The 60,948-nt window shown below is 36.9% G+C and overlaps 1 long non-coding RNA gene across 1 annotated transcript; it reads left to right on the forward strand.

The window, feature by feature from the left end:
* The first annotated feature begins 4,527 nt into the window (after positions 1 to 4,527).
* LOC116183245 (uncharacterized) lies at positions 4,528 to 60,440 on the forward strand. The gene is made up of 3 exons (XR_014949708.1): positions 4,528 to 7,636; positions 44,519 to 44,669; positions 47,052 to 60,440. It is a non-coding gene; the product is annotated as an uncharacterized LOC116183245 (long non-coding RNA).
* Positions 60,441 to 60,948: the final 508 nt, after the last annotated feature.

The following is a 60,948-nucleotide window of genomic DNA, read 5'->3' on the forward strand; positions in this document are numbered from 1 at the left end:
GATGAGTCTTGAGAAAGGAAGTTCTTACAGCATTGCTACACTTATTGGAGACCAAGGACAACCTCAGGGCTATTTATCTTTGGAATTCTCTGTAAATGCAGCAACAATTAAAATTGTGAAAAAAGATGGAAAATTATATGCATTTTCTTATGCTGAGTGTTTTTTTTGCTCCTCCAGGTGACCTAGCATAGACAAGAATAAAGTGCTTAAAATAAACCTGGATATAAAATAGATTTATAAGGACCTCTCCCTTTTCTGTTTTTATTTTTCTCAGATATATCATATCTGTGCACCATCAGGGAAGCTTTCCCACTACTTCAGATTTCAAAGCTACAGGTGGTCTGCAAGCATGGCACTTCAAAGAGTGTTTTGATTAAATGAAACAATGTTTTTATAATATGGATCTTAGATCTTTGAACTTTTTTCAGATCAATTCAGCCAACAAAGATTCAATTAGGTGAGATCAGAAGACCCGCTTCCATCCTCTGTTTTCATCTGTTGTTCAGCCCTATCTTTTCAAAGAGGTTTAATACAAAACCAGGGCCAATCATTTATTTTAATGAGTACCACAATCATAATGATGGTGGTGGTGACGATGGTCCTTGTACTAATAGTAATAAAACACCTTTACATCTGGCAGTACTGTTTGCTTAAAAACAACCTCCAGAAAAAAACCCAAACCAACAAAGAAACCAAACCCAACTTATATAGCCTAAGTAGTATTTTAACTGAATTAGCACATGTTGGCACAAGCTGGGTCTGTATCCGCTACTGAAGCTGATTTAACTGTATGTATCTTGTGGGTTTTTTTTTTTCCTTCAGTGAAAGAAAAACTGATCCTAACAGTTTTAAACTTGTTAATTCAAACCATATGTCATAAAGCCAGTCTCCATATGGTGCAACACCACCTTATATTTACAGGGTGCTGCTTTTCCAAACATTATTCTAAAAGCTTTATTTGCCCCAAATGTAATAGGTGGTACTGGGCTCCTGAATAGGGCTTTTAAAATACCTCAAGTGTCTAAATCACATGCTGATATAGCAAAAACACTCTGATTATTAAAAGCTAATTACAGCCTATTTTATTGGCAAAAAGGTGCTAATCAAGTCCTTGACTGAGAGTGTATGCTTAAAAGAAAAGCATGCTGTCAATCCTCATGGCAACAAAAGATATGTGTAGAAAAAAAAAATCCATCACCTAGTAGAGAGACTTTTACAATTTGATCTTAAATGGTTGATTGTCCAAAACTATGGCAGGTTTAGAGAGGGGAGGTAGCCTCTGCTCTTTGTGTCCTTTAGAAAGAAAATAGAAGAAAAATCTGTATTTCTGAAGCAAAATTGAAATAGAAAGACTGAAGACAGTTAAAGAGACTGTTGAGTTTAACCTTTTTTTGCTTCTATCTCAAAAAAAAATTGATGTCAACATATTGTTGAATGTCTATATTCACTATAGAAAAAGCTGAAGAACTGCACTGGATGCTTTTTTGGGGTCTTTGAGGTCTATAGCACTTTAGTCTGTTTACTTGATTTCATCCTTCTTACTCGAGCACTAGAAACTACTTCCCTTCTTACCCACCCATCTTAGCACCAACTCACTCTCTACACTGCAAAGCCTTACCAAATGGCAGATGGAATGGATGTGCAGCTTCTTCAGCTTTTTTGGTGGAACAAGGTGAACCTTAGGCAAGCTTACCTGATAGACAATCTTAAAATGGAGCTTCAGGCAGATGGCATGTGATTATCAACACTTAATTGCTTGATGTATGAAGGAAAGAGCTGCTATGTTGAAGCACATGTCATCTATAACTTGTTCTAAGTTTTTTCTTTGCATCCAGTGACAAAAGAATATTCCATATTACTGATGAGGAATGGTTTACAAATTCCAATTCTTTCCACCTTGTTTAGTAGAGGCTCATTCCAGCCCCTGTATAAGCTGTAAAGATTTACATTGGAAAAGTTTACAGAGTATGCACATGTATCAGTCAGAAAGGAACCCTGCAGCCAGGGTGAGGATGGAAGATTGAAACCATTGTCACTCATCATTTGTCACATGTGTGTAAGCTTGCTTCACAGTCAGTCTCTCTTGGCCTGCTCTTCTATTTGTGTGCTTTATGGTTAAAATGAGACTTTTTTGCTCCTGCTAGGAAGGTTCTTGCCTGTGTGATTTTAAAGGCTATAGAAATATATAATTTTCTGTAGAAGGACCCACAAACCACAAACAAGCCTTAAACTATTGACACATGTGAAATCAAATTCTCTGATCATTTATACCACAGTAACTAAATCTATCATAGTGAATCTAGAATAGCTCCAAACCATTCTCTGAGTCTATGATTGGCATTGAGGGAGCTACTTCTGGCTTCTCTCTGGTGAAGCTGCAGACAGAATTTGACCATAGAAACATTATTATTTAGCTTATTAATCACCAAGGAAACTTGCTAGCAGAACAATCCTACCAGTTTTCATTATTTCATTTATAATCTCATTAGAAACAGAATTCTAAATTGCATGCAGAGACTTCAGCAGGAAGAAAACAGGCAGCATTTAGCAAGCAGTCCAACCTATTTCCAGTCTAATAAGTTAATAGCAACATTCTTACAGAAGCTCATGTGAATAAAAGCAAAATACAATAGAATTCTGAAATGAAAAAGAGAAAGAGAAGCACATAAATGAATGAAATAGTTTAATGTTTAATGCCACTGGTTAAGAAAAGATGCTTATTGCTTTCACCAGTCTCCCAGTTAGATGAAGCTACCAACCAATTAACCTTCAGAGTACACAAGGCTTTCTTAATACAATAGTTGTGAATGGAACAGTGTAAGAATGATGCATTATCTATCATTTGAATACATGCTGAAGAGAATGAACTCAAATAAAGAAACCAAGTTCAACATATAAACAAAATATAAATGTTAACATATGCCTACTTGTTCAAAAGAAACTGATGAGCCTACCATATGATGTAGTTACTTAAATATGATCTCTAACCAAGACACAGGAAAATGCTATGATTTATGATGGCAGATTAGCTAAGTGATTATTTCAGTCAGGGAAGGTGTCCTTTCTGATAAGAGCTCAGTCAAGTTTATCCTTGTGCATCTTATATGTAAGTTTTGTTAGCAGTGAAATTAAGAGATTTGATGTTTAAGCTACTGTCAGTAGAGAGAAAATCAAAAATGTAATGTCCTACAAACCAGTTAGATTTTTTTAAAAGTTCTGCCTCAGACTATTGCAGATCTTTCATATTTTCTTTTCTAGTCCTCCACTGTATTCAAGCAACAATGGTGTCTACTGAATTACTAGGAGCATACCTCAATTCTAAAGTCAGATGGCGTTGTCATTGGATATTTTAAAGGAGGTGTTTTTATGGTTTTTCTTAATCCTGAGACTTTACACCATATCAGTTCTCTGCAGGGTAGCCATCTGCATGATACCTAGTTCTTCTGTGAGTGAGGTTTTTGTCCTTGATAGTAGATGGCAAAAGTGCCCATTCCAGACAAAAATTATCCTGGATTTCAGACCACAGAAATGCAATATGAGAGGGTTGTGGTGACTTGCTGTGTCCACCACACACCTCCTTTCTTCAGTTCAGCAAATCACTTGATTTTTCAGCACCACCTTGGCTGCTCACTTATGGACCAGGAACACTAATAAGCCCTTTACCACACTCTTTGCTTATCTTCTCTATAAGAATGTGTTGCAGGATACTAGGAGAGTAGCTGGATCTGCAGCGTCTCTTGCAATGGAGGCTTTAGCTGGAGCCAGTAGAAAGGACTGGAATGAAAACAGTAGCTGCAGCTATAGAAATAATAATAAATAGGGAGGAAGAGGAAGGATTATTGGCATGACTTACACATAGACTGTTTATCCTCAGCTGTTACACATCCCATGTGTCATTTGCTTCATCACAGCATTATGTTTCCTGAGATCTACATCCTTCAATAATGGTTTTACTTTGAGTTGAGGTATCTGATTGCTAGTCTTCCAGAAAAAACCTCATCTCGCCAAATAATTGGTATGAGGCCATTTTCCTCTTCTGTTCAAGTAACCAAGCTTATAGATCTGTGGGGGAAGAGAGATCCATTTGTTTAGGTTCCTTGTAATAGCTATTTAGGACTCTGGAAAGTTTAATGATACACTCTTAACTATTATCTTTGCCAGTGTGGCTGTATAAATGGTATACTTTATGAAAACATATAATTTTGATGCTATACAGGGCAGTTATTGCAATTAGGGGGACATAGTTTTGTCTCCCAATTTGGGAAATGAGAAAGTGGAGATAATGAAGCCAATGGCAGGTTCTTGATGGATTTGGGTAGCGTAACAACAATTTCCTCAATAAGCAGAACTGACCAGATTTGCTGGAAGAGTTCTCCATGTAACACATCAGTCTAGAGTGCTGAAGGCCCTTAGCAGTTAGCTCTCCTTGCCCAAGCAGCCTCATTCTTGCTTTACCTCTGGAAGTGGAGTCCCTGGCAGGGGCAGAGAACGTGGACAGTGTCCTCTGCCCTGTGCCTGGCACAGCCAGCACAGAAACTGCACTTGGCAGGCGCATGGGGCTCCCAACCAGCCTGGGCTTTCATCTCTGTGACACACACTGGGACTCCAGGGTTTGAGCTGTGGCTTCCTGGGACAATTCAGCTCTTGCTGGAGAGGTGATAAATTATCTCATAATAAGCTGAGTCCTTTAGATTATATTAGGTTAACTGACCGTCAGCACTTATTTTATAACATAAATTACTTATATTGAATTGACCAGAAGTTTTAGCATTTGATAAATAATTAATAATAGTACAGAAATTAAATGGGAGGTTGCATACCATTCAATTTTCTTTAATTTTCTTTATTTCACAATTTCAACTGCTGCCTCTGGTTTGTTTTTTTTAATATAAATCCTCTGAAGTTGGTGTTATGGTTATTAATGATAGGGATAATAAAAAATGAATCAAATCTTTACAGCCTTAAATAAGAAATTGTGTCTCATTAAAGTATATAACAAACTTAAATGCACTCTTACTTGTAGAGTTTTTGTTTTCTCTTTTATTTCTTCTTTAATTTTAATAATATTTGTCTTTTAGGAATGTAAAATTTCATTATGTATAAAAGAATACACTTGCATACTCTTGTGTCAGATAAGGCTTTAGCTTAAGTGGTTATTGTCCTGAGGTGCAATTTGTTAAAAAAGTGAGAGAAACAGATTGATGTGATAAATACTAGAATGACCTGCACAGCTGCATTCTACCTTACCAATACAGAAATGACTCTACATTGTCCATCAAGTAAAACTATGGCTTTATGTAAGGATAAACAAGGCATTGTTTATTCATTTTCAAAATAACACAATTTTAAAATAATCAAGATTAAAAGGTCACATATTTATTAATATGTAGCACACTACTCATTACTTTGATAATATTATGCAACTGTTGCCTTTCTGCTGCTGGTCCTTTGCATTCCTTTAATGTGCTCCTCTTTCTTTTTATGTGCCAAATGTTACTATGCTTTTTTGTTTTATTCAAGCTGAATATATTAACCTCTGCAAGACTTACTAGAAGGCAATAGTTTTCCTCCAGAAGCTAGAAGAAGAATTTGAAAGGAAAAAGCCCAAAACGCAACACTACAAATTTATACATGGCCTCATCAGCAGCTTCTTTTTAAAATTACTTTTTAAGCAGTAAATTTTATATTGGAATCCTTATATTTATTAACTTTAAAATGCTTAAAGGCCCAGAAGAAGTTTATATTTGAATCATTATAACTCATTCAGCTTCTATCTCTAGACATCTTTGACAAGGGATATGCATACAAATACGGCATTTCCTTTAGGAACAAGAACATTCCCTGACATCGTCTTGAGTAATCTTGATAAGCAAATGATTATGATATTTTACTTTTTGTGGGAACTCAAAATGTCTCTCAGACATTTTTAGAGGTTCCAGGCCTTGGTCAGAAGCATTCTAGACCCTGGCAGACAGCTGAAAAACAACTGTGATTTTGAGTTTGAGCCATGGAATGAATTACCAACTTTGGAGGTGGAACAAGCAATCACAAAAGGTTAGATAGTATAGTATAAGTAGTTACGAAGTAGAGGGGAAATTTTTTTAGTATTGTACAGGGGGGTTTTAGCACATGTACAGGGGGGTTTTCACTTTGTACATGAGGGTCAGAAGTTCTAAGATGGAGGAAAGTGGGCTGATCCCATCCTTCTTCCTTCTTCTTCCTTGCCTCCATGTTCTTGGTGATGTTGGCACTCACAGATTGGTTTAGAGTAGAAAAACACTTGGCAACGTAGGTAGTAGGTATTGGGGAATAATTGTAAACATGTTATACGTAATATATCTTATAAAAGATAGCAGCAACCCTGGGCGGAGGGAGAGACGAAGAAGACAGCAGATAGAGAGGATGTCAGTGTGTGTGTGTGCCTCTACCCAGGCCACTGATCAAATAGCTGCAGTCCAAGAACATAATCTGTTAGATAACTAGCAATAAACTGCCTTGAGACCGAACAGCTAAGCCTGCGGAGTTTTTCTTTGGAAGCACGGGTTGGAGGAGGAATTTCACCACCACATGTGGCCCCAAAACAAGGCTGGGGTTCCCACAACTTTTAGCTTTTTTTCCAGAAGAGATGTTTATATTTCAGTGAGTCAAGCATCTTAGCATTTGGCCTCTCTGGTTGACGTTATTCTAAATCCAAATGAAAGGGCTCACACATGGATGGAATAGTTTGAAAGAGCTGATGTTCATGTTTCTGGAGTTATATGCACAGCTGCACAGGAATGTAAATATGTTTTATGGATGCCTTCAGACACAGTGATGTTAATGGATTTGTAGAAAAAATGCTGAAGATGAAGCACATCATTCAGGTAGAATAATTCAGTACTCTGATTCAGGTGTAAATCATTGAAGTGATGAAATGCATCACTTTTCATTAAAAATGTGAGATAAGACAACAGCAGTTGGGTTTGCTGTGATTCAACTGCAAAATGTTAAGAATATTTCTTAATCAACCATTTTAAAAAGACACAGACTTTGTAAGCAGTTGGTAATGATACAAATTAAGAGACTAATAACCTAATTCACACTGGAGCTGATGTTGTCACAGACATATTAAGAATTTCTGGACTCATGGTGAATATTACCAAGGTCACAGAAAGACAATATATTTCCTCAGTTCTGGAAGGGTTGCTGACTATCCTCCTCTCCTGATCTTTGCCATCTTGTTTAAATATTAAGCATTACTGCAGTTTGAATATCAGCTACTAAATCGGAATAGCTGAGACTATATGGTTAAGAGGTGCCCATCTCTTTGGGTTTAGGTGGGAACAATGTTAAAATTTTCTTTAACTCTCATGTGACTTGGTACAGAGTTTAACATCATGATTTCGTACTAGGTCCAGAAGCTGACACCTTCTGAAAGAGTGTCACAGCAAGCTGCAAGCAGCAGGAGTCTCTTGGAGTGCATCAAGGATAAGCTAATCCAGAATATCCTCCGCCAACGAGAGAAGATGTTTTGCTGGATCTGTTGCTCTTCACCTTAGAGGAGCTTACAGGAGAAGTCCATACTCATGGTAGCCTGAGTTGCAGTGATCATGTCCTGGTGAAAATCATGATTTGAAGGGATAAGGACAGACAAAAGGTAAATATTGCCTTGTTCTTTTGAGAGTTTTAAAGTTCTTCTAAACGTTTTTTACACCTTCTGATGTTTACATATTTCTACTGGAACTTTCTCACTGTTCATATAAACAATGATTGTTTTGCATTCTTCTTTGTGGGTGGAGAGAATTGATGGACTGTTGGTTTGACCAGTGTGGTTGGAGAGGTGGAAATTTCACCCTCCAATCCACTGTAACTTTTAAAATTATATATATAGTGGAGTCAGAAAATTAAATTTCTCATTTTGTTCTTTTCTTCCCTCTTTTGCATCTGGCATCCATGTGTGAATTATTTTGTGTCGTAGTGTGACAGGTAAAGTCAAGTTCTTAAAAATTTTCAAGAGCAAACTTTCTGTTCTTAAAGGAAGTAGTAGCTGGGAGCCTTCAGGAAACTGCCCTCAGGAATGAAAAAGCAGAATATCATTATCAGATATCTAAAGGTATTTTTCTTAGAGCACAAGAGTTCTCACCTCCCATTTGCATGAAATCATGCAAGGAAGGCAGGACATCAGCATACCTGAGTAAGATCCTCCTGGTCAAAGTAAAATACAAGGGAAATGCATACACAGTGGAAGGAGGTACACATGTCTTGGGAAGAATACTGGTATACTGCTCAGGAGTATAGGGGTAGGATCAGAAAACATAAGGCACAGCTGGAGATAAATTTGCTGAACTTTGTGATGAATAATAACAGGGGATTCTTAAGTATCTTAGCCACAAAAGGAGAACAAAAATATTCTACTGCACTGGAAAATGAGACAGGAAATCTGATGATAACTGACATGGAAAAGGCTGACAACCTTTTTCCCCAGTTTTCACTGACAATCACTCTTTCCATATCTTTCAAGCCTATGAATCTCAAGGCAGGGACTAGGGGAATGAAGTCCCCATCATAGGGAAAAATCAGATTTGTGATAATCTGAGATACCTGGCCATGGAACCCAATTACAGGCAGCCCAGGGTCCTGAAAGAACTGTCAGAGGTGGCTGCTAAGCTGCTTTCCAGAATGCCTGGAAGTATTTACTAAATACAAGAGATATTAGGTAAAAGAAATAGTTAAAACATTATATTAAATAAAAATAATTAATATTAATTAAAAAGAAAAGTAAATTGGGTTTTTATTAATCATAAAGAGATACTATAATTATAGGGAACAAAACTTTTCAGATTATATCAATATAAAAAGAATTTGAATTAGCCAGCAGCTCCATAATGAATATTTCAAAAGCTAGTGTTCAAAATAAAAATGTTTATGTTTCTATTAAGTACAAATGTCAGAAGTGTAGTAATGGTATAAAGAGAACTGACATTAAAAACAGTAAAATGCAGTATCTTGATGCATGGTATTTAATTAGAGCTATGAAAATAAATTAAAATGTACTTTGAAATTAATAAAATCCAATTTTAATAGGATTTAAACATGTTATTTTTTTAATTGTTAGAGAAGTGACACTACAAATTACTTTAAATGAATGATGTCTGAGATATACTAAATCTATGTTATTGAGCTTACTGATCAAGAAAGGTTATTTCTAGCTTCTACAAGGTTGCCTTAAGTCTGTTGTTTAAGCCATAACATTTCCTACACCCCTGGCAATTTGCAAAAAACACTAAATCAGAAAAACTCCCTCACACCTAGAGCTTGGTTTAGAATTAAGTAGATGTACTTTATCACATACTTTTGAGGGAAACTGAAAAAAAATAGTTGTTTTTATGACAGTGTAAAATATACAGGGAAACGGGAATAAAGCAAGAGAGTGTTGTTCTGGCTTTCTGAATAATTACTTTATTGAGAAAGATGGCATTTGCAGTGGCTGGGAAGTTATTAGCTCTGGTGATCACCAGACACAGAGCTTGTGGTTGCTTTTTTATGCTTGTGGTTGCCGTTGTTCTCTGTATGGAAGGAGATGGCCTCAAAGGCTAAGCCTGCCTGTCTAGTCCAGGAACATGAATGAGCTGTTCAAAGCTCCTTCAGAAGCCTTTGTGTACTTACCTCTTTCTGTTGCCTGTGAGAGTAACACAGTGTGCTCAATTTAGAAGGACTGATTTCACCAAATGACTAATTTTAAACACAAATCAGGCAGGTCCATCAGGCTGACTGGTACCATCATATTTACAGCAGTTTGGTTTCCAAAGAAGTTGTTAATATGTGAGCATTTAATTAGGTTATCTGGAGATTTTGTGACACCTCCAAAATGCATGTGGAAGAAAAGAGAGATATCTGGTGACACCCCCTCCTTTTCAGGTACTTACATATCTTATACTTGATAAGGTCCCCTCAATCATCTCTTCCCAAGGCTGAACAGACCCAGTTCCCCCAGTCTTTCCTCATGTAAGAGATACTTCAGACCCTTAATCAATTTTTTTACTCTCCACCAGACACAGCATTCCAGGTGTGCCTCACAGGGCTGAGTATAGGATCACCCCCATCAACCTGCTGGCGATACTCTTCCTAATGCTCATGTCTTTGTTGAATTTTGGATGGTTCTTCTCTTCCTATCTCTCCAACCTGTTGAGGTCCTTCTGAAGGGCTGCACAGCAGTCTTGGGTATCTGTCACTCCTCCCAGCTTTGTGTCAGTGAATTTGCTGAGGAGGCATCTGCACCTTTTTTCAAATCATTGACGAATAAGTTAAACAATACGGAACCCAGTATTCAACACTGGGGAACAGCACTAGTGACAGGCATCCAACTAAACGCTGTGCCACTCATGACAAACCTCTGGGATCTGCCATTCAGCCAGTTCTCAATCTGCTTCACTGTCCACTCACCCAGTCCACACTGCCTGAGTTTGCCCATGAAGCTGTTGTTAGAGACAGTGTCAGAAGCTGTGCTGAAGTCAGGGTAAACAGCATCCACTGCTCTTCCCTCATCCATCCAGGCAGTTGTTTCATCACAGAAGGCAATGTCAAACATGATTTGCCTTCAGTGAAGCCAAGCTGACTACTCCTGATCACTTACTTGCCATCTATATGGATAGAAAAGGCCTCCAGAATGAGGCATTCCATCACCTTTCTAGGGATCAAGGTAGCAATGATGAGCCAGTATTCCCTGTGTGCTGCTTCTTGCTCTTGTTGAAGACTTGGGTGATTTTTGCTTTCTTCCAGTCCTCGGGCACCTCTCCTGGTCACCACACTTTTCACAGATGATCCTGAGTGACCTCACTATGGTGTCCTCCAGCTCTCTCAGCACTCGTGGATGCACCCCATCAGGGCCCATGGATCTGTGTCTGTCAAGCTTGCCTAGATGTTCTCCAAACCAATCCTCCTGGACCAAGGGGAAGTCTTCCCTCCAACATTCCTTTACCTTGGTCTCCTGGGTCAGAGATTCCTGAGGGCTGGACTGGTCCTTGAAGACCAATATAAAGAAGGCGTTCAGTACCTCTGACTTTTCTGTGTCCTCTGTTATCAGGGTCTGCCCTTCGTTTAGTAACAGGCCCACATTATCCTTTGCTTTCCTTGTGTTGTTGAAGCATTTCAAGAAGCTGTCCTTGACTAGAATTTTCCTTTTCATCCTTGGCCAGATTTAATTGCAGATGGATTTCTTTTCTTTTAGAATCAAAAGAACTAGAGGCTGCAGAGTGAAAAAAGCTGTGAGAGTATGCGTACTCCTTACTACTTTCTCATAAGGTACTGATGGTAAATTAGAGGGCATTACTGATGAGCACCAAAAATTTATTAGAGCAAAAGGCTAATTGAGCATTATCAAATTCTGCTAGAAGTAAATCAAGGGCCAACATTGTTGTCATCTTGAAAATTAAGTGAGGTGAATGTATCATAGATGTAAAGTGTAAGTGTTTGAGACAAAGGGATCATTACTATTAATGCCTATCATTTATTTGGCATATGTAGTGAAATATCACTCTCAAGATGAGTGTCTCAGTTATTTGGTGAGATACAGATACAAATGAAAATCTAATTACTGATGTAAAGACATTTTGGATTTAGGCCAACAGGAATCCTGGGGGAAAAGCCTCACTCAAGTCCTAAAAATTTTACTCATGTGAGTAGTGCTGGAGAAACTGAAGAGGTGATTCATCAACAGAAGGAATTAAGGAAAAAGTATATGTAGAACTGAAGTATAATGTAGAGCAAAAGACAAGTTGAGGGTCATAAGCAAAGGGAAGAAACTGAGAGTAGAGGCCTAAAAGCTTTTTTCAGAGTCAACTTTCTCCTTACCTACCATACACTCAAATCCTGAAATGAAATATAACATGGTCTGTGTGTGGGCTACCCTAAGAGTGAATTCCTGTCAGCTGAACAGACTGATCTTTCAAACCATTAAGGTCTCCACTGGGTTCTGGACTCTAGAAACACAGAGTAACACAGCTAAAAAGGACCCTTATGAGTCATCTGGTCCAGCACCCTACTCAAAACAGTGAATATTTCAAAGGTAGAGGAGATTGATAGAGACTTGTCCAGCTGACTTGTAAATGTAACGATGTGTACTTCTCATTACTCTCCTACAAATTGATTTTTCCTTATACTCAGTGGCAAACTCCCTTCCTGTAGCATGTGTCCTTTGCCTCTGTTCCTTTAGCTGTGCAACAGCAAGGAACAGGATCCCTTTTCTCTATTTTTGATAGTTGGAGATGGGAAGGAAGTGCCTCCAAACTTGTCTCTCCTCCAGATCTGCCAAGTCCACTTCTCATAGCCTCTCTTTTCTCTCACAAAACTTCGTACAGGATGATCTTCAGAAGTCCCTTCCAAGTTTGTTTTATGATTCCCTATGACATAAGTGCTCAAGCCCCATTGCTGAAGTCACACTGGTATACCCAAGTCTTTTTTTAACTTGTTATAAATTAATTTCAGTACAGTCATTTGTATCTTCCTAACTCCTTGCAGTAAAAGGCTATGTGAGAATAAAGCCTCACAAAAGGCCAATTGCGAAAGTGAAAATGTAGTAATCTTGCATCAAAATTATACACAACATTCAGCAAAGAGACAGGAGCACAAAAGGGAAAAAAAAAAAAAAAGGCTGGGTCACCTTTTCTCCTCGTGAATCCTGGAGCCTCTAAGATAGAATGGTGAAATGTACAAGTAAAGCCTGGTACAGAACTGGTACCTCCAAAAGTAGAAATACCTGACTTTTCTCTTAAAAATTACACCTATTTGTTCACAGTATTTCAGAATCATCAAGGTTGGAAGAAACCTTCAAGATCATCTAGTCTAACCATCAACCCAGCACCACCATAATCATCCTGAAAACCATATCTCTACTGCTCCATTCAGATGCCTCTGGAACAGTTACAGAAATGGTGAATCCACCACCCCCCTGGCAATTTATTCCAATGCCTAACTAGTCTTTCAGTGAAAAAAAAAAATATCAATCTAATATCTGTCCATTTTTTTCTAATATCTGTTCATGTTCAAGCATATTACTGGGTGCTCACAGATAGAAAAATGAACAAATGAGACTGCAACTGCATACAGAAAGAAAATATGTTAGGAAGGTGACAGTTTCAAGTACTTGAAAGTCAGGAAATACCATTTCCTGTAGTAACATTATCTCAGCCATGCTGTGTATTTTATGACATATCTTATATTTTACCACACTTAAAGGAAAGACATATACTTAAAGAAAAGCAGGAATATAAAAGAATGCACTAAGAAGGTAACCTTTTCCATATCCCAGTTTTTAAAAGCTTAAAAGGCTAACCTTAATGTGTAGCTTATATAAGTTTTTGTCCTTAATATCTATTAAAAAAAAAAAAAAGAAAGTCAAAGACAAAGTAATTTCCCAAGTCTCAAACATCTCTGCTGAAGATATAGACAGCAACTGCCTTCCTGTAAGTATACAGTTTTTGTAATTCTGTTAAAAAAGTGATTTTCAGAAAATAAAAATTTTAAGAAACAAAATCCCTACCAGGTGAAAAAGACATACCCAATTTTATGCCACCATAGAAATTATATTGATAATTGCCATTGTACTGATATTGAAAACAATTTGCAGTGGTGGAGAAAATTCAGAGAGGTGTGATGCAAGACAAGCATTCAGTGAGCACCTTAAAAATTAAGCAGAACAATCTAATTATCTAAAAATTTTGTTTAGGTTGACAGACCACAACCTAAGTCATGAATAGAAGAGGCAGAGATGTAATTAGGAAGGAGGTAAAAATTAGCAGCTAACAGACACTCAAGGTGCCTTTGTATAAAAAAGGTCATGTCACAAAAATCTAGTACTAATTGTCTGATGAGGCTTCAATCTTGTTTGACCAACATCATTGAATTTTTGAATAGATCTCTAAATTCACTATATTTTCACTATTCTCTGTCTTCACTATACAAAGTAAAATTGTTAGACACTTAGCAAGTGAGGTATCAGAAAAGTTATTATAGACAAGAATAAATAATTTGGTAATTTAAATCCTGAAAGGAACTGAAACAGGATTATTCCTGATCGAAGATCTGTTCAGTGTCTTTTCAAGTTATCTGGAAATAAATAAAAAGCTCTTGCTGGTGAAGTCAGCAGATAATCTCAGCTTCTGTAGCATGTTGAATAACAAAGAGAAATTCTAGCAAGATATATGTATTATACATTCAGGCTCACTTACACAGAATTAATGCTTTTCAGTGAAATGAAAGGTGATACATTTGGGAAAACTGAAAGGTAGTTCACATTTTCAAGATGAGGGAGTCTTTTCTAAAAAAGGGAAAGAAAACCAACCCCCAAACCAAACCCCACTAAAAATCAGCGCATTGAAGAAGGACATGCTTGGCAAGGTGGGAGAACCTGCTAATTATGAAGTCTTACAAGACTGACACAGCCTTAAGAAGTGAAAGCAGAGGAATCTAGTGCAATTTCTCCTGCTCATAGATACATATCGAAAACACTAACTTCAGTATGTAGTTTCTGCTTCAGAAATAGGTGAAAAGGAAACAACAATAATGACTGACTGCTTAGAAAATCTAGTATATGAAGGTTGCCTTAAGAAGCTTAGTAGAAAGGTGTCTTGGACTAGACATTCAATGTTCAGGTATTTAACCATAAAATGTATAGGCTTAAATGGATAAGGAATATTCTTATGCCTTTCAGAATTTTTTTTTTGTGTTATAATTAAAAATTTGTAATTTGAGTATTAGACTTTTGCTCTTGTCTGACAAGCCAGTACTTTTTACCATGTGCCATTGAAGTATGAGAACAGAATGACAAATAAAGGTGTCAAAGGATGAAACCACATGTAGACAGGGAGGGGAATTAGATTTATTTATAGATTTTTATTTTTATTTCTCAATTTTTCTAGCTTTATGATTTCACTAGTCATCATGCTACCTAAGAAACCTTTGTATAAGAACAAGAGCTGCTAGTGGATTTTACTGAATGATTGATATCTTTACTTTTCTTTGGAATAGGTTGATAAAGGTTTTATTGATTGTATTGTCCTTGAATTTGGCTGTGGTGAGGTTTTTTGTTTTGTTTTGTGGTTTTAGTGACTTTTTTTTTTTGTTTGGGTTTGGTTAGGCTTGTGTGTTTGGGGGTATTTGTTTTCATTTGGTTTTGGTTTGATTTTTGTTTTTGTGTCATTGTTGTGCGTTAGCAATCATCAGTCAGAAGAGAGTTCTACATGCTTTTTTTCATGAGAGCTCATCTAATGTCTGGAATGGAACAGTCTCTAGTGAAATACAAAATTTTTGTGAACCTTAATAGTCCTGAGTTCAAATGTGTTCTTGAAATCCAGGTGACAAGTCTATTAGGATTGAACAATAGAATATGGAAGAAATAAATTTAAAATGTACATTTGAATATTTTTCTGATTCTTATTCCAATGTCATAGATTTGTACAAATTTACAGCTACTACAGTTGGAAGTCCTTTTTATTTTTTCCATTGTTCAGATTTTCTGTTTAAATTTTTAGCTTTAAAATGGTTTAGCCAGCTCAGGAGACACACTTTAATTCAAAGAAAACTATGAAAGTGACTGAACAGTATTATAGAATGGAATGAAAGGAAGTAAGTATTAAGGGGTGAAGGAGGCGTTATTGATGTGGAAAATGAAATGGAGACCCTTTTCCAAAGACTTCTTAAAAGAACTGTCCTTACAGCACCTTCCTGCCATTTCTCCCTTTCCCCAAAGATTTTGTAGGTAAAACCTCATATTGTAGGTGTTTTTGTACCCATGAAATATTCATCAGCTCTGAAGTCTTCACTTAAAGAAAAGAGCCAATAAAAGAAAAATACTTTGGATATTCTTATAAGAAGAAATTTAGTGCTAACTTCAAAAATTAGGTGCATTTGAAAAAGAACGCTATGGTACAGTCTTTAATATATTAGCTCTCTCCCTATAAATCTGTAGCTAATGATGTAATGTGTAACATGAAAATCATATTGGATTTATATTCAGTTCCATTAGGAATATGACCTTTTCTCATTTGGAGCAACATGGGTACTATTTTTTTTTTACCTGAAATGAGCTAGTCAAAACAGAATAGCTTCTGAATTGTAGGGGACAATGACTGATGGCAATTTTAGAAATAGTCTGTCAGGGAAATGCTGAATTTAATCCATTCGAAATAGATTTAAATTTTGTGTAAAGAATCTTGTGTTAAACCTTTACCTAGTGATGAAACATGGAGCAAGATAGGTTGAAATGTACAAAATGTCTTTGTTTCATCTTCATTTTTGTTAAAATCATAGCCATAAATCCTCAAAATAAAACAATTATTATAATATTTATAAAATGTGTTTATTTAATTGAAAGTGTCCAAAAAAGAACACACAAGCCATGACAATTTTCTCCCTTTTGGATGCTTTTCAGGACTACCAATGAACAAAAACATTCCTTCACAAAATTGTGCTGAGTAACTCTTATTTCCTTGGGTGTCAGTTTCAATAGTGGCATCAGACTTCAAAATGAATACGTGAAGGCTACAACTGCATCTTATTTTGTCATAGAATCACAGAATATTCTGAGTTGGCTTCCTTTTTCTAATGGACAGAAACTTCATAGGGAAAATATTTGTGGCCCAAGCCAAGTCAGGTTGTCAAGGCATGGATGGTGACTAAGAAGCAGAAGTCCAGGGCCTGTATGCAGCTGATCATCCCTCACAGGTAAAACTATGAAAGATCTTTCCAAGTTTGCAGGAGGGCAAGACTAGAGATTCCTTATCTGAAGTGCAGCGAGTAATGGGGAGCAGAGCCCTGCAGTGGTATCTAAATGGGCTACTTCAGAACTTCTAAGGTTTCAACTTTGAGAAGATGACACAAGACATGAGTTGGGCACATGAAGATAGCTTTCAAGGAAAACAAGGTCACATTTCCCACTGAATTGTTTAGGATTGCTTTCACATAATTTCTTTCACTGAGGTTTTTGAGAAAATTAGCTAACCTAGTACAAATTATCAAATTCAGTAAGACCCTTTATGAAATGGTACATAAATTTTCATAAACTAAAAATGAAAGAGAATCATGAAAGCGACCACTGTAAAACCTAATCACAGTACAAATGTATGACAATTGAAAAAAGAGGAAAGCTCAGTTAAAATAAACAAAAAAAAAAAAAAAAAAAGAAAAAATAATTCAAATATCATACTAATTTTGAAACCACCTCTGTTTACTTTTGAAATCACAGTTTTGCTGTTGAACACTGTATTGATGCCAAAGGGTCAGGCTAGCCACCTGTTCAATGATGCATTTTTGCAGAACAACCAGAAAATCATCTCACACAGATGAATGAAGTGTATGAGGTGTTTGAAAGGCAGTTCCCCTGGAACACCTCAATAACATATGTAAATCACTCTGTCATCACTATGGTCATCAGATTTAAGGTTTCTTTATGCTGTTTGTGATGAATATTAAAAATATCTACATGAAAACAAAAAAAAATAATTTCTTCATTAATGTGCTATGATCCTTAGGTAATCTGTGAGATGTTTTCAATCTGTTTTAAGCTTGCCCTTTCCATACTGTTGAATACCTGAGAAGAAAGGCTTGCCTGAAGGAAAATTATTCTGAATTTAGTCAGAATATAAAATGACATGAGTAGGTGGAGAGAAACAACAAGATAATGTTTTGCTAAAATGTGTGTGACTACTGTGTGTAACCTGCATGCAAATTTTATTTTGGTCTACCATTAAGGCAGGAATCTTTTGTTTACCAAATATTGGTCAGGTTAGTTATGATTTCTCAATTTTACCTCATTTCTTCAGGTCAGCATGACTTTCCCATTCTTCTTGATAAATACAGATAAAGCCTCAAAGACATACTTTCAGTAAAAAGCTGCCTTCAAAGCATTTCAACTCAGTGAAGGGAATGCCACTACTTCTCTGTTAATATTAAACTATAAGTCTTGATTTTCAATATTTCATTTTTGAAAATGAAACCTTCTAGAACTTTCAGTTGTCTTTGAAAAACAGGAAAAAATTAACCTGATCATTTGTTTTGGTGAAATTACACTATTTATGACACTGCTCTTCTCTTCCCCAGTTCCTCACCTCCTCACTGGAGACTCTGCCCATGTCCCCACCTCATGTCTGGGATTTAGCAGCCCTCTGTGCAGGGTAAGCAGCACCTATTACAGTCCTCAGCCCATTGTAGTGGAGTCTGAACCTCTTCTGTCCTGGGACAGAGGTTAACCTCTCAAGGAGACAGGAAGATGTGCTTGGTGTGATGGGGTGGTCCCAGCCTGGCAATTAGGAACAGAGAGAATTAGGGTACTTATAAACCATTAGGCTGCCTGAGCACAGGCAAGGTTTGGGCTGGGAGCTGAAGCTTTTGAACACCACAGCAAAGGTTCTCAGCCAAATGTTTCTGCCATGCATGATCTGAGTAAGTTTAAGTCTCACCAAAAATCTGAGTTTTTGCGTAAAGAATTTTCTACCATTTTCCAGACAAAGAATAACACAGTAAAACCCAAGTAGGAACATAAATATCTTCCATTTGCAAATCCTTCTAAAGTGACATAAGATGCCTTAGATGAAAATTATTGTGAATTACCACAAAAAAAATTAAATTTAGAGTAGTGAAAATTTATTACTGCTGTGGGAAAACAATAGGATTAAAAAAAGAAAATTAAAAAAATAGAGCAAAACCAACAAACCTTCTTTTAATTAAGCAATGCTCCTTAAAAGAAAACAAACCCATATTTTTCACTAGACCCAATAAAATTATACTTTGAATGTATGTCTTTTCAACTACATATCTTGGCAGACACTAGGAAAATGAAGTCTGTTACTAAAATATGCCCCACATAAAAACACCCAGCTCCCCCAAAAAAACAGAAACCAAAAACCAAAAACCAAACAAAAAAACCAAAAAAACCAAACAAAAAAAAACTCCAAAAAAACCCAAAAAATCAAAGCAGCCCCAACCCATCAGTGGGCTTTTCTTCTCCCCATTCCTTTTTGTGTGTTCTTCCATATTTTGTCAAGGTAAATTGTCCTCTGAATTCACTGTGCAGGATCTGCTCTTTTGCAGAAAACAGAATTTGTGTGTAGTAGATGATAAGGCAGAGCACATGCAGCTATTACATATTAAAAAAAAAAAAAATCATGATTGTATAGCACCACAATAGGCTGCATATAGAAAGGGTTAGTATGTGTCATTAAAAGAATGAACAAGCTTTTGATTTTAATTGTAATTGTAATCCTCTCCACTGAAGCCTCAAATGCGTCGTTTGAAAACTAGTGGAGATGTGAGTTTTCACTGCAGCCACTTTACGTTTGTGATACATTAAAAGGTGTAATCCAACTGAAATGCAAATCACTGTTCTTGAAAACAAATTACAAATGAAGATAACAGGGCAGCCTACTAGCACTTAGAGCATCCGAGAGCCCATCTGAGGTGGTTTTCTTTCAGATCCAAATTGCAGCAGCCCTGTTATCACAGGTAATAGGGTGCTGCTAAGGCAGGTTGATTACAAGGCTATGGTAAACAATCCTTTTAAATGCAGTGCCTCAATAGACTTGCACATACAACATTAATCAAGAGAATTCAAATAGAGCCACAAAGGGAAGTGGTGGGGCAGCCCCTGTTGCTTTAGCTCGCAGAATAAGTGGCCAAAGTTCAGTGCTCACTTGCCACAGAGGTGTTTTCCATCCCTTCGTAATCAGCACTAACTTGTAGGAAATTTTAATTGTTAGCCCTGTGGAAATCAAGACTATGACCCCTCTTGGAAATGGTGCTCTTTTATGGTTCAGGGTATAGAAATTTTGCTTTCCATAGGCAGTGGCCTCCCTGGGAGAGGTTTATGTGTTTACGCAGCCTGTCAGGGCTGGAGGAAGCACAGAATGGGTTGGCAGGGCAGGTTCTGGCTGGTGCTGGAGCCCAACTCCTGGACCACCATGAAGTGCTAATCCAGGGAGAGGTAAATCATCTCCCTGCTGCAGCCCTTCTCCCATAATAAATCCACCTTTTCAAATAAACACTCACCCAGCCAGCCCAATTGCATTAGCAGCAGACATTTCTTGGGGCTTTTTTTTTTATATTACTGGTTCCTTTTGAAAATTGTCATAACTCTGTTTATTACACCTCTCAACCTTTTTCAAAGGTTCCTGCATTTATAGCATGCGCTGCCAAGAAATCTCCTCTATAATTGGAGACTTTATTAAAAAAACTGCTGTAATGGGGTGAAGAGAATAAGCATCTCTTGTAAGGATGTTGATGTGACAAGGGAAAGCAGGTAATTTACAGAAAAAGCAAAGTTCAATAAATAGCTTCTATTTAAAAAATAAATACAGTCATTTAAGTTTGCCTGAAGATAGCTTTAAATAATTCAGTAAATGATAATAATAACATTCTTTAAATGATAGCTAAAGAATACCTTATAGAGTAACTCATATCAATTTTGTGAGGAGCTACCAGTGTCAAACATGGTCATTTTCAGGAACTTCATTTATTTTGGAAAAAATTTAATTGAATAGTTTAATTAATACATCTCTAAAAAAAGGAATATATTCTGCCACATCATTAAATAAAAGGAAAGCATATAAATTCAGGGATTCTATAGAAGGGAACATAAAAAATATTTTTAAAATTTTGATACTTATAAAAAGTTTGAAACCTAATTGCTAGGACAACACAAAGTATTACTAATGGGGTTTGGGGACTTTCACATACAGGTTTCTGGTTAAAATTCTGCTTAAAATTTAATCCCAACTAAATGATTAAAAATGTTACCTCAGCATAGGATGGCAAATGAGTTATTGCCTTTCAGATCTAGTTCCCAGGAAATTATCATTAAAAAAATCAGGGACATATTAGGAACATTTATTGAAATTTGGAAAACTAGGTGGCAATGGATAATTCTTTGCATTCCTCCACAGAATTTGATCTTCTGACAGAGGATATTTCCCAGCACTCAGATAAAGAGTAACTATATTATGAACACTTTGAAGTAGAATAGAAGGCATGATCTATTTGACTATATTGCACCCAATTGCTTTTTCCCATTTTGCTTGTCTTTACATATTTGCAATGTTTTTCATGGACCAGGCCTGTTTCACTATAATACTGAGCAGAGGTTTACACGAGTCTGCAGAGTGCAAATAAACCTGGGATTACAACTGCACTGCAAATACCATCTACAAATTGGTGCATCATATAGTAAATTGTTATGAAAACCCATCAGCACTAATATATTAACAGAATTTTACATAAAAATCTTCCCTATTCCCTGTACAGGCACACTATGGACATCAGTATAGCCATTTCTCCTGGGCTGCTTTGCCAATGTGTGTGATCACCATTACTTACAGGGAAGAGCTCTAGGATTATGAAAGTAATTCACATCACTTAGTTCTTGGATTTAATTCAACATGTTATAAGAGGGTGACAAGTTCTACTTTTTTTGGATGATGAATCTCAGGAGCAATATGACAGGAATATTAATCCTCCTGCATTAACTCAAAGTGTATTTTTTAAGATACTAATCTAAACATTTTTAGCTTAAATATTTTTCAGTGCCCAATCCAGCCTAAATATGACTTGTGATTTAAACTGAAGAGCTCTAGGGGTACAAATGGTGCTTATCACTCTGAAACTAAATAGTAACCCAAAAGCACAAAACCTGGAATTTCTCCTTCCAACATTGTAGGGACTGGTTTGTAAGATCAAGTATCGGGTTCCTTCCCACTTGGAATTTCCATTCTAATGAGATGACATTGTATTAATGTGTGAAAGATTGTGGTGGCAGAAGTATAACTTTCTTACCACACCTCAAAGGAGCCAGATGTATCTGAGAGGTACAGGAGAAAGAGTTGGAACCAAATACTTCTGACTTAAGAGGAAAGACTGTACAAACAAGCACTTGTCTCCAAGACCTTGAATACATATTCCAAGAGGAGGAACATTATTATTCTTTTCCTGGAACTCCAGAGCCAACTTATGAAGGACATTGTTCCACTATGTAGCACCAGAGAATCTGTTACTATAAAAGCGATAGAGAGCAAGGAGTCTGAGCATGTCCACACCCTTTTCACCTCTTGGACTTCTTGGATGGCCTGATGTCTCCTCTTGAAGCTGCTAAAAAGCCTGTTTTCTTGATTTCCAACTGTGATTTTGACATGGAAGAGTGTTACATGTCAAATATTTACTAGTCAACTGGATAAAGTCTCCAGTGTCCAAAGAAGCCCATGCTCTAATATACTGCAGATGTACTTCTAAGCTTTTAACTGCAATAATAAAAATAGAGATTTCATCATTCATTTTAAGCACAGCCTTTAAGGAACTTCTGTATTAATATGGCCTATCATAAAATGATTAAGTTTCATTAGACAATAATAGAGATAGAAGGGATAGAAATATCACAAATCTAGTTCTCTTAATTCCAAAATTGCATACTTTCCCTTCCACTGTTCAAAAAAATAAATCAGATTACTTGAAAATTTCTGAGATTGTAAAACTTTGAAATCTTTTATAAAGGTCTACAAGAATACGAAATGTGGAGAATTGTACACAAAGAATGAGGGGCATGCACCTGACTTTGAGCTCAGCTCTACTATACAAAGCCAGCTGACAATACAGGCTTGTAACAAATTGGGCAATCCAAGATGCCATAGTCAAGAACTGTATGAAACACAGGGATCATTTGTACACATAGAGCTGAAAAATACGGCTGTTGTTTTCACTCAGAGATTATAATCATATCCCTGGGCTGCAGGATAAGGCTGCTTTCTTGGTTCATGAGCATTAAGAAACAACTCTCCCATTGTTAACCTTCCTGAGGAGAGGCTGCAAATGCAGGGTCCTGCAGGAAACAAAGATGTGGAAATCATTTAGTGCAACCCTACACTTAGACAGGTGCCACTCTTACTCTTTTTAATTGATCTAATTTGTTACTTATACCTGTAAAATCACACTGTTATCATCTCTGAACAAGCAATGGAAACCAGAATTTGTCACTGGCTAAAGATAGCAGACCAAGTCCTGAAATGGGCTGGTCATATAGTCTTACTGGCTTAATTACACAACAGTACATTAGATTGAAATGCGATACTTGGAAAAATCCAAATTACATGCAGGCCTCTTGTTTCTTTATCCCACATTGACACAAAACACAGTTCAAATGCAACTGCTAGAAGAGTAAGTTATAGTCTTCTGAGAGAGACAGAGCCAGATACGGATGCAGACCTGACCCAGCCAAAGATTTTTGCAGTAAGATTAATCTTATACTGATCTAAAAGTCGGTGCTGATAGCATGGTGCTCACATCCCAAAGCTCTGCAGTGTCATGACAGGAACAGGAGTATCCTGAAGATGAACAGCTGGAAGCCTTCTTAGAAGGATTAATTCAGTTCTTTAGGAATGGGTAACATTCACAGGATTTAATTTTCTCTCCTTAGAATCACTCAGTTCTGAATAAAGTCCCATATATATTTAAAAAGCTGCTTCAATAATGCCCATATAACTCACAACTTCTCATTTTTCAAGCAGGTTTCCTAGAGTCTAGCTCACACTTAAGGCCATCACTTAGACTTCTTATAGCCAGCTCTTGGAGGCAGTAGTGTGGAGAAACCATATTTATTTTTTTTCCACCTTCTCTCAAGACCAGAGAGATTTATCTCCTTTTGTTTTTCTACCTACCTGTAGAGTTGTGTTTGCACTGTATATCCCCTCATAATGGTTTGTCCCTCCATATCCCCTCTTTGTACCTGTTTGGTCCATCCCAGCTTTCCCATCAGTACCTGTATGTCCATCAAACCCCAACCCATCCCCCTGTCTCCTCCCAGGTGATGTGTCCATCACCTGGTGACCCTTCTCCTTTGTCCAGATCCTTCTCCCAGGGTCAGAGGGTAACTGGACCCTGGCTGGGGCTCCTCCCCGACCCCCTCCTCAGGGGTCACTCTGAGGCCTTGCCCCAGAGAGCCGCTCCCATGTCCTTCCCCATTGCCTGCTCGGGTTTCCCCGCCCCCCCATATCTGGCAGCTCTGGGCAGGGAGACTCTCTCTTGCTCTGGAGGTCCTTTGGGCTCAGATGTGGCCTGGGATCTCTACAGACCCCCATTAAACCTTGGAACTAATCCTGAGGGAGAGCGCCTCTTTCCTTTGCTTGTGGGACCAGCTCGTCTTTGGACTCACGGGGCTTCTCCAAGCCCGCCGGGATCCAAGGAGAAGTTCCTTCCCTCTGCCCGCCTTGCCCCACTGCCCAGCTGGCCGGGATCCACAGGGGATCTGTCGTGGATTCAAGGGTGAGACGCAGCAGGCCCATCTTTCTTTAATTTTTTTTCCACCTTCTCTCAAGACCAGAGAGATTTATCTCCTTTTGTTTTTCTATCTACCTGTGACAACACTAGTGGACAGACACAAGTTCCATGCTAGATATTACTCAGTTTCTGAATCCTGAAAACAAATCTTAAGAAAATGGTAAATAGACTCATAGAATTACAGAATCATTAAGGTTTGAAGAGAACTCCAAGACCATCAAGTCCAACCTTTGACCAAATACCACCATGCCAACTAAAACATAACACAAAGTGTTATGACTGCTTGTTTTTTGAATGCTTTTAGGGGTGGTGAACCCATAATTTCCTTGGGCAGCCTGTTCACATTCTTTAACGCTTTTTATTTGAAGAAATTTTTCCCAATATCCAACCTGAACCTCTCTTGGAGCACCTTCGATGTCCTCTTGTCCTGTTGCTGGTTGCCTGGAAGAAGGGACAAACCTGCACCTCATTGCAACCTCTTTTCAGGTGGCTGTAGAGAGTGATAAGGTCTCATGTGAGCTACCTTTTCTCCAGGCTAAGCACCTTTTCTCCAGCCCCCTCAGCCACAGGGATAATGTTACAGGCCCTACCCCAGCTCCGTTGTCCTTCTTTGGGCATGCTCCAGCCCCTCAGTGTGAGATGAATTGAGAGGCCCATATGTGGACACAGCACTCGAGGTGTGGCCTCACAAGTACTGAGTACAGAGGGACAATCCCTGCCCTCCTCCTGCTGGCCACACTACTGCTGACACAGCCAGGATGCCATTGGCCTTCTTGACTCACATTCAGCCACTATTGACTAGAACCCCCAGGTTCTTTTCTGATGAGCAGCTTCCCATCTGCCCCAGACTATAGCACAGCACAGGGTTGTGAGCCAAGGGCAGGACCCAGCACTTCACCTTGAACCTCATGCAATTTGCCTTAGCCCATCTGTCCAGTGTTTCTAAATCCCTCTGCAGAGCCTTCCCGCCCTTCAGCAGATCAAAGCTCCTGCCCAGCTTGATGTCACCTGCAAACTGACTGAGAGTGCATTTGATCCTTTTGTCCAGATTATTGATAAACAGGACTGGCCCCAAATCTGGGTCCTCAAGAGCATCACTTTTGGCTGGCCACCAAGTTAGATGTAGCACCATTCACCACCGCTCTCTGGTCCCAGTGATTCATCCACTTCTTACCCAGTAAACCCAGTATACCTGTCCAAGCAGTGAACAGCCAGCTTCTCCTGTAGAATGCTGTGGGAAACAGTGTCAAAGACTTTACTACAGTTTGGGTAGACTATATCCACAGCCTTTCCATCATCCACTAGGCAAGTCACCTGATCCTAAAAGAAGATCAAGACGGTTAAGCAGGGCCTCCCTTTCATAAACCCATTCTGGCTGATCCTGATCCCCAGGTTGTCCTGCATATGCCGTGTGATAGTACCCAACATAATCTGTTCCATAACAGTCCCTGGAACTGACAAGCCTGTAGTTCCCTGGATTCTCCTTCAAACTGCTCTTGTAGGGGAAGTTACACTGGCTATCTGCCGGTAGTCTGGGATCTCCCTGTTAACCAGGACTGAGGACAAGTGAAAGGGAGTGGTTAGGTGAGCTCTTTCACCAGCTCCCCCAATACCCTCAGTTAGGTCCCAACTGGTCCCATAAACCTGTGAATATCTAGGTGGCACAGCACACAGCAGGCCACTAACTACTTTCTCTTGGATTGCAGGGAGTCTATTCTGCTCCCCATTCCTTTCTACCAGCTTGGAGGCTGAGTACCCTGAGTATAACTGATCTTTTTGTTAAAGACTGAGACAAAGAAGGCCTTTCCTCATCCTTGGTGACAATGTTCCCATCTGCACCCAAAAAAGAATGGAGACTCTTGGCTTTTTTTTTTTTTTTTCTTTTTCTTATTAATGTATTTGTAGAAATATTTTTTTTTATCTTTTGCATTGTGGTTGCAGATTGAGTTCTAGTTGGGCTTTTGTCTTTCCAATTTTATTTCTACAGAGAACACAGACTTCAATTTCCCTTCTGATCCTAAAGCTGCATTCAGATATCTTTATCTGTGAGTAATTGTTCAGCTGTCCTAACCTTTGACATAATATTATTTCATCCACAAGCCTCCCAGACATTAGTGATGCTACCCCAGTGCTGTCATGTTTGCAGTATGGAGAAATGGCAAATTTCAGCTCTGCTAGGCATGTGAGTCCCAGCAGCAGCAAAGATATCAGAGGCAAGGTAGCAAAGATGTGGAGTTAGTCCATGCCTGGCACCAATCTCATATAGACAATGGACATGATGGCCTGAACTCCTCCTACAATTTGGCTTACAGAAGAATGTCCTTGTCATAGCCAGTCACGCTGCTTCTTCTCAAGTAGAGCAGAAGCTCAGAGCACAAGTCAGTCCTTGTAGTGTTATTTACCTCATGATCTTAAAAGCACTACAGTTAATTAAGACGATTTCCTTTTACCCTAAACTGTCAAACCTCTGAAATATTGAAGTAACATAGGTATTGATGGTGAGAAGACATTAATGCAATTTTCAAGGACAACACAGGCAGTATTACTCTCTTATATCTTTTCTCAAAGTAATAAGCATTTTTCTCAAATCTTGGTTCTGATGGTCATGATGATCCCATCATGAACCTTCATTTTTTGACAGACATGATTATAAATTTCATAATTTTGGAATTAGACAAAAAAGGATGGTGCTTCACCTTTTACCTGGTATGTTTTTTTTCACAAATAAACTCTAATTGTGTCAGTGTGAAAAGATTTTTTAGTAGGATATGCTTGAAGAGGTTAGTTCAGATAAAACAGGGACATGAGTTTAAAAGAATTTAAGTAAATGGTGAATACTCTTACTTGGAAACAGCCTTAATTCAGTTTACTCTAATTCATAAAATTATGTCATGTTAAAGACACCTTCAAATTTTGAAACACAGTTGCCTATGGATTTGATGTAGTTTAAGAATTCACTTGAGAAATTAATTCAGGTTAACTTTTTTCAAATCTTCCCAAAAAACTAAATTACCAGTCATGATAGGCATTCAAGAGTGAATAATGAAATGATATGAAGCCTTGTAATATTTGTTTAAGGGATATTATATGTGTAATTTTTATTTTTCTTTAGGTATATGGAAAAAGTTTAATGCTCTTAAGCCATGATTGTGGCTTTTGAACAAAAATAAAGTATTTTCAAATTATTATTTAAAAATCCTGCCTCCTAATCTGCATGGCAAATTCAGTATGTGAAACTTTGTGGAGTACAAGGAGAAATTGCCACATTTTTGTCTTAGGAGTAGAGTAGAAATCAATTACATGAAAATTAAATTTTAGCTCCCCATGCTACATTAATTTTAAGTTTTATAACTGAACTCATCTTATTGGGACAATACTGTACTGCAGTTGTATTTAATTTAGCAATTTCAGCTTTTTTAATAGTTGAGCTTGCAGAAAAAAATCTCTTGGATGTTGATTACAGATGCTAGTAGCAAAACTTTTCAAGGAATTTGAGAAGATTGGACTTTAAACATTTCTAAGGGAAAGTGATCAAGCATCTGTCTTGCAAAGAAAAAATAATATAATGACATCATTCATAACAGTGAAATAAATATTTTTATCAGACAGCTGGTGGTTATTATAATACATGCTTTTTTAATCTGCACTTGTACTCTACCAGACATATGGAGCATAAAATAGCAAGAAAGAGATGACTCAGCTTCTAAAATAGTTGTCAGAGCACAGGTTTGGAAGTTCAGACATCAAAAAGTGAACTAGAAGAATGACAGCTACCAAGAGAGTTGAACATTTCTACAGGTGCCAATAGACCTTGCAAGTTGATTTTTTGAATTCAATTTTTATTTTAACATATATACATCTCAGTTTCATAAGTTTAGATATTTTTACTCTGATAAAGTATGAAGAGAAATTACAGAATTATAAGGTTTTATTAGTTTTAACAAAGAAGCAACAGTTGGTTTAATGTGGCCTGCTTAGTTCTACTGTTCTCTTTTCTATCAACAGTAATAATAAAACCTGAAATATAAGTCTCAGTATTTTATTTGCTTGAAGTAGAAGAATGGGCAAGGCTTTTTCTGCGTATTGCAGCTCCATAAGTAAGAGTTGTCTTTATCTTTTTCTGCTTTAAGATCTCATTGTGAAAAGTGAGGTGGAAATTGTTGTTGCCTGGCATTGCACTTCTGACTCCACAGCTACATTTTATGAGGCTTGTGTGCAATTAGCCAGTTCGTTATTTTATCCTAATTTTATAATAAATCACTTCACTCTTTTTCTCTCATCCATCATCAACTTATCTGCCCGCAAGTTAAAATGGTACCAATTATTAATCAAGGCCAGAGGCACCCATTCCTGCATAGGGGCACCATGTTTCAACTGTCAGGTGGCATCCATCCCAGCCTCTCTTTGTCAGCAATAAAGAAAATGAAATTGGACTAATATGAATCTCATTTCTGCCCTGATTAAAGGCCTACATTTTCCCTAGGCATTGCCTGACCAGGTCCTGACTTGTGAGATATTCAGTGTTCTTGTAATGTCATTCGGACACAGCGTGCCTGTCTCCTTAGGTCATTGTTCTTCAGATTCACTTGTTTTACATGGAATATAGGCTAGAAAATCTAGACTTCCTTTGGGGTGTTAATTAAGAGAAGCATCCAAAATTAATCAGCAAATTCACTAGGGCGAAGGGGAGCTGTCTGAAGGCCTCGATATAAAATGCACTTCTAGTACAGGGAAATGAGCCTTCGGCTATTGACAAAGAAAAAACAAGTGCACAGACGGCAATCTGACATAAAAATTCATATACGTATACAATTTTACATTCATTTTCCTTGTCAGCTTGTCACCTTTAATTATAAAGGTTGATTTGTTATTTGGCAGATCTGGAAATTGTAAATGCTTGGCCATTTTAATATCATCATATGGTCAATGTCTTCAGAAAAGAATGACACAGGAACATACCAGGAAAGTAACGCTGTAAAATCCAAACTGAACTTCTCTGATGCTCACCTGGAAGGATTTTGCAGGTCATCAGGATAACTCTGAATTTAGTTATAAAAGTACACAAGTTATGACCATCTGCAGTCAAACCAGTGTATTGACAAGTTACTAGCCCCCACCACTTTTTTTACTTACAGTAGTTTCTAATCTTAATTTCTTTAGTTCTTTTATCACTCACTCCATTCTAATATTATTAGTGTTTGGTGTGAAGGATTTGCATAGACCTGCAGGCTACTAATGACCTTTATGTGGAAACAGCAAATTCTGTTTTGCCCAGTGAAGAGAAGATGAAAAAAGATAAAAAATAAGCCCATATCATGCAAATACTTCAGAGAGAAGCTTTTTAGAAAGTTGAAAATTTTAAGATAAGTTTGCTTGTTTCAGGAATACATAATTTAAATGTGAGTTTTGTAATTGAAAATAGGACATTTTATTCATACCTTGAAGGAAGCCCATGAACTCAGGTTTCAGAGGGTACCTGTTGTAAGTACTTTTTGTAGTTCATCTTATTTACCAGTTGTCTCTGGTTTTGTGCAGTTTTTCACAAGCTACCATTTTTTAATATTACAGGATGTCATAGCCACATTGCTCAGAGTTTCAGGTATCACTGTTACTCTCCCTGAATTCCCACAGGCCTATTAAAAATACAAAAATAGGCCTTAAAAATACTACAGATTCATGCAGCAGCACACATCAAGGAACTTTAGTTTTCCAAATCTGTTCTGATAGAGAAAATGTTACTTGGACCATCTATTGACTCCTGATAAACTTAAAATTCAGGCAGATAAGCTAAACAATTCAGACAAAGTAGATTTTGTACTGATTTTTGAACATTTCCCTAGTGTTATGAAACAGTAAACATGTAGTATAGAGCTCCACATAATGAACCTTGGCACTATGTTTACTTTGAGTAACTGCTGCACAAGAAATAGAATATTCTGAACTGGAATGATACTCTGCAGTACATTAGTTACTAAGTTAATATTCTCGCTACCCCCTTTTTTAATCCAATACTTCTATTCCAAAGTGAATGCAACAAGTTAATCTTGTACCACTTACTTTTCAACTATTGTATTTTTGAGGGTTTTTTTACTTTGAATGAAGAAAGACTGCCAAGGGTACTGAACCCACCTAATGAACTTTTTGCCTTACTTGTTTTCACATGGTAACAAATGGGAAGTACTCGTTGGCCATCTTTACTGTCAGGGCAGTTGTGAAAATATATAGGAGGACTGTCTTCATGCTGAGGATTGCCAGCAGTTCTATTTGTGATTTTGAAATATGATGAAGTTAGGTCAAAACTTGCAAGATTGAGTTTTGTTATTTATACCCTTGTATCTACAGGAAAGCAGTCAGAACACTGCAGAGTACTTGCCACTATTTTGTCTTAAATTATTGTCAGCCTTCATAAAATCAATGATCCTATGACATGAGACCTGGTACCAGCTTAGGAGCTTCATGTTGCCTACCATTTCAGACAAGGTGAGAGACAATCAGAGTTCTGTGATCTGCTATTCCTTTTCTTCAGCTAATTATATTTTATAACTATAAATATTACCATTTATCTTCCTTTACTTCATCTCTGCTTCTGAGGAGAAAAGGTTATTCCATAGGATCCAACCAGGAAATAAGAAAGTCAGTAGATTTTCCAGCATGAGGTAAGCATGACTGTGGCCTTGGTGTGCTGTTTAGACTCACTAAATATAAATGTAAAATAAACAAAAAATAGGTGTAGAAATAAACTCTTTACAGATATTCCAACAAGAATTTAAAAACTAACTACTACTCAGAAAATAAATATTTTTGTAAATTTTAGGTTTCCTCTAAATAAACCAAAATTCTAATGGAAATAATTTTTTATATTATATCTACAAATATTCTATGGTGCAAAGATAGTGTTGTCCTCTATTTTCCAAAACACCCTTATCCCTTCAGTGAGCAAAAGTAATTAGAACCACCAAAGATCTGAATGCCAGTAAAACTTTCAGAGACATACTTAATTAACCAATAACTAATGCATAGTAAATTATTTTTTTTAGTAACTCAAGCCGTTTCCCTAGCTATTTTTTCCTTTCCTTTTTTTCAGGACTTCACAGGGTAATTTTGTTACATTTTTACATGACCAAATTCCCAAAGCTGCCACAGAAGAGCTCTGTTCTGTAAGGACTGCAGTTACTCGTAGCATCCTTGCAGTTGAGTGCCTGAAAACAAGTGCCAGGCTAGCAAGGGATACCTGCCGTCTGCACACTGTGGGCTGTAATCACAGGGGATAGACATTATTCTTTCATTACCTGCCTTTATATTTAAAAATTTTAATACTGTGAGGCTGACACATTTATCATTCAGACTTCCTGCTAAAGAAAAGTGAAGCCAGACAATATTTGCATCTCTCAGGGTCTGTTTACTCGGAAACTGCTTTAATAGCAAGACTCTTCTTGTTTTAATAGCAACTGTTTGCTGGATTATTAAATTATTATTAATCAATAGGAAATGATTTTGTGTACTACTTAAAGTGTGGTTAACATCAGAGTTTATCTGTACCCTTTGGAGATGCAATGTCAAAATTTGAAGTGAATGAAGTATCATTCTTCTTGTACCAGTCTCCTCCTAAATGAGAGAAACTCCATATATCTTTCTGCACTGGGTAGAATTTGATGTTGCAGGGAGCCTTGCCAGTTCAACCTGTAGACTCATGAGTAGAGGTCAAGAGAGCAAGGACATTTCCCACCTGAAAACTAAAGTTTTAGGATTATATCTTCACATATCTGTAGGGAAAACCAGATCATTGACAATGTCAAAACCTTCCGCATGTTTGGGTTCCAGGTGTGCATTCAGCAGTAGTTTGGGGGCATATCAACATTTTTGAAGTATCAAGAGGATGGATGTATGCTCCATATGTCTGGTGGAGAGCTGTTCCATAGCATACAGGGACAACATAACATTTTGGCCTCAGAGCTGTTTTGGCTGAAGAAGCATAACCTTATTACTTTTACATGCTTAATGTAAGAAGTTTCGGTCTGGTCTGCTCTGGGATCAGTTGTGGGGTGAGTTGGCCTTGGATAGAGGGCTACCAGCCACTCTATCACTACTCTTCTCAGCAGGATGAGGCAGGGGGGAAAAAAAATGAAAAAAATCCTGTGGGTCAGATCAAGGCACTTTAACAAAGAAAAAGCAAAGGCTGCACACAGAACCAAAGGAAAATGTTTAATTCTTTGCTTCCATCAGCAAGCAATTCCTCCCACTTCCCAGAAAACAGGGTTTCAGCACACATAGCATTTGCTCTGAAGATAAATGTAATAATGAATATCCACTCCCAACTCCCTTACTCTTCCTACCCCCTCTTAGCTTATACTGCTGAGTAGACATCACTTTGGGTCTGCTCTCTGGGCTAGGTCCCTTCCCAAGACTTTGTCCACCCTGGTCTAGTGGTGAGGGGAGAATGCTGGAGGCAGTCCTGATGTTGTGGAGAAACATTCAAGAGCAGACAAAACATAGATTCGTTACAAACACCTTTCTAGCTATCAATACAAAGCTCAGAACTATGAAAGCTGCTGTGGGGAAAATTATTTCTCATCCAGATCCAATACACCCTGTAAACTTTTGGGGGGAATCTTGACTGAAATAATAGGTTAAGCCTTAGATTAGGTTGATATCCTGTTGTGATTATCAATAAAAGACTTAACTTTGCATTGGCTCCAGTCCAGTCTGTATGCTTTCAGTTAGCTTTCTGCAGCAAGCAAGAAAGAGCCATGGAAGGATGGTGGGTAGAGATCCAGAGTGCATCTTGTTTATGGAGCATAGCTTTCAGACAGGACTGTGGAAGCAGACACTGGATCCACAATTAAAGTGCATATATATACATAAATATACATATGTATATATATATAATACTCTTCATCCTTTTAAAGAAAATAAATTTATAAATCCAGGTATTTTTCAGCATCCATTTTAAATGCAATTTATTCAGTTTTAAAACTGAGGCTTCATCCAATTTTCTGAAAACACCGTTGACTTTGTCAGGACTTTGGTTTGAACACTGATTTTCTTCCCTTTGTTCTGTTTTCAGCATACGAAAATTGTCTGGCATCAAATGAATGAGTAACTGAGAAACTGTGGAATAGCATGCAGAGCAGTTAGATAAAATACCTGCCAATCCCACTTTATATTTAAAAGATATGCAGAATTATATGTTTTTTTATAGGTAATACTTCTATCACAGTAAGACTTGGTTTCTAAATTTTACTCTTAAATAATTAATAAATAAACCAAAGATGACTGCATGGAAAAGCATAGCTCTGATTTACCCACACTTTATTGTGATTGTTTTTATCACACAAACTAGTTGCCCATACTGAATTACAGATGTGAGGCCTTGGCATTATGGAAACATCAAACTATGTCAGACCCTCCTAGCTATTGGAAAATTTTAAAGGCGTCACATTGAGATTAGGAAGTATTATAGAGGACTCAACAAGTAAATAAGTATTACAGGAATCAAACAAAAATACCCCACAAAACAAAAAAAACAAAAATCAAACTAAAAAACCTAATCAAACCACCAAAATCATGTAGGTGCTCAACTACAATTCAAACATAGTTAATACCAGACCTCATGCAGTTAGAAAACTGCTTCTGTCTGTTACAAGGAACAATTGCATATCCTGGCTTAAATTGCTTGAAAGAAAATTCTAAAAAAGAGCAGAGGACAGAATGCCTAAGGATTTGGGGAAGGTGCAGTTCAAACACTGACAGGAGGCTGTGGATACATCTTCAACACAGGGGTAAAGACAGCCAAGATAACTGCCAGTGAAGTTGCTCAGGTCTACAAGCAGGATATCTAAGTTTGAGGAGCACCAGTGCTGAGCTAATAATCACTGATGATTTATGAACTCCTTGACAGGGTTTATCAGCTTGTCACAGGGCTATGATAGCTCACTGGGACTGTCTCCAGAGGGTTTGTGGTTTTGTGCTGCATGGACTGAGCAAAGGTCCTCATTGCTCCTCACTGGGAAATCTCTCCTGAGATGCCACTGTTAAATGGCAGAATATTGCTGATCTTGGTAGTTTAGTTTTACATATCCATAAATTTGGAATGCCTACAGCCTTCAATGCATAGTATGATATATTTTCTTCAGTGTGTTTCCAAAGGAGATAAACTGAAAGTGTTTGGCTTATTGAAGTGTCTGCAGCATGCTGCAGGAGGGTTTTCAGTCTAACTCCTTACATTGGAGTAGAGGGAGCTGCAGGACTTTCTTTGAAGAAAGTTAGTGGCTGCATACTACACTGCTGAGGATGTTGCACAGGGGTCAGAAAGCCACTTAAATTCCAAGAATTTCTATACCATGTGTTCATCTAGCTATAAGGCACTTCTAGACTGCATGACACAATTTGGTTCATAGTCCTTGGGTTTCCTCATGTTACTGTGCTCTGTTTGGTTGCACAGTGTAGTTTGGTTCCTGCAAACTAGATACTCTCAAGGTGGGTTTCAGAGCAAAGTGAGGTTGTCCACTTCAGTGGTGCTCCTGGTGTGGTACATTCCATAATGCAGCCATAGGCATTTGGATGTTGGGTGGGTCACTTTGGGCCATGAGTGCAATGAAGATGTTCAGACCAGGAGATCACATTAAACCTGGACTGAAGTGAAAACTTTCAACCACAGATTGCAGAGCTTCAGCACTGACTGCTTTGATCTAAGGATTTACTCTTATCATACTGAATTATTTGCTAATGTAGACACAGCCTTAATTCTCCTTTTCTAATCACATCCTAAATTCACTGCACACTGAAATGCAGATGAAAGTGCTTCCTTACGTAATGTTAATAAACCTGCTTCCAGGTTTAGGATCAGTAGGGTTTCCACCTTGTATTTCAGGGTGTCAATACTTTCCTTCAGCAATATGTTATTAAAAAAAAAAAAAATCCCAAGTGTCTGAAAAATCTAGAAGTCCATGCAGTTCCAGAGGCACCTCCTGAAAAATAGAGACCTATTTTTCCTCACCAATAAAAATTCTGACTTTTTTTTGTGAAAAAAAAATGACCTTTTATATTGAGTTCATTATTATCTGAAGCCATTTTTCAAATTTAAGCTCATGGAAAATCTCCGTTATATGGGTGAAAAATCCAAAACTGCTTTTGGATATTTCCATACAGACTTTTGAAGTAACACCACACACTGCCTTTTCCTGAACAAGACAGACTTTCATATTTTCTATTGTTTTTGTTTTTGTTTTTTTTTTTTTTTAATATGCTTATTGTTCAGTGAATTGTGAAATAAAGAGGTATTTAGGAAAATAATCCCATCTGCACTCCTGGGAAACAGTTCACATTAAATATTACCATACTCAGTTTTCCAGCAACACTTGGGAAAGGGGTGAGAAAATGATAGTTTATTGGTATCTTGTTTCACATAAATGTTTCATATCTTTTGACCCTGATGACATAGAAAGGGACCTTGTCTTACAGCACACAGAACTTTGATCCAAACTGTCAAAAACAAAAGATATTATTAACTGCAAAAAGAGAAAATAATTTTAGATCACCCCATTGATTTTTTAAATAGGGTGAGATTGAAGCACTTTCACATTCTTCAATTAATGGGATTTATGTTGTAAATCATTGGGTGATCCAAGTAAATGACAGTGGTAGAACAACATCAGTATCTGAGAACTTAGTTGTAGCCAGGATTCCACTACACATGCAAATATTTCAGTTACTATCTCTGTAATGCTGAAAGATACATTTATAAGCTACCAGGTAAAACTGGTAAAAATAGTATTTCCTGTGTTTCTACCTCAGGAAAATACTCTACTACTTTTTTTTAGGTAGAATTTCCTTTTTTTGCTCTTTGTCCATAAAAAATGATGTGTGTCAGGGTAAACAGAGAAATATTACAGACTATCCCTAAGCTTATAAGCTGTTTCCTTAGTGACAGATGGGAAAAGCAAAGCTGAAGTAGTTAATGTACATTTCTGTTAAGCAACAAAACCAGAATGAATATTTAATTAGTTACTTCCTTAAATATTCTACTATATGAAGAAAATGTGTACATGTACACTTCAATATGTATATAAAAGAGAAGAACTCTCAAACTTTTTTTTCCTTTCACGCAGAGAAAAGCAGTCTTTCTGTAACTCTTCATAATTTCAAATTTTGGTTTTTTTTCCAATCTAAACAATATTTGGAAAATGTTCACTTGTACAAATTAACACCATCAAGATTTTTTTAAACCAAGGTCTAATTTTAATGATAATATTTCACCTATAAAAAGTGAGGATAACAAGTTTGTATTCATACAAAAGTGTTAATTAATGAAAGACAAACCTTTGCCAGTTATTGACACATTCCTCTGTAATCCTGTTATGTGGAACATTCTAATGAAGTCATAGTTTATTACTAATGATCTAGCTTTGTTTAAAAAAAAAAACCTGTGAGGGGGAGGGGGGGTTTGAAATAATTTATTTGCTTTGGTGTATTTTTTATCACAGCAGGTAAGAATGCTGCATTTTGACTGCCACATTGTATGTGGGATGAGGGGGTATGACCTCAGAAGCAGCAACGGAGAACTTGCTCTTTCACACTTCAGCACACACTGCTGTGAACCAGCACTTTGGTCATATTATCCACCGCACCACAAAGCTGTCCGCTAATTATCTCTGAATACGAATTTTATTGAACCTTAATTTTCAGTAATGGGGCCTGATAGTTTGAGAAGAAAGACAAAAGAAGGGTCTCTTTGTTTCTCCCCTCACAATAACCTTCTAGTGCTGGAGCTATGGCAGAACTCATTAAACTTGAACAATGAGTTGAAATATGATCGTGTTATTTTTGTCCCTGCCCCCAAACCAGGCTGGTCCTGTCTGCCAGCCTGTCCATCTGTCTAACGATATGGGAAGAGACATCGATTTTGTAGTGGACACTTTTAAAACACATTCCAAACTCCTACCCAATCACCAGGAACATGAATCTGAGCAGAAATTTGATTCTTTTGTACATGTTGGGCAAGGTCTCATGGCAAGTTTAGCAGCAATTCGGATGCAGTAGAGAGGAGATTTGAAAACCCTGATTAAGCCAGGTTAGACGAAAGCTGAGTTGTGTTTGAGGTGCCCTGCAGAAATAGATTCACACTAGCTAGAAATAGTGTTATTCATCCAAACTGTGAGTTAAAAGAAACTAACACTGAAACAAAAATAGTGTGTGCAGCTAATTTGTGAAAGACTGTAGTGTTCTGCTCAGCTGAGAGATGGTAGAAGTTTTTGTACTGTCTTCAAAACTTGGCCATCACAAGGCATCTTCCACTAAGCAGCAGAGCTCTTAAAATTTATTGCCTTTGAATTCAGGGGTTTTGCTCTAGTTTATCTGTCTCTACTGAACACAGGGCTAGCAGCTGTGCTGTAGTTCATATAGTAACATATCTCAGGATACACATGAATGCAGCTAAAATCAATGGATTATTCAAAACATAGATAACCTATTTTATTGAAATCAAGTTATTTGTTTAATGTAAAAAATTTACTTTCTTCCAGTCTTAGTAAGTCATTGTAATTGCCATTTGGATTGTTCATGAACACTTCTCTCCCTCCTGAACAGTGCTTACTGTCTATGAGAACCATCAATGTGTTTTTGGAAGATTTCTTCCTTTTAAGCCTTTAAATATCTCCTCTGTACAAAATAATGCTTCAGATGTATTTAATACAATTTTGAGGGTGATGCATTTGTGGAAAATTTGCATAAAAAATGAGCAATCAACAGCTGTTTTAGCCAAGATAACCTTACTACTATCCACTTTAAGATTGTTAGTTAGAAGTTAGATTGAAAAACTAGGCTATGTGCAACCTGAAAAGTTGGACACAGCCTAGTTTTTAATTTTCTCTTATTTTTTGGATAATATGCTACAGCCAAATGGAATATTACAAGTTATATGATTATTTTCCTTTATATTCAGTCTACATTTTCTTTCTGCTAGGTGCCATTCAATTATTCCTAAGTTAAGGTCATCAATATAAATCCAGGTTGTATGTACAAGCTGATTAAAGAATAAATTTCTAAAAAAACTATATAAAGGCAGCCCCCTCCCCCTTCTCTGCACCCTCACAGAGAATTGACACACATTTAGAGGCACATAAACTCATGTCTAGCTAAGACTGGGAACCTGCTGAAAAAATTGCCATTTTGCAGAGTGGAGAAACAGGAGATTGTCTCAGAGGTATTATAATTACACATATATTCATACTTATATATGTCTATGCACAGAAATTCATATTGACATACATGTACATGCACATATGTACTTATATGAAGACTCTAAAGCAAAAACTCATTTCATTTTGACTTAACCTACCCCATGAATTTTATTTTAACATTCCATATCAAAACAAATAATCTATTCTGTTAATAGTATTGCTCTTTTTATTATCCTGAGTATTTAAAGCCTGAAATGATTAGTAGCTCTACACTAACTCAATTTACAAAACTGAACATCTGGTTAACACAATGTGACTGTAAAGATTTTGATTTTCAGTGTATGAAAAGATGCTCATTCTGCAAGCATTGTGTACTAGAATAGTCTGCATTTGATTGTAAAGTAAATCAAAATAAAATCAGAAAGGGAAAAATATTTATTAACAGGCAGTAATTGAGTGCCCTTCAATGATATAATTTTCACATACTTTTTGCATCATCTTAAAAGTCTGATTCTTCTGTCATTTTCACATTTGTCAGTCAGTAGTAATTACACTGAGATCAGCAGAGAGACCAGTATTGAAACTGGCATAAGAAGACAAACATTGGGAATATAAAACTTCTAAATATAGCATTTAGTTGAACATCTTAGCTGCTTTTGGGGTATTTTGAAGATTTTTAATGATCTTGTTTTTTATTTCACTAATCTAAAAATCTCTCCTTGGTCTTTTAAATGAATGCCAATTTCTTTCAGGTAGTTGTACTTCTATTAATCTTATCTTTCTTTTAATTTTGACACTGTAAGTGAACCATATGGAAAAAAATGTCAGTCAGATATTTGAGAAAGAGTGAACTAAAAAATAGCCTTGATCTGTGATAAATGTGCACTGAAGAAAATAATCCAAATAACACAAATCATATTTATCATACCTCCTTTAAAAGATTTTATTTGTGCTTCATTTTTCATCTAAATAAAGTAGTGAGTGTAGAGTTTGTGCACACCTGTACCTCTGCTCCTAGCGCTGGGCGTGTGACCCTGTTTGCCTGCTGGTGTGACACCCAGCAGGAACCGTGTCCCCGACAGCTTTTACCAGCAGTGGTTACAGGAACTGGCTCTGGTCTTCCAGTGGGAATCCCTGGATGCCACTGGGTGAGAGTGAGACAGCAGAGGAAGGTACTGTATATTCAAATAAATGTATAGTGGATACCATATGTTCCTTTCCAACAACCGCTACATTGCTGCATTAAAGTTCAAATTCCAAGCATTCAGGGATGTAAATATATTAAACGATGCATCTATTTGTGCAAAGCATTCTTTATGAGGGACATCCATGTGCTTTTAATCAGTTTCATGCTGAAAGAAAGAAAACTGTAAACTATGCATTAAAAGAAGGTTTGGAGAAAGTTATTTTTCCTCTATCTTCTGCATCCTAATTCAATGCTTCCCCTTGCTTTCAGTGATAATATAAGTAATCTTCTAGCAACATTCATGAGAAAAGTTTGATGTGGATTTACACTAGTGGAGCTACATTACAATGGGTAGATTTAAGGTATTATAAAATGAGTTTTTGGATTTGTTACAGAGGTATGAAACCCCTAAGACACAGGCAGATAGGACTTCCAACATATGGCAACCACTCTTATTATAAAACAAAACAGTGTTAAGTCAAAGTACCTGATTACAATTCACTAGTGCTATGTAGCTCTGATAGCAGGCTTATATTTAATGCCATAGAAACAATATAATTTATTTTTCTGTCTTCCCTTATCCCTTCGTTATTGGGTTTGTAGGCTTTGAAACCTTAAGCAAAAGGACAAAATATAAATTATAGAAAACATCAAAGTATAGTGAAATCAAATGACATTCCTTACAATCCTTACAGAGATAGCTAACACATTTCTTATGTGCAGTTTGGTCGAACTGCTATCACTGCAGAGCTTTAGTGGTTATAATTAGTAATCTTTTGGGAGCTACGGTAGCACACTTATAATGTCAAAAATATTTAATTGAATGCAGTAGTTAACTTGGCAGTGCAAAAATTCATTTGGTAATGACTTAATCTGGCCAAGATTTTACCCTGTTATCAAAGGGATCATTAGGAAAAAAATATAGCTATATAATTTTACTACGTGCTACTTCTTCAGCTAAGTCTGTTTATAGATTTCTCTTAAACTGCCTACTTTGAGATATAGATGCTGGAGGCAGAGCATCTAACACTGCACCTACTCACATCTACACATTCAGTGCTAAATACAATTTTTTGGTGAACATTTTATAATCTAAAGCATGTAAATTGAGAAATATGTGACTGTGATGGACATGTCAAAAGAAAAATCACTAAGCCCCATAGCCTAATAAACAAAATTCCGTTTGGGAAATGAATTGACTGACAAGCAGTTCCTAACAAATAAATGCACATTAGATTCAGATGCATACTGGAGTATCAAATAACTAGATAATTTATCACCAGTCAAATTTAAAACCACGTTTTCTTGTCTTGGTCTATGGTTCCCATGCACTGCTATCTTATTAACAAGACTTTAATTCTCATACTGACACACAAGAGTGTTGTACTCTAATGAACTGTCTGCTCCTTGCTGAATTCTGGTGGTAATGTAGGATGTTAGTTACAATAATGATAATCTTTAGTATTTTTAGCCTGTCAGAATCTGCACAGCCAACAACAACCAGTCTTTTACTAAAACTCTACCTCATCAAACTAACTTAATTAGCAATTCAACTCCTTATTTTTGTTTTGAATTCCCCTCTGGCTACTAATTAAAGCTTAATCGAAACTGCTGAACTGAGGTTGTAAAGAATTCATTAATATTAAAATTAGCCCCAACAATTTTTTTGGGCTGGTGCAATTTGTATTTGTTACTGTCAGGGTTTGAAATTCAGTTGAATTGTTAACAAAGCTGCACCAGAAATTTGCTGTATATTCATATTATAAGCAGAACAAATACGATGAATTCCAATAGTTGAACAAGTAATTCATGTTTTGACCATGCACAGTTCACATTACTTGTGTCACTGCTTAACACCAACAGACAAAATATATTTTCAGATCATTTTTCCAAAGTCATCCACATTTCTTTATTGTCCTAAGTGCTTTCATATTTTGGATAAAAGGGAATAAAAGGCTCTAAAAAAAAAGAAAAGATTGATTTTATGTATTATCTTGACAAGATTAATATGTTTGAAAAATGAACAGATTTACCACTTCACTTTGATTTTTCCACTTTTCTTAACATCAAAGATTACTCCAGCTGCAATAATGGTCATTCTGAAAACTAAGAGCAACTGAACTATGAGCTTCTGTTAAGGATGTGTTTTTGCTGGTAACATATATCTCATTGAATTATTTTTTAGAAGGGTGTAATACTTTATTTTTTAAATTACAATCTCTGCTCTATAAATTATTTAAATATATTCTTTTCTGAAATCAGTTTATCCTTTGCAATTAGTTTAAATGTATTTTTAATTAAATTGCTTAATTTAAAATAGGAAATTAATTTATGTTTAAATATTGCTAAATACTCTCAACAATATGAGTAAAACATACTTGTGTTTGTTTTTGAAAATTTCATAAAAATGTAAATAAGAAAAGCATTCTTTTTATAGCAGATAAAAATTATTTTCATAATTCAAGTTCACTTTTCATTTTAACTTTTATGTTTTAATATTTTTACCAGAACATGTATATTTATTTTACCCTACAGGAAATTTTTTCAAGAATGTTTATAGGAAACAAACTTGTTAGGACTAAAATATACAGCAACTAATACTGTTTAACATATTTTATTAAATATAAATATTAAGATTATTTATATAATGCAAAACTTTACAAAAATATACATGAAAAATTACATATGCATCTAGGTTTCATTTAAATAACATTTATGACAAAACAATCATGCACATATTTAAAAATCAACATATGTCCATTTTTTACTTCCTGACTAAATCAACAATGGCATACAAGCCACACAATTTAAAATCTTGGTGACAATTTCCATGAAGTTATTCAAATACAATTTGACTTCTGACAAGAGGATGTAATTTATAAAACAGAACATGCCTATCAGTGGAACCTAAATTTGCATAATGAGGATACTTTCATTTCTGCAAGCACAGTTTTTGACATCCCAACTTGGAGCGCTGGAAGAATCTGGTGAAAAATGTCAATATACATAAGCAGGAAAATGATTAATAAAATACCCGTAACATTTATCTGATTTGAGTAAACAAAATAAATTTTGCTTGCAAAAAGTAATGATTTTGAAAACTATAATAATGTGTTTCCTAAATATGTAGAAGTCTAGCACTGCCTTTAGCTGCAATCAGCCTTGTAAACTAAGGGAGGTGGTCTGAGTTTATCATTAGCTGATAAAAACACTGCTCTGACATTAATGTTATGCATTTTTAAATCAGTGTTTTGATTTAATTCTCTGTTGCATTTCATATAAATATACTGAAGAAATACTAGAAGAGAGGAAAGAAAAAAAGCCTTTATCCTTCCTTTAGCTGATAAACTTGAAATTGCTGCTTAACTTGGTCAGCTGGATAAGAGCATTCATCATTCTTGTACTGGAGAAAAAATAGCTCTTTGTCCTCCTCAGTTTTTTGGGTTTTTTTTGAGTTGTTATTTCAGGTAAGCTTATGATCAGAGTTTAAATTAAAGAAATTCTGGAATAAATTTGCTTTAATTCAGCATCTCTTACCCACCCTACCATAAAGGATAGTATCAGATGACAATCAAAACCAAGTTACCTTTATGTTTCAAAGCCAGAACTCAGACACTCTGAAATAAATCCATTTTAGGTTTGCTTAAGAGAACATGGATTGTCAAGAGACAGCAGTAGAATAACACTGTTAAATAAAAAAAAAAAACAAACAAAAAACAAAAAAAAAACCACCAAAATTTATCTTTATATACATTACTAATAGGATCATCTAGATTTAAAAGCAAGAAGACTTATTTTTCATTAATCTTGCTGCTTTTTTATAGCTTCCTAACTCCCTAAATTATGAAATCATGCCTGGCTTCCTTTTGTTTCTTCTGAGCTTCACTTTGTGGTCTCTCTGATATTTCTATTGAACTGTAAATATTCTGAGGGGAATTGCTTTGAGACCAGCTTTTTCACTTAAAAAAGCATAACACTTTTATATCAAATATATGTATAGACTCTGAGGCAGATAAACATTTTTTCTGGCCTCCACTGCTATAAAATTTAGAACACACAATAAGAACAGAATAATAAGGAAAAAAATTAAATGCAAAACAAAGCAAGGAGGCAAATCTCAGTGCAAAGTATTCATTTAATTCTAAATCACACTTGTTTGTATTCAAATTAAAGAACTAGATCATGGCTTTGAAAACAAATTCTTCATCATGGGCTTTACTTAGGCTAATACTTCTCACACATACAAACCATTTATTAAAGTGAAAGAAGAGCAGGTCACCCTTATTTATTTGAGACACCAGCCTGATAAAATAAATAATTTTATCAGGAGATTGATAAATATGGCTATAAACCTGGAGCTTTTGCAATTAAATAGCAATCTAAATCTAAATAATCTTTTTTTATTTCAAAGCACATTGAGAATGTTGCCTGGTGTAAGCAGAACTGGAACACAACTGTCACTGCCAACTACAAAACTTTGATGTAGAGAAAATAAAAAGAAAAATTATACAATTTCTGTCAAATACTTTGAAACTGAAATAATAAAATCATGGAACAAGATCACTGGCAGCATATTGAAGCAAATAGTAATTGCTTCTTAGCTGTTCTCATCATTATAATTTTGAGAAAAATAGGTATTTTATAAACATTTTTTGCTAAGAAACTTCACCACCTCTCTTTAAAAATTCCTTTTTATTATCGGTGTAGATTCATAAGAAAGAAAGAAGCAGCTTGCTATTCAAACAGCTGAAAGGGGAAAAAAATTGGTTGTTTCAACATTGCTTTTGCATCTTTAATTTCATTCAATGCCCTGTACATCGTGAATATGTCAACTGAACAGACATCTCATTTCCAACTGCTAACATTCCAGGTGCAATAGGAACAACCACAGTGGCTCGATGCGTGAGAGTATTTGTGTGGCGGGGATGGGAGCTTGCTGCAACCTGCTGTGATGCCTGCACATCCACGGTGAATGGGATTGGCTAAAGCTGAGCTCTTCGATCCTCTCCCTCTCTGGGGCAGTATGTTTATCCTGTGCTTATCATACAAACTCCTTCTACAAATAAATACACTGAATTTGGTCTTCTGTGTGTTCAGAAATTGCTATGAAATACTGTGAAATACTGATTTTTAAAATAACTGCATTACTCAGACGTGAATACTTTTGGTTCTGAATTTTCCCAATATAGAATGATCACAAATGGAACTTTGTAGCAGCAGGTCACCTGCAAAAACTAAATCCCACCAGCCTGCCCCTTCCCCAGTTTTTAACTAGGAGAACCCTCACTCCCACAGCTTACTCCACACTCAGAAGTGGAATCAGACATAAATGCATATTGCTTTTAGTGTAATTTCTGCAACAGAAAAAGATTTCCAATATGTTGGCATATGTCTCAGAGATATTCACATTTGGGAAGGCTGGGAAAGACCTACAGATTTTTCACTAAAAAAGAAGCTCACAAACATTTTAAAATACACTCTTGTCACATGGCAGCTGGTAAACTCAGCAGAATAGGAGGGGACAGCCATGTTCCAGAACACAAACCTCCTTCAAAACCAAGAGAGAACACACACCCTGTGCTTGGACTGGAGGGAAATCTTTGTTCCCTCTAATTCCTTACTGACTCTGCCTGTTCTCTTAAAAATGCACAAATACCAAACCGAGGCAAAACTTGGTGTTTTATTGAAACCGGACAGCTAAGGCAAAGAATATACATCAGCATTCTTGGGAAATACCCAAAAATTGTTTTTCCAGAAGAGTGGGAATGGAGCTCCTCAAGAAATAGCTAATAGAAACTTTAAGGTAAATCTGAAAAAGTGCTTGTTGCCAAAGTATGGGAGCAAATGAGTGACAGCAAAAATAACAAGATATTTGGATTAGGATACCCATATAACTACTATTTTATTAAATACAGCTGAAAATTAAGATTTTCAGTCCCATAGTTTGGATTCTTGCTGCTTTGAGTAGCTGCTGCTGCTAATTGTTCAAACATTCATTGAAATAATAAGGCAAACATTACTGTTTCCAATTGTGGTATTTGTTATGTTCACAGACCTCTTACTAAATGCTCAAAACACTAATATAAAACACTTCATAATACTAATAAGTGATTCTGCTTCAAGCATTCATTGTCCTACCAGCTGAAAGGGTTAGCAATACTAAGTCACCAATGTTCTGAGGGAAATGAATTACATTTTAAAATTATTTCTGGTTTGAATAGTTTTATAGTTGTCTGTACTTGTGCTTTGAAATAAATGACATCCCCCCCCTCCACATCCTCGTCAAGTGCTTGCATGCCAATGCTTTTTACTAAGACAATCAATGTTTAGTATAGTATTTGACACTGGAGAGTATTATCAAAAATATAGGAACGGAGTCATCTGTAAAGCCATTTTCATTGGTGACAGCAATTTTGCTAATGTTATATTATTTTAGAAAAAGATAGTCCTCTTGATTTAAATCCTCAATTACCAGAGCCTGTTTGATGCCATGAAGAGCAGTTCTGGGTGGTGGGAAGGAAAGGAATGCAGAGTCGGGAGGAAGAGATTAAGGAACCACGGGATCTGCCTCTCCTATTCCCTCTCTAGCCCCATCTTCCACAAGGCTCTGGGCAGGAGTTCCTTGCTGCCCCTCGTGACTCCCTGGCCAGGGGATGACCAAAGAATTCCCTCCTCCGCAGGTCCTTCAGGCTGGGAGTGCTCTTAGAAATACCACGCTCAGAAATACCTCCTACACCCATGTGCTCACATCTCAAGGGTATTGGAGCACTACCTCCACTCACACAGGTTTCAGTTTTTAATGTGGAAGCCAAATGCACACATTTTGGAGGTAAATTATGCAGAAAAATACATTTCTGCTGAGGCAAATGGTTTTTAAGCAGGTCTTATAATTACTTCGGGTGGAGAATGTGCTTTTTCTCTTTGGTCTGTTCACTTGCAGTTCATATGAGGAAGGATTATATTACTATCATTACACAAATTCTTAAATGGGTCCATTGATTTGTTTATAAATGAGATATCAATGACAGTTAATTATTCAATAACTGATCATTAATTTTGGGCTAATGATCAGAGACCTCTAGGTCCTTCTAATTTTGCTTGGCTCAAAGGAGTAAATGAAATCTGCTTGTTAAAAGCATACAGCAGGCTACTAAGCATTCATTTTCATTCTGCTACAGTAAAGTAGTGTTTTAAGCAGATTCATGAAATGTTTTAATACTACTCAAGCAAACCTATCAATGGAAGAAAAGTTAAACACACAGTCAAGGGGATTATTATCTAGCTGTCTATATCTTTCATTTAATCCTACACCCATCCATGTGCTTTTTTGTGGAAAACAATTTTTTGCTTACTTTAAGTGGCTTGGTTTTAATTAATCTTTCTCTCTTTTCCTTGCATTTTAGGCTATCCTAAAGATCAAGGATGGTTCATACCTACTGCACTACAGCAGCACCGGATGATGTTTGAAAAACATTGTTTATATAATGAGAGTATCACCAGTTCTTACATTTTTAATTAAAGTTCATTCTAAGTGTGCTTTCCAATACCTGTGTCATTACCCTAACAATTAATAAGCAACACAATATTTTCTCTCACTTCATCTGCATGGAGTTAAATTCTAAAATTTCCAAAGAATAAATTATATAGGAATTAAGGTTACAAAATAGAGCTAATGTCAAGCTGAAACTCTTTTCATTAACTCAGTGCTCACTTCTGCCAAGGTCTGCAGCACATATTTGATTCTGTAACATCAGTGTGCTGAGATCATTCCAATATCATAATAGAGCACATTTAAAATGAGGAATTGAAAGCTTGCAGCGTTAGCCCTGGATTTATTTGCTTTTCTTGGCTAAATGGACAAAAATAGCCTGGGTGGAGATCTGGTTTCCGTTCACTTCAGTGGAGTTAATGCCGTGTTTGGCAAGTGCAAGGAGAAATCAGAGAGGTGGAAGCGTGCCGCAAGAAGCTGTACAGTGTCACTTTTGCATGGACCACAGGCTTATTCAGAATGTTTTAGTAATTAAGGTCCTGTGAAACATAATATGTAAGTCAGTTTTCAAGAAATACTGTGACAGACGATAAACTTTTCTATCATGTGCAGTATGTATTTTGGGAAATGTAGAAAACTTATTTGAGTAACAGAAGGACTGTGATAATTCCCATGTGCAAAACTAGACTTGTAGCAAGCTCATAGGAGATATACCTTCATGGTAGAAAAGAGACTGAAAAATACAGTCTCATTAATGGGGAGACACTGTTCTAGTAAAATATCCCACCGTAGTTCAAAACTGCAGCTGTGTCACTTCAGTGTGAGTGTTACTTGTGTGATCACCAGAGGTCAGTGTCACCACAGGCTGCAGCGCAGAGAGGGAGGGAGATCTGCTTATAAAAGATGAAAACAAGATTGCCTGATCCCTCCAGAATTTGCCCGTGCTCTAACACAAAATATAACAAATTCACAAGCCTCTTTCTTTGTCAGATGGTGGGTAGATGAGTAGAGGGAGTACTGAGGAGAGGGAAAAGGACAAGGGGAGCTGTAAGGAAATGGGAGCAGGAATAAAATAAACTTGGCTGGCTTCTTTGTGACCATAAAAGATATTACCTTCAGATTCTTAAGCAGACAAGTCCCACCTGTGTTAAGGCATGTGCCTAGCAATATAAATTATTTCCAGCTTCAAATGCTGAGAAATTATGAGGCTGGCTCATAAGTGTTTAATTAATTAAAAAGTACTGTTTTCTTTTCTTTTGTCCACAGAGTTGGATTTTTTATTTTTGTCATATTCTTAACCTTTTCTCCACTAACATAATACCTGAGAAAGTGTGTATGTGTGCAATTTTAATGACATAGGAAATCTTCAGGCTCTCTAGTTTGCCTCTAGGGGTTGCAGTTTAAGAAAAATACAAGATGAGGAATAAAACCGTGGGAGCTAGGAAGACTGCTGCCTCAGTTGCTCACTGTCCTTTGACAAATGCCCCTATAGCTGTGGTCTTTGTGTAAGGGTCAGAGGTGATGGATGATGGTATGTGAGCTATTGTTCCTCCCTCACCCTGGTGTGACACCAGATCCTGACTCACTGAGGGTGTCAAGGGTGCTTTCCTCCACCCTTCTGTACCACCTGTTCTGCACATGTGGGGGGCTGAGAGTGGGCATGCAGGACACAGAAAAAGCTGTGGTAGGGAGCAATCATTCAAGAGCAGAAGGGAAAGTAGAAAAACTCACTCATCTTTCTTGGGGCACTTTGAGATGTGTGAACAATTTTAACAAAAAGTGCTTTCTACTGTTTTGTTCCTACTAGTTTGTTTGGAAGTTTATCTCCTACCAGTGCTAAAGCAGGTTGCAGCAATTTTAATACTGGTACAGAGAAATCCTGGGATTGGATGCCCTGTATTTTGCAGGATTCTTTTTGACAATGGCAGAATACTTCATTAGAAATGGAGCTGTGAGTTGCAACCACAGCTTGAGATTTTTTTCCTGCTGGAGTATAGTTTCTCTGTTCAGTGTTTGCAGTCCACCAAAGCTCTTGTGATTGCCATGCTGGGGTTTAAACACCAATCCAGCCACACAGCTGCTCAGAAGCAGTGGTGTAACTGCCATGAAAGAAACAAGTTTGTTTCCAAGCTCCCTCTGTACAATGCTGTGTTTTATCATGAATACCTTCTTTTTGTGATTGTATTAATGGCCAAATTTGGAAAAGCAACTGCTTTAAAATATCAGGTCTGGAGAATAATTTCTTAGGTAATCTGAGATATTTTTTACAATCAAAGAACATAGACCATCTCTCACATGGAAGGCATTTACCTTCTACCAGACAGAACTTCAGTATTTTTCCAACCATATCAGCTACTCTTAATTCACTTCAGGGTGAATCCTCTTCAATATTGCTCCAGAAGAATGGTACTGCTTATCAAAAGGAATTATCTAGATAATGTCATGACAGATACATGACAAACTTGCTTTCTCTGCACAAGTCTTAGGGCTAAGCAAATACAAATTGAGCCTCTTTCCCAGGGCAAAATGTGAGTTGATTTTTGTACAATCCAACAAAAGAAAAATAGGACAGTAGTACAGGGCAAAAGTCCTAAAACTGTCAGTCTTTGATGAAGACTCCATATTATTAAAATGTATAAATACCAGGCATTTTGGTATATTTGTTCCAACACACTTTCATGTGATGAAGAGGTGGGATTTGAATGCTGTTTACTTGGTCTCAGCACAGTGTTGTGATCTCTCTCAGCATCTTCTACCATCTACCAGGAGGATGCTTTCTTAGGTTGCAGTGCAAAGGGCTGAACAAGTGTACACTCCTATTTCCAGTCTCACTATCTGATATCCATCACCAGGCTAAACAATCAATGTCAGCAGAATCCTAGCAAGTTCACATAGCTGCACTGAATGAAAGAAATAATTTTAAAATAATAACAGAAAAAAATAATATAAATATAAGGCAAGAATTGAGTAAATTTGCATATTTTCACCAATTTGTTTTGCTCTAAACATTTCTGAATACTTGACCACATATTTTCTTGTAGTAATCATTTCCTTCCTTCCTCCCCAAAATATACCTCACCTTTCCAAAATGCAAACATATCTCAGATCAAGACAAGACTGGAAAAAAGTTAAGACACAGCTGGGAAGACATGTTTCCTTAAATATTTAACATAGCAAAAGTTCTTTGACTCCTAAAATCAAGTTCTCTTCTATAATTCTCAGTGCTTTTTATAGGTTAGTCTGGTCTTAAAGTATTAACTCAGAAACACTTTCTAGCTATATTTAATGGTGGTTAGGGAACAACACACTAATTGTAAAGTAATAGTAATAACAACAATAATAGCCCATGTCATATGGGAGCTGGTAGAGATGAGTAGATTTAATAAGTCTGATAGAAAGCATGAAATTTAATTAATGCTCTTTGGCAAACTTCCGAGTTGTGTCAAGACATGGCAGAATCCCACTTATGGGTTAACCCTATGAGTCTCAGTAACAGGCAGCTGAAAAACTTTCTGTGCCACTTAAGCTGCTGGCCATTCACACCATTTCTGTACTTTCTGCACCATGCAGGGGCAACAGAGACACCGCAACACTGCTGGTAGCAGATGCAATGAAAATTTTTCCCAGAAGATGAGCGTGTGTAAAAAAAAGAGATGTGTTGCAAAAATATGCACCTCTCTTTTGCAAGCTTGGGATAACAACACATTGCACCCTGTAATGATCTCTGAATGCTGAGGCATGCTTTCAGCTCTTCAGACAGAAAAAAAAAAGCAGCGAAGGCAGTAGCTCTGCAAGAAAATCTCTTGCTGTATCCACCAGTGTTTATGGGTGCCTGAGCTTGTTTGGGATGTACAAACTGTGGAAGAAGACAGGCAGGATATTCATATTGTTTAGCTGCAGGGACTTAGTAAACACACTCAGAACTGCAAATTTCCTTCAGTTTCCATATTTCAGTGAAGCAAAATAGATTCTGCAAGGAACTGAGCTTAGGCAATCTATTTCTGTCTCTGGCTGAATAAAAAGGATGGGAATGCTCCTAACTGAGGTACTTAATTATCCTCCCCTCCTCAAGTTAGACATCTATGTGAGTTGCCTGAAGCTACTGCTCAGACCATCTTGGATGTCCCCACCTGCTGAATGCTCAGGCTGATGTCTGTGAGGGCTGCCTGCTAGTGCTGTAGAGGAGGAGATATATCTGAGGAAGAGGTAATGAAACAATCTAGAGCTTTTTGGGGTTCCACATGACATGCACTGGTGGAGTAGGGCATCTGGAGGACTTTAAAGTCCCAGATGGTTTACCCAGTGTAACAAAGCAGAGGAGAAAACTGCTGGGTGAAATTAGGTGATTAACACAGAAAAGAAGAAAAAAAACCAAAAAAACAAAAAAAAAAAAAAACAAAAAAACAACAAACCCCATCTTCACAAGGAAATAGTTTGGAAGATTTTGGTAGTGTGTCCAAGATTAAAAAAGGAGGTTGGCTTCAGGTTTTTTTCTTGCTGTTAAGTGCCAAAGAAGGATGCAGAAAAAGACAGGAGACTTCTGTGTTACTGAAATCTCAGTTTCACATAGCTCTGCAAGGTCCTGCTCTGAGACACTCTCATTTCCACCTAAACTGCAGAGCCATGCAGTGCATCCTGAACATCTGCCTCACATCTTGGTCTTCCTCTCCTGGGATAGAGACTGTGGTCACAGGCCTTACCCATAGAGGCAGGGCAATGTTTTTTTAGGGGAACAATGCAACAGGGAAGCAGAGAGCTGAGACACTTTCTTCTGGGATCTATTGACAGCTGGACAGCCTCTGGAAAAATTGAAAGGCAGCCACAATGATCTGCAAGTCATTTTTAAAGGTGTAAACCCATTGGTTTTTTAGTTCCTGCAAGGCTGGGGTTTCTCTAGCTACACATTTTGTTATAACCACTGGACAATTAACTGTGACTGTATCTCCTTGCCAATTTAGTCTGTTCTGTAACTCCAGACTTATTTCTGCTGCCTGATATGACTACTAAAATGTATGCAATATGTATGTATGTATGTATACTAAAATGCCTGGTATGTATACTAAAAATCTCCAGGTTTCCCAGTCCATAATTGATACGCTTGTTCTAGTCATGCAGCTGATAACATTATGGACTGAAGCTGTAGCAGTGCATGTGATGCTACATGGAGAGAAGAGTCCTGCATTTATTCACACAAAGCCCCATCACTCCAGCTCTCACAGGAAGGCAAATAAAGCACTTGTAGTTTGGATCCTTTTGGTCTTTTTCAAAGCCCTGTTCTCAAAATCCTGGGACTGTCATAGGCAGTTAGGGAAAGTACTTGAAAATAGCACAATTTCAAACCATTTGAAGCTGTGCTCTTCTACATATTTCAAGTTATAAATTACTAAGAGCTTGTTTTTTACTTCTAAGCAAGATATTGTAATATATGTGGTGTACATTCATATACATGTGAGTACCTTTACTTTTAAAAGACCACCAGGGAGACTTGCTGGCAATTTTCTATAGAGAAGGAAGTGGAAATGGATGTGAACTGCTAATACCAGAATATTACCTACCATCTGGATAGGCTTAACACATGATAAACTGTGAGGTTTGGACATAGATTTGTGCTTGAGGAGGTTGCTTAAAAGCCTGTGTACATTCTACTGGCCTGACTCTCATCCTGTGGAGCCTTAGTCTGTTTCTTTTTACAAGGTGAACACAGAAAAACAATTGAGAGATATAGAAGCCTCAAATTTAGAATCATAAACTAAGAGTGTGTTTAGAGCTTTTCTACTCCCTTTTTTTTTTTTTTTAATCACCTCTTGGTATTCAGTTACAGAGCTCTAGGTTCATAGATTACGAAACCAAAGAGAAAAACTGTATGCAACCATTTTTTTACCTCCCATTTAACAAGGACCAAAAGGCTTTTAAAGTCCTTGGTTTAGCTCCAAATTTCAGCTTCTCTTGGAGCTACACAATTTATTAAAAATTTCTAGACGTGTTTCAGTTTTTTTTTTCTGATGTGGAATCTATTAAATGTGTTAACACCTTGTTTGGGACTTAATTGTCGTCACTGATAGAAAGTGTAACTTGTTACTTCAATTTACAGCTACTGTAGGGTTGTTATAGTTATGATGGCCAGAGGGTGTAAAATAAAGGAGATTTCATAAGGTCCAGTAGTATTTTTTATATGACAGATTGATACAGTTGAGAAAAAATGAGGAGATTTAGTGCTTTTATTCCTTAGAGCTCACTGTTTTTTTATCAATGATATGAGTTAAACATAAAAAATAATACTTCTCCCTGAAAATGTTACCTGATGTAGGAACCATACAGGCATAATTTGTTGGGGTCAGTTATTGCAAGGGCAAATTATGAAGCACTACTGCCTTCTGATGGCTTTTCTCTGGCCTGAGAAGAGCAGAACGGGGCTCAGAGGTTCTGTGATGTACAGTGTTAATGCACATCTATGTACAGCTATAGGAGGGTGAGTTTTATCCTCCCTCTTGTCCCCTTCTCTCCCCACTGTCCTCTTGCTGGGCCATGCCCCAAGACTGTGTTGCTCCTGCATGAGTTATCAGGAGACTGATTCAGCTGGCATTGTCTCATCAGTTTACCCTCTTTTTATTTATCACTGCTACAGTTTCCTAACCGCCTTCAAGTGATCACTTTGGCTTCAAATAATGCAGTTCTGGACAGGTCTCAAAGGGTCATCTAGACCATATCTCTATTAGAGATCAGATGAAAGTGGACATACATGGACCCAACATTACTTACCAATTCTTAAAAACCTTCATTAAGAAAACTTCAGCTTTTCTAGATATCCTCTTTGTGACAATTAACTGTACTATATTTAAGAAAGTTCTTTCAAACACCTCTTCTAAGTCTTTTCCTCTGAACCAATACAAATATTTCACAGCATGGCATTAAAAACTGATCCCTGAGGACCAGACTAGGAAAACATAATTTCTGTGAGAATTCCCTGTTTGCAATTTCAAAACTCACACTTTTAAAGCTACTCAAGATACACCATGTTGAGTTTATTGTTATTTTGTTTACTTAATCAAAATTTTGTGAGGTACCAAGTCAAATGACTTATAGTACTTGTGTGAAAATTACTTTTATCAACTAAACACATCCAATATTTGAAAGCTAATGAGCTATCTAAGACAGTTTCTTAATCATGACTATTCCTTTCCAGCAGAAAAACTCAAACTTAATCCTTCCCCTGCCAAGACCTTCCTCTGGCTTATTTGAAATACCTTCTTTTAAGAAAGCTGGGAGGGAATGAATACTGTTTTGTGAAATGGGGAAAAACAAAGCTGTTGCTTCCTGCTTTCTCCTTACCTCTTCTCACTGCCTACATGAAAACAAGCTGGCTAAGTTGTACATGTACATATAATTAAAGTGGAGCCATTTTGGAAATAATTCCAATTTACGATGAAAAAGTGACATATTAGCTCGCAAATGATGTGTTTCAAAATTAGAGGTGTGCATAGGTTAAGTTTAAGTTGATTGTTAAACATAAAATATGTCAATTAAAAAAACCAACAACCCTACTAACTACTGTCATTTTCAGAACAAGTGAATGAGAACATCAAGTAATGAATCGAAATTAACTTGTTTCTCAGTAATCACAGTCTATCTAATTTCTTATGTCTTAAACATCTGTTACTTACACATCAAAGGAAGGGTGGTTATAATGAAAGAAGCTGGACAGTGTAGCTAGCTACTGGGGAGCCTTTCTTGCCAAACAGAAAATGCCCTACTACATCACAAGGAAAAAGGAATCTGATTTATTTTTGCCAAGATATATTGTAGCCATTTATTCAGTATTTTCACAGAGACTTCCTGCAGAATCATATGCTTTGGGATAAGAGGACAACAAAAATTAAAGTGATTATTCATTATGATTATTTTCATTATATTAATTTTAAAATCAGTTTCACTATCTTTCCCCTCACAGTTCCTTTAACTGAAATCTGGTTGAAGTGAAACCTAACTTCAGGTTTAGCTAGGAATAGGTAATGAACACCTGTATCAAAAGTAGTGGTTACCATAAAATGATACGTGTGTTAAATATTTACCAGATCACAGTATTATTTTCTGCTCAAAGTTTACGGAACTACTTAGTGTCCTAGGCTTGATGATGTGATAACCCTTGGTAAATATTGATTTTTAAATGGTGACCACTGTACAAATTTATACTTGCTAATGGAGGTCCACAAAGCAAACACTACTAATTGAGCAAAAGCAAGGCACTTCTTCAGCTCGTATGTTTGACTTGACATATTGTGCCAGACACAATGCAGCTCCCATGTGTCTCCCACCAAAATGAGGGATGTTCACCATACCTCTGGGCAACATGGAGATGTAATGGTAAAGAATAAAATATCCAGTAATTTTTCCTTGTGTAATGCACACCTTTGTAAAAAGCCAAATGAGGTAATTACTGTTCTCAAAACACTCATCAATCTACTTTCTCCTAGCATGTGCTTTTGCTGCCTCACATTTCCTTTCATGTTTTTTAGCCTTTTAATCTTTGTGTTTTCAAACTCTTTAGCAAAGCAGAGTCATTGCTAGTAGTTCTAATGGCAAAGCTTTTCCTCGAACCATCATTCTAATGATTTGTCTTGTCTTTCCTCATTTCAAAGACTCACCCATAAGAAGAACTAAAGAGTCACCCTGACATCACAGGGCTAGATTTTTGGACTGCAGAAAGTTAGGTGTTAAGACTCACAGAACACAGATCTCAGTGACATGGGCTGAGATCTGAAGGGGCTTCATCGCTGTTGCGCAGTGGCTTTGAGGCAACACTGGAGAGTACTCTACTCTTGTACACTGCCAATCTGTGCTTGCACTCAGTTATATTGTATTTTATGCAGAGCAGGGAAGAAGTCACTGTGCAAGTGATGTAGAGTTACTTACTGGGTAGTAAATGATTTGCCCATGTTCCAAAAATGCTTAACATACTGCAAACTGCACATTGCAAGATTCTTCATTTCAAATGCATAGAATTGAAGAGATTGCAAGATTACTGAGAAAAACTGTTTATGTATTGCTAGACCTTAAATTTCACCCATTTACCCTAGACTGAGCACCCCAATTAAGCCTGAAGCATATCTTCTGAAAAGAAATCCTGACTTGAGATGAGTTGAATTTTTTTAAAAAATGGAAAATCTCTAACTTTCTTTAAGAGGACTTTATCAGATTGTGCATTGCTCCCCTGGCATTTCAAGCATGGTGAAAGTTGACATGCAAAAAATTTCTTCTGTCACATTGCAGAGAAGAAGCAAATCAGTCATAGCCAAATTTGGTATACTGTATATAAATGAAAAATAATAATTAAAAAAATAGCTGTGTATGTGGAGGGCAAAGCTTTATCAAGAGCTTTATGCTTACAGAGGAAGTTATTTAATGAATTATTATAACTAGATAGAGCAAGAAGACCTCAAATCAGATTTATCTGCCCTGCTAGTGTCCACTAGAAAGTAAAGAGCTGTTGAAGAAGCACTAGGAATAAGCCAGTAATGACCCTCCCAAGCTTGCCTTTGTTTAGTCCATTGCAGTGGAAGGAATAAGTACAACCTAAGTCCACTGAGCTAGTTAGTCAGATACCTTCAGGCCAGAGGTATTTATAGGTTAAACTTCCCCAGAAGAGTTTGTATGAATAAACTCCTGATTTATTTCAACTTGTCACTTTCTTCTGTAGGGGCAGGCTTTCCTAAAATAGCTCATGATTTTTGAAATAATTTTTATGTCCCATGTAACAACCTTCTACAGCTTAGCTTGACAGCTGAAGATCTTTCAGTGTGTTACATTCAGGATTTGACCTGTATTTCAAGCATGGCCTCCACAGATAAATAGTAGTATTGCTAGATGTTGTGTACCCCTCAGCTACCTGGGCTCAGTTTGAGTAGGATCTCTTTTAGATCTCGCACTTTTAATGGTGCTCCAAGCTTATATCTGTAAGGAAAGAAGTTGTAGCAAATGACTAATTAGCAAACAAGAACATTACTGGATGTTTTGGATGTTTTTGGTTCTATAAATTGCAACCTATTGTTACATTTCTGTAGCTACAGAGCAATTGTATATTTGAATAAAATATATGGGTCACTGCTATGAGAACATTAACAGGTGCTTTCAACAATCTTATTGCTTTCTTTGACCATAATGATGTGTTACCAAAACCTACAGCATTGCCCCAATAGTATCTTTACTTCAAAACACTGAAACTGAAGAAGGAAAAAGACACTTTTGCACTTTCTAAAGGGAAAACCTGAGCAAATTTTGCTTTAGCAAAGTTATGAGATCTCACAATCAGCAAGGGTGAGTAGTGAACAGAACAGAGCCTTCTCAGTTGGATAGTGGTGAGGGGCTCAGCCTTTCTGTACCATGTCTGGGGACAGGCGTCCCACAAGCCACACATGCTGTAAAGCCACTTGAGAAGCCTCCCAGAAGCCTGGCTGACAGACTGTGGAGGTTGTGACTGCTGGAAACCATACACTTCAAACTGTTGTAAACTCAGAGAAAATCCTTGGCACAAAATCATCTGGAGCTCAAGGCTTTCAAAAACCTTACTATTTTAAGTTTGTATTATTGAATACACTTAAATCTTTCCAGCTAAGCTTTCCAGCTTGGCTTTCCCAAGCTTTCAGGACTGATCCATCTGAGGACCACCACCTATCAGACCTGGAGGGAACCAGCCTTGTTGCCCACATGGTTTTGTGAGATTATGCAAGAGCTGAGGAAGACAACTCAGTTTGTGAACTTTAATACACAGGTGAAGTTTAATAATCTCATGAGAAGTCATATAAAATCAACTGCAGTAGATGCTGCCCTAGAGACTCACAAACACTGAACTACAACACAAAATACAACAACACAGAAACTGTTTCATAACATAAAACCATTGCAATTTCTTCTATGAATGGCACAGAAAATCACTAAGGCCAAAAGGGAAGAAAATCTCCAAGTCTGTTTCATCAGCTCCTTGCCAAATTGTGGGCTGAAATCAGAACAATGCATTTAAATCTGAAGGAAAATCTGGCAGCCCCTGGAAAGATTTGGGCTGGACTATGTTGCATGACTTCATCTCTGAATCCAGTTTATTTGTACTAAGCCTATAGTTCTTTTCTAAGTTACTCATCTATATAGATAAATGTATATATGCATACATACAGCGTTACAAGAAATAAGGAAAATTGCATTATTCCAAATATTTGTACCAATTAAATTAGTCAAAAGGTTTTGTTATCAGTTGCAATGAAATACTAGCTCTACTGAAATCACCAGATAAGTGTCATCCTGGACTAAAACTAAAACACCCTTTTCCCTCCATGCACTTTTTCTTCAGTTTGCACTGCTCTCTATGTGCAGAAGTCTTAGTGCACAGTAATGTTAGATATACCCAGAATACAGAACAATGAAATATTTACAAACAGATGAAAGTGATATGTGTGATTTGTTTGTTTTTGGTTTTTTGTTTATTTTTTTAAGAACAAAACTGAAGTATATCCTGATATTTTAGCAGGGTTTGGGAATGATTTTAAAATGCACCAGAAGCAGGAGGAACAGGCTGAAGAAAAGCTGCCTTTTCCTACCAGTGGCTTGGACAAGGCATTCTATAGTATTATCCTGCTCATATAAGTGCTTGGATGCTCTGCAGATCATTTCCCTTGTGACTGAAGGAAGTCTAGAATTTTTGTTTTTGAATAAAATGCTTCATTGTATGTATGGACTTTCAAGAAGAGTTAGGTAAAACTACAGTAAGATTGACATGGATGTGAGAAATCTTTCTTGTATTTGAAAATTCTTCATTCCATATCATCTTCCCTGCCACCCTCCAAAAAAAAAGGAGAAATAACACAATAAAAATTTAATCAGTGGGATTATAAAAAGAAGAAAATTTCAAAATATGTTTAGAACTTAATTTATATCTCAGATGACAAACTTTGTGTAATGGTCTTTCTACTTACGAGACAAAAATTTTAGAAATAATGATTCATCTAGAGTGTGTGTGTATTTCAAACTCTGAAAATTAAAGTCTGAATACAGAGAAATCCAGTCATAGCACACAATAGAGAAGACACAATGAGATCACCAGAAGTTTTCCAGCTATGTTATGCAACAGCTGTGGGGTATTGCATAGTTCCTTTATCTGTAAAGGTGTAGAAAATTATGTAGTTTTGTTCATTGGTCTGGAAAACAGCAACAAAAAAAAATATGTTGTAAACTCACAGTTAGTCTTTCTTTTAGGTCCAGGAAAATATAATTTGAAGAGTGCCATGTGGTGGTTATATCTGTAAACTGTTTTTGTTGCATAGAATGTAATGTGTTGAAAGGAACCCCTCAGGATGACTGACTTTCAGATAATTCTCTTGAAGATGCAGTTGATGAGAAGTCTCCTTAGCCGATGAGAAATCTACAGTGGTTCAAATATTTGTAACTCTCTGGACTTAGGCAAATTTGCTATTTTGATTATTTATTTTTCTGGAATACTTTGTAACTCTCTGGACTTAGGCAAATTTATTTTTCTGGAATACTTGTGGAGTCTCCAGTTTTTCTAAAGAATCACATAACTTTTTTTCAAATGCCACAAATTCTTTTTTTTTTTTTCATGAGAGAGTGATTTCCTAGATTTTTGTTAGAGTACCCATATTGTAAGACTATGAATTTTACAGTGATAAAAAATATCTTTTGAGTAGTAGCACTAGATACTTCGTCCTCTTACATATATCATTAAACACTTGTGGCCCTTTTATTGCTGTGACAGCCAACGAAGAGTGCTCAGTCATATCAAGATTTTAATTCGCTACTTAGATTACTTAAAAAACTCAGATTGCTGGCATGAATTTAAACAACTGGACAGAGTACAACCAACAAATGGCAAGCAAGACTGGGCAAGCCTAGATGGACTCTGACCTTAACTTCTTCCTAGAGAGACTGAATTTTGACTTTTTAGGCATACATACCAGAAGAAAGAATCAAAAATATTATCAGTTTTTTTGGCGGTTCTGATAAGTTACATAGCCTACTTTTTTTATCTAATTCTGAAATATTAAAGAAGTCAGAAGTCAGCTAAAGTAACAAAGAAACCAAGTGTGGCAGTTTTGCCATCCCTCATTCTTTTTATTCAACCAGCCTAAATTTTCTGCCTAAAAGCTAATACAGAGTTTTGCTGCACTTGTGTTGTCTGCCCAAATGGTTTCTAACCGGGCGCTGTCAACAGCGCTCGGTCTCCATCTGTGACATGTGCGTGTCAGACCGAGCATGCATAAAAGGACACTGTTTCTAACTGCTCAGAAGGAGCCCAGCAAGCCACCAGGGCTCAGGGCAAGCCCAGCCCGGGTCTCTTGCTGGTAAATTCATTGTGCTGACTGACAGTGCCCTGCAGGTCTCACTATTCAAGGGAAGGGTGAACTTTCTCTACAGGAAAATGAGCTTTCGTTTTCACCTCCAATTTTCATCTCTGAATTTCAGTGACCATCTCAGATAGAAAAAGTTCTCAGCCTGAGCCACCCCAAATATCCCTGTTTCTCCAGAAAAAAATTCCCCTTGCTATTCTGCAGAAGATCTTAGTTTTAATCCAGTACTGACCTTGGACTATCTAATGATCTTCATATGCTACCCAGCTCTGAAATAAGTATCTAATTTTTCATTTAACTATACAAGACTAAATATTTGGTTTAATTATTTGTGGGTGGCCATCCATTCTTAATCAGCTCAGAAAATCAATATTTATTGTATTTTGTGGAAAACAATATTTAAGGCTGGAATAGCTCATTAATGAAATAAGCCTATATTTTCTCATTACTTCACATTTGTTT

This window comes from Lonchura striata, chromosome 1 (genome assembly GCF_050655825.1).
Source record: "Lonchura striata isolate lonStrDom1 chromosome 1, ASM5065582v1, whole genome shotgun sequence".
In the NCBI taxonomy this organism is placed as follows: domain Eukaryota; kingdom Metazoa; phylum Chordata; class Aves; order Passeriformes; family Estrildidae; genus Lonchura; species Lonchura striata.